The sequence below is a fragment of the Eleutherodactylus coqui genome, chromosome 10 (genome assembly GCF_035609145.1).
Source record: "Eleutherodactylus coqui strain aEleCoq1 chromosome 10, aEleCoq1.hap1, whole genome shotgun sequence".
In the NCBI taxonomy this organism is placed as follows: Eukaryota; Metazoa; Chordata; class Amphibia; order Anura; family Eleutherodactylidae; genus Eleutherodactylus; species Eleutherodactylus coqui.
The window spans coordinates 137,868,913-137,940,091 of record NC_089846.1 but is presented as its reverse complement, the minus strand read 5'-3'; the positions used below and the strand labels follow the sequence as shown (position 1 = coordinate 137,940,091).

The 71,179-nt window shown below is 48.9% G+C and overlaps 3 protein-coding genes across 4 annotated transcripts; 2 read left to right on the top strand and 1 right to left on the bottom strand.

Moving 5' to 3' along the window:
• The first annotated feature begins 7,727 nt into the window (after window positions 1-7,727).
• On the top strand, window positions 7,728-10,041 carry LOC136581147 (interferon lambda-2-like). Its single transcript, XM_066582130.1, has 5 exons — window positions 7,728-7,868; window positions 8,208-8,285; window positions 8,373-8,516; window positions 8,623-8,703; window positions 9,943-10,041. The coding sequence occupies exons 1-5, from the start codon at window positions 7,728-7,730 to the stop codon at window positions 10,039-10,041; spliced, it is 543 nt and encodes a 180-aa protein (XP_066438227.1).
• Window positions 10,042-19,238: 9,197 nt separating this feature from the next.
• LOC136581146 (interferon lambda-3-like) lies at window positions 19,239-21,516 on the top strand. The gene is made up of 5 exons (XM_066582129.1): window positions 19,239-19,379; window positions 19,719-19,796; window positions 19,884-20,027; window positions 20,134-20,214; window positions 21,418-21,516. Exons 1-5 carry the CDS (start codon window positions 19,239-19,241, stop codon window positions 21,514-21,516), a joined length of 543 nt encoding a protein of 180 aa, XP_066438226.1.
• An 11,959-nt stretch (window positions 21,517-33,475) lies between these two features.
• Window positions 33,476-64,249, bottom strand: SUPT5H (SPT5 homolog, DSIF elongation factor subunit). 2 transcript variants are annotated; one of them, XM_066581911.1, is made up of 30 exons: window positions 64,150-64,249; window positions 62,582-62,678; window positions 55,249-55,417; window positions 55,097-55,162; window positions 51,116-51,130; window positions 49,043-49,112; window positions 48,890-48,958; window positions 48,731-48,796; window positions 48,425-48,455; window positions 47,520-47,588; window positions 47,074-47,325; window positions 46,204-46,293; window positions 45,960-46,030; window positions 45,758-45,863; window positions 45,579-45,672; window positions 43,961-44,097; window positions 43,542-43,697; window positions 43,228-43,374; window positions 42,529-42,675; window positions 42,298-42,423; window positions 42,123-42,207; window positions 41,923-42,030; window positions 40,473-40,575; window positions 39,085-39,212; window positions 38,870-38,975; window positions 38,268-38,426; window positions 36,944-37,112; window positions 36,661-36,864; window positions 35,912-36,007; window positions 33,476-33,972 (listed from the first exon to the last, which is right to left on the bottom strand). In XM_066581911.1, the coding sequence occupies exons 2-30, from the start codon at window positions 62,660-62,662 to the stop codon at window positions 33,832-33,834; spliced, it is 3,261 nt and encodes a 1,086-aa protein (XP_066438008.1). In that variant the 5' UTR covers window positions 62,663-62,678; window positions 64,150-64,249; the 3' UTR covers window positions 33,476-33,831. The 2 variants fall into 2 exon arrangements, with proteins under 2 accessions (XP_066438008.1, XP_066438007.1); XM_066581910.1 differs by having other exon boundaries at window positions 62,582-62,675; window positions 64,150-64,243.
• Between the last annotated feature and the right edge of the window lie 6,930 nt (window positions 64,250-71,179).

Genomic DNA, 71,179 nt, shown 5'->3' with positions numbered 1-71,179 from the left:
CGAGGTAGGACCCGCAATACTCTGTGTGGTAAGCACGTGAGCGACCCCAGGGCCAGGCTCGGTTCAAGCCTCCACCTGGTTGACCCAATGTGCCATGATTTACATAGCAATGGGAAATCCATGTGTCCCCAAAGAATTTATTCGGTGTATTTGTGCCAGATAGTTGAACACCATGCTGGGAAACCTTTTTGCACCCACAGCATAGGCGAGCCCATAAAACATTTCTTTAGCAAGTGTATAGGCAGCCTCTTGTAACATTTCGGTAGCAAGTGTATAGGCGGACCCCAGTAACATTTCAGTAGCAAGAGTACAGTCGAACCGCTCAAACCTTTCAGTAGCAAGTGTATAGGCGGACCCCAGTAACATTTCAGCAGCATGTGTATAGGCAGACGCCTGTAACATTTCTCTAGCAAGTGTATAGGCGTACCCCTGTAACATTTCTGTAGCAAGAGTATAAGCGAACCCCTGAAACATTGGTGTACAAAGAGTATAGGCGAAGCCCGGAAAAATTAGTTGGATAACAGTATAGGTGAGGGCCAGAAAAATTGGCGTACCAAGAGTAGAAGTGTACCCCTGAAAAATTGCTGAACTCAGAGGGCAGGTTAAACCCATAAAAATTTTTTATAGATACAGCTTGTTCTTGCTTCATTTGTAACAGAGCCTGGAGACAGCCTCCGAAACAATTGGTTTAAGTTAAACTTTTAAAACTTTTAAAAATTGTAAAACTTTTAAACAGAGACTTTTGGGCCACAGAAAAATTACCAGTTCAGCGTGATAACATGCTGTTTTAGGAGGGTAGTAGGAGGAGGAGTAATAATATCTGAGGGGGATAGACGAAGATAATTCTGCCCTTTTTTGGGGTGATAGAGGATGCAATTTTTCTCCTGTTGCAGCTAAAAGAATTTCTAGGATCCACTGCTTTCCACCAGTGAAGAAGAGAAGTCTGGGGAAATCCAGCCTTTGTTCATCTTTATGAGGGTAAGCATGTCGGCACTGTCAGTTTACAGGTGGGTACGCTTATCCGTGATGATCCCCCCAGCAGCACTAAACACCCTCTCTGACAAGACGCTAGTGGTAGGGCGGGCCAGCACCTCCAGGGCGTACAGCAAAGGTCCATGCCACGTGTCCAGCTTTGACACCCAACAGTTTTATGGAGCCGAGGCATCACGGAGGATGGTGGTACGGTTGGCTATGTACTCCCTCACCATCTTTTTACAGTGCTCCCTCCGACTCAGTCTTGACTGGGGAGTGGTGACACAGTCTTGCTGGGGAGCCAGAAAGCTGTCAAAGGCCTTAGAGAGTGTTCCCCTGCTTGCGCTGGACATGCTGCCTGATCCCCGCACTTCCCTGCTAGTTGGCCCTCTGAGCTGCGTCTTCTACTGCTAGCACTGTCAGATGGGAACTTTAGCATTAGTTTTTCCACCAGGGCCTTGTGGGATTGCATCACTCTCTTTCCCCTTTTCCTCTTCGGAAATGAGAGTGGAAAGGTTCTCCTTATACCATGGGTCTAGAAGGGTGTACACCCAGCAATTCGTGTTGGTCAGAATGCGTCTAACACGCAGGTCAAGGGAAGGGCAGCCTAACATGAAGTTAGCCATGTGTGCCAGAGTCCCAGTACGCAACACATCACTGTCCTCACTAGGAGGATGAACCTCCTGCTCTTCAGCCCATACACGCTAAACAGATGAGAGGGAAGCAGCATGGGTACCCTGTGCATTGTGGCCAGCAGTCTCTTCCTCTCCTCCTCCTCCAAAACACACGTGTGTGAGGCTGCCAAGCTGCAGAGCCGCCACCAGGTTACGGTCGTTGTCACACATGACCATGCCCGGTTGGAGGTTCAGCGGCGAAAGGCAGAGGTCGGTATGCTCTGTCAGACCCTGTAACAGCTCAGGGGACGTGTGCCTCTTGTCACCTAAGCTGATTAGTTTCAGCACGGCTTGCTGACGCTTGCCCACCGCTGTGCTGCCGCACTGCGCGCTACTGAATACTGGCAACGTGCTCACACTTCTTAATTGAGAGAGGATGTGGCGGAGGAGGAGGGGGGGGGGTTGGAGGAGGTGGCATAATATGCCGCAGATACCAGCACCGAGGTAGGACCCTTTATTCTGGCTGTGGGTAGGATGTGAGCGGTCCCAGGATCTGACTCAGTCCCAGCCTCCACCAAGTTCACCCAATGTGCCGTCAGAAAGATATAGTGTCCCTGCTCGCCAGTACTTGTCCACATGTCAGTTGTTAAGTGGACCTTTCCAGTAACTGTGCTGGTGAGGGCACGGTTAATGTTGCAGGGATGTGCTGCTGTAGAGCAGGGACAGCACACTGGGAAAAATAGTGGCGACTATGGACCAAGTAGCGTGGGACCGCCGCCACTATCATGGTTTTGAAAACCTCCATTTCCACAAGCCTGTACGGCAGCATCTCCAGGCTGATTAATTTGTCATTGTGCACATTTAAAGCTTGTGCATGCGGGTGGGTGGCGGCGTATTTCTGCTTTCGCTCCAACGCTTGTGTTAGCTACAGCTAAACACTGCGCTGAGAGACATTGCTAGAGGCCGTGGAGGGCCGTGGAGGTGAGGGTGTGGGTGCGTCCTGGGAGAGGGATTGGATCTGTGTGCCAGGTTGTGGCACAGGTGAAGAGGCAGTGGTGTGACCCGGAGGCGGAGTGTGGCCTTCGTCCCACCTTGTGGGGTGCTTGGCCATCATATGCCTGCGCATGCTGGTGGTGGTGAGGCTGGTAGTGGTGGTTACCCGGCTGATCTTGGTGCGGCACAGGTTGCACACCACCGTTCGTCGGTCGTCTGCGCTCTCACTAAAAAACATCCACACCTTTGAACACCTAGCCCTCTGCACGGAGGCTTGCCATGAGGGGGTGCTGTGGGAAACAGTTGGGGGCTTTTTCGCTCTGGCCCTGCCTCTCCCCCGGGCCACCCCACTGCCTCTTGCAACCTGTCCTGCTGCTGCACTTGCCTCTCCCTCTGAAGCCCTGTCCTCAGTAGGCTTAGCAAACCAGGTGGGGTCACTCACCTCATCGTCCAGCTGCTCTTCCTCTGAATCCTCTGTGCGCTCCTCCCTCGGACTTACTGCCCTTACTACTATCTAACTGACAGACAACTGAGTCTCATTATCCTCATCCACAAAAAGCTCTTAAGACAGTTGCCGGAAGTCCCCAGCCTCATCAGCCAGACTCCAGGAACTTTCCAAAGGTTGGGCATCGGTCACGACAAACTCCTCAGGTGAGAGAGGAACCATTTTTTCCCACTCAGGGCAGGGACCCAAGAGCAGTTCCTGGGAGTCTGCCTGCTCAAAATCTGTCATTTTCCTGGAGTGACGAGGCTGGGAGACAGGAGGAGCAGCTAGAGGATTCAGAATTGCTGTCCCTAGGCCAGGAGTAGTGGACTGTGTAGAAGACTGGGGGTTCGACACATTGCTGGACACATTATCTGCGATCCACGACAGGACCTGCTTGCACTGCTCTGCTTGTAATGAAGGTCTACCACGTGGACCCGTAAATTGTAATATGAAGCTAGAAACGTGCCTCTCTTCTAATCCTGCAGCAGCCGGCTGTGATTCATTCTTCCCAGGACCTCGGCCTGTGCCCACACCCTCACTTGGACGCCCGCGTCCACGTCCTCGACCCTTACCCCTACTCCTCATCATGTTGGATTAAGGATAGAGCAGGGCCCAAATAAATTACCCCACTGTACAGCGCTGACAACTGTGGCTTAATTCACCGCAAACAGAGATTTGTAGATAGCGGAGGCTGTGTGGAGTGGCAAAAAGCTATAAAGCCAGTGGATAGTGCTGGTAACTGTAGCAACTTCACCCAACACAGAGAATAGTATCTGTGAAATGCTGTTCTGCAGTGGGCCAGGAAATATTTGCGTACTATTTAGCGATGAGATTGAGCCCTCTGCCTAAGGCACTGCACACATAGAACGGTATAGCTGCAATGAGCTGCAATGGCCCAGGAAATATTAGAGTACTGTTTAGCGTTGAGACCTCTGCCTAATGCACTGCAGACACAGAACAGTATAGGTGTAATGGCCTGCAAAGGCCCAGATGCTTAAAAAAAATATGTTGCACTACTGCTCCCAGCCAGCCACAACAGTAATGCACACAATGAGTAGTAGCCCTAAGGTCCTTGAAGAGAAGATCCTACTCTAACACATTCCCTGCAGGCTATCAGTATATGCAGTCACTCCTCCCCAATCTGGGTTGGGTTGAGTGGGTGACTGCATATTAGCCTGCCAAGAACAAGCTGCTCCTCCACTTTATTGTCTGGCTGACTGCATATCTCCAAGGCTTACGGCCATTGCGCCTGCCCTACGGTGATTGTGCCGGTGGCGATTGTGCCTGCCTTATGGCGATCGTGCCTATGGCGACCGTGTCTGCTTTGCAGACCTTCAGGTATTGTATTTTTGGCTTTTTCTGTGAATAATGTCTGTTTTTTCCCTCACCTCTGTGATTTTATGTAATTTATAGTGAGTTAGCGTAGGTACTGACGGACGCGGTGTGGCCTCGGCGCGGCCCGTCAGCCTATGCGTTTTGGTCAAAATGCAGTACCAACACCCGCATTTTATTAGTATGCATTAGTACTTTTGTATGTAGTTTGCTATTTGGTGGGGGAGCCCAAGATGTCAGCCAGTGTGGCCCACTTTAGAGATACAGGGCAACCCGCTGTTATATCAGCTACGGTTGATATCCTGTATGGTGGGTCACCACCCATCTATGGCTGACATCTTTGGTATCGTTCACATGTGCAGGCTATCAGTATATGCAGTCACTCCTCCCCAATCTGGGTTGGGTTGAGTGGGTGACTGCATATTAGCCTGCCAGGAACAAGCTGCTCCTCCACATTATTGTCTGGCTGACTGTATATCTCCAGGGCTTGCACCCATTGCGCCTGCCCTACGGCGATTGTGCCGGTGGCGATTGTGCCTGCCTTATGGCGATCGTGCCTATGGCGACCGTGTCTGCTTTGCAGACCTTCAGGTATTGTATTTTTTGCTTTTTCTGTGGATAAAATCTAACACATTCCCTATATCAGCAGCAGCACTTTCCCTAACCTCTACCAGCATGCATCTGAGGTGAGCCGCGGGCGGGACCAGTTTAAGTACTCGGCGGTCACCTGATCGGCCCAGCCACTCACTACTGTGGGGCGGGAGAGGGCTGGCACGTCACAGCAGGAAGTGGTAATGCCTTCCCCGCGTGTTTATTGGCTAGAAAATGGCGCTTAACATGCGGGTAAGGGAAATAAGATTGACTCGAGTACCGCGTGGTGTTCGTCTCGAGTAACGAGCATCTCGGGTACCCTAATACTCGAACAAGCATCAAGCTCGGACCAGTGTGCTCGCTCACAGACAGAATTCTCAGTGATTTCAGTCTTTTTGTTGCTTGTTCTCTTTATTTTCCTGGAGACAATTCTGATCTTTGCTTTAATGCTTTTGAAGCTCATTCTGCAGTTTCCATAGGATCTTTGGTGTAGTACTATGGATCCTATAGAGACCTTGCCCAATCAGTTCAGGGCCTTGGTGATTGAGGTTGCTGAAATTAAGCGGCAGCAACTGGTGCAGTCAAGCTCAGTGAAAGAACCAAAGCTGGACTCGCCATAACCATTCTCGGGGACAGACGGAGGTTTGTTTCTATTGGGGTATCCTGCAGACTGTATTCTAGATTGTGCCCCATCTCTTCATGTAATGAGAGTCAGAGAGCGGGGATCGTGATTAGAGATCTTAGGAAGACCTGCAGGCTTGGGGTTTTTCTTTTTCCTCATGTCCGAGGTTTTGTCATGTGTGGATAGTTTTTTTTCTGCTCTTGGACTGATTTACGATGACCGGGACAGGGTGTCATTGGCAGAGGGGAAGATCAGGGCTTTGCGTCAGAGCGGATCTGCCATTGAGGAGTTTTGTGCAAACGTTTGGCGTTGGGCGACCGAGACACAATGGAACGATCTAGTTTAATTTTGGCCTTAACAATTAAATAAACGATCTGATCATTTCACAGCCGGTGCCTTGCTATTTCAATTGGCCATCCACATTGGGCAGCGTGTGAGAGAACAACACGGGGAACAAGAACCTGAGTTCTCTAGGGAATCGGCAAATGCAGAGGAACCCGTGCAGTTAGGTTCCGTGTCCGAGCGGTCTGGGAGAAGGGCAGGTTCCAATTTCAGAGACATTGTTTTCTGTGCGACCAAACAGGGCACTTAGTCTAGACTTGTCCACGCGCAGATCTCGGTCAGAGTGCATGGAGATCTTCATTTTGAGATTAGTTGCATTATAAGCTCCCACCATGTGAGGAACACACTACAAAGTATTGTTCATTGGCAGAAATACCGGCCATAGCAAAGATCTCTGGCATACATGTCAATGCGGACCGACTCATAAAAAACTATCATTAGCATAACCCCTATGTTGTTTTTTTCCTTTGTCATTTGCTAGGGTTAGCATGTGGCACAGACACGAGGGTGGATGCATCCTTATCGGGGCGGGTCATCCACTAGTAGGTAGGGGTTGTCACCCTCTAGTTCCCCTTAGGAAAGGTTTTCCTCCTATGTTTATGTTGCCTTGTATCTGGTGGTGTGAACACTGCCAGAGACTTTATATTGTGGTTTGCAGTTATTGCATGAAGCTGATGTGACAGTCTGAGGGCCTTTTTATAGACCAAGGGTGGAACCAATTATAGCGCCTCAGGTGGCAAGACCGTGCATCTAATCAGCACAACTGTAACCATTTGTAACATCTGCCTGAGATGTAACTGCATGCAGAATTGTACAGCAAAACCACAACTTCTTTTATGTGCTTGATATTTTTTACATAGAGTCTATAATGGAAAGGATGAGATTATCGGACATATTTTGTGTGTTTCCTGACTTTTGGCTCAGCCTGCAGATCTGTACATCAGAATCCTCCCAGTATACAATCTTCCTCCTTACATGCTCATTCTGCAGCTCCTTGATCACCGTCATGTCATCAGAAGATACTGATTTATATCTGGACATCCGGCAGGGTCTCCTGAGTGGATTTGCGGTCACTGCCAGAAGTAGAATACTGAAGACCACCAGTCTGATGTCCATGGCCGGAGTATCGGTGCCGATCTGGAGACTTTCTTCTCTTCCTGTGAACCTGTGTATAAGACATTATTACATATAAGATGATTATTGTACATAAATCCATCATGTGAATGTCTGCAGCTCTGATATTCTGTATATACACCCAGCAGAAGATGCTCACCTGCACAATTGTCTTCTATCCCTTTTCTGCTGATCTCAACTCCATCTTAAGTCTTCCCATGTTTCTCCTTTTATATTTTAGTCTCCAGGAGAAAAATTCCTTCATTTCCGCGATGTGGAGGAATCCTCTCTATACATTTAGAATTGTAGTAATTGCAGACAAGTGATAGCAGCCGTAGGAAGTCCTTATAACTTTCAGTTTTCTTATTGTACAGGTGAGACGGTAATGTCAGGTAACAAGGGGCAGGCTCCTCCCACTTACCTGACGACTCACCTGTATAGTAAGGAAACTGATAGTTGTAAGGACTTCCTTCCTCCGGCTGCTATCACTTGTCTGCAATTACTTCAGTTCTAAACGTAGGGAGTAGAAACTTCCAAATCACGAAAATCATGGAATTTCTCTCCTGGAGACTAAGATATAAAAGGAGAAATATGGAGAGACTTAAAACAAAGTTGAGATCAGCAGAGGAGAGATCTCCAGATCGGCAGCGATACTCCGGCCATGGACATCAGACTGGTGGTCTTCAGTATTCTACTTCTGGCAGTGACTGCAAATCCACTCAGGAGACCCTGCCGGATGTCCAGATATAAATCAGTATCTTCTGATGACATGACGGTGATCAAGGAGCTGCAGAATGAGCATGTAAGGAGGAAGACTGTATACTGGGGGGATTCTGATTTACAGATCTGCAGGCTGAGTCAAAAGTCAGGAAACACACAAACAGTGTACAAGACATTATGTGTTATATCATTAATATTAGGATGGTGTAAGGGCGAAATAACCGTCATTATATGTGCAGTCATTGGTTACAATCCATAATGACATGAGGCCCTCAGAGCGGTTCTAAACCTCTGATCAGCCGGTAACAGTAGACATTGATAGTCAGACTCTACTTGAAGGATTGGCGAATGAAGTTATTAATTTTGAATGCATAAAAACTGTTTAATCCACATCAGATAAAGCTTCTCTAACCCTCCACAGGAGAAGAACATGTCCACCGATGCCATTAAATGCTACAGAAGGATGATGAGACACAAGCCGTCTGTATGTGATCTAACGGTAAGTACATAGTGGTCGGTCTTCTCTTACCAACAACCTTTATACAACAACAGGAACACATCCTCACCCTCATTGTTCCTCTAACAGCCCGGCGATCGTCTCATCTTCACCTTGAAAAGAGTGTCAGTAACAGTTGATGTTCTGGAAAACATGTCCACATCTGGGGCTGCTGATCCTGGATCCCAGTCACTCAGGATCTTCCTTCAGTTAAGAGATGATCTCATGATCTGTGTAAGTAACTTTGCTCCTTATGTCCAATTGTTACATGTTACACTCTTAGATGGTAGGTATGAAACCTACTTACCCATCACTTGTCACCATCTTCTTCTTCTAACAGAAAGTGTCCCCGGGATTCAATACGATTCCCTCTAAGCAGCTGAAGCCATGGCTGCACCATCTCCAGCATTTTATGGACGAGGTAAGTGTCCTACATGAGAAATCTGAAGGTTCTCTTCACTGTTTTCTGAGTAATTCTGGAAATTCAACTTCTCAGACAACATTTTTAGTGAGTTGGAGACCAAATATTTCATGGTGAAGGTAGCATGGGATCATTGGAGTCCTAGATAGACTTCTGAAACCTTGGTAAAGGAATATGGGGATATACCAAGTGCCAAAGACCATATGCTACATTGGTGATATCGATGGATAATTAGATTGTACAGTAAATGTACTCTACAGAATTGAAGTCTATCGAATACAAGGACTCTCTACCTCTCATGTACTAGATGTCATAAGAGAGATCAGTTATTGAGCGCTCTGGCACCTACGAAACTTTCTTCAAAGTGCTGAATGAAGCAGAATGAACCCTGTTATGGCACAGCTAACTAGTATGAGCCTCCACGGTCAGTCAGAGGTGCCAAGAGGATCCCTATCATTTATGTAGTGTACTCACAAATGTATCTTGTATGGACACTCCTAAGGATTTAGATAATGACATTGAACTTGTTTTCCATCTCAAGCAAACTTGAGTAGATATCGTGTTTCACCAAAAATAAGACACTGTTTTATATTAATTTTTGCCTCAAAGAGGCACAGTGTCTAATTGTTGGGGGGTGTCTTATAATACTTACCTAGTAGCCAGCATTCAGGTCTCTTGCGCTGGTCTCTGTCGCTGCTGCAGGCTTCCGTGTCCTCTGGTACGCTGACAGAGCAGTCCTTCCTGGTAGTGGGGCTTAAATACCCCACCTCCAGCAAGCTAATGCTCTGATTAGTTAATCGAGCACCATGTCAGCTAATGAGAGCCCGTGCTTGATTAACCAATCACATTCATTCATTCGTTGAATGGCTATGATTGGTTAATAGAGTGCCGACTTTCATTGGCTGACGCGATGCTCGATTAACCAATCAGAGCATTAGCTTGCTGGAGGCCGGGTATTCAAGCTCTGCTATAAGGAAGAACTGCTCTGTCGGCATGCAGGAGGACAAGGAAGCCTGCAACAGTGCCATCGCCCAGCATGAGGGACCCGAACGCCAGCTGCTTGTTGAGTATTGTTTTCTTTTTTTTACATGTAGTGTATCTAGGGACTATTTTCGGAAAAGGGCTTATATTTCTTATATTTCAAGCCCTCCCCCCGAAAATCAGTGTGCTTATTATCAGGGAAACATGGTATCAGAGCGCACAACTTAATTACCAAGCCGTTTGCATCTTATTTTGTAGGCATCTCCACAATGTCTCCAGGATGCCGTGTTACTCAGCCTCATCTCATTAATGGTAGAAGATGTTGGATGTTGGGCTCATGGGAAGAAACTACAATGAAGTTTCACAGAAGATCCATAAGTCTAGAGGATGCTCTTCAACTTAGGGAACATATAGATCAGGCTGCACAGAAGATCCATGGGATGATTTTTACTCTCCAAGCTCAGTTGAAGACTGAACATTTTTGGAATCTCCTGCATGGACTTCCAAGTTGGGCTCATGAGAATGAACTGCAAAGAACCTTCATAAATAATCCACAAATCTAGAGCCTGCTCCGCACTCACCAAGCTCAGTTGAAGAAGGTACATTTTATGGAGGTTTTACTTCACAAGTCAGTTACCTTTTTCCTCGGATTAATGGTCACTAATAAGCCTTGATCAGAAATAAAGAAGGAAATCCCCCGCTGTGATTTTTGTGCACAGAAGAAAAAGCTGCTCTAGAAGTTTATTCCAGTCATCAAGGTTTTCTGGATCTCTTTGAAAACTCACGAAAACTAACTTTTCCTCCTGCAGAACGGCCCGAGAGATATTAATATTCTATGATATTTATTCCTATTTATGTAATTATATCCGTTATTTCCTGTATTATATATTTGTATCGGTATTTAGATTATTACATGTTGTTTTATTTATTTATCGCTCAGTGCGGATTTATTGGTTTATTTATGAATATTTTTTAAAATGTCAAGAAATGTCTAAATAAAATATCCCATAATAACAATGTCTGATGTTTCCTCTTCACTTCTGCATTAATGATTTGTATGATTGTATCCATCCACCAGGTCACTGATCATCTTCTTCCTCTTTGCTCTCAGACTCCTCAATCACTTGAATTATCATGTAGCTACAGTAGACCTTCACTCTCGTCACTGTGGTTCTAAATGATATAACGGCCCACCTTCCTGTCTATCATATTCTAAAAGGTATTCACTAGAGAAGAGCGAGTACCAAAATGCTCGGGTGCTCGGTACTCGAGTCGAGCTTTTTGTAATACTCGAGAGCTCGATTCGAGTGACGAACTCCATTGAAGTCAATAGGTGACTCGAGTATTTTTCAGGCTGACTGATGCTCCGTATAGCGGATGATTTGTGAAACACCGGAGCGGGAGGAGGTGGCATAATAAGCCTGAGAAACCGTGACAGAGGTAGGACCAGCAATGCTCTGTGTCAGAAGCACGTGAGCGGGCCCAGGGCCAGGCTCGATCCCAGCCTCCACCTGGTTGACCCAATGTGCCGTGAGTTACATAGCAATGGGAAATCCATGTGTCCCCAAACAATTCATTCAGTGTATGTGTCAGAGAGCTGAACACTGCACTGGGAAAGCCGTCTGCACTCTGTGTCCTAGCCAAGTCATTCAGTTTATTTGTGCCCGATAGCTAAAACACCGCAATGGGAAATGTTTGTGCACCCACAGCATAGGCAAGCCCATGAAACTCAAAGACAGTATTAAATATGAAGAAATCAGAGTGCCCACACATGGCAGAGTTTCACCCCGCCCAGGACCTCGGCCTCTGCCCACACCCTCAGCAATTGTGGGCATGAAGCGGACTTGGATGCTAGTACAGCTGTGAGCGTCTCCTTTAATCTGTTACGCTTCTTTTGATTGGTCCAAACCAATGTCTCAGATAACTATGGTAACACGAGAGCAAATACATGTTGACCAGAGCTGATCCCCTGACCCCAAGCAGGAGGGGGAGGTGGCATAAGAAGCCTGAGAAACCATGACCGAGGTAGGACCCACAATACTCTGTGTGGGAAGCACGTGAGCGAACCCAGGGCCAGGCTCAGTCCCAGCCTCCACCTGGTTGACCCAATGTGCCGTGATTTACATACCAATGGGAAATCCATGTGTCCCCAAACAATTTATTTGGTGTATTTGTGCCAGATAGCTAAACACTGCGCTGGGAAACCTTTGTGCACCCACAGCATAGGCGAGCCCAAGAAACCCAAAGACAGTATTACACAAGAAGAAATGACTGTGCCCAAACATGGCAGAGTTTCAACCCGCCCAGGACCTCAGCCTTGGCCCACACTTCTGCCCAAGTCATTCAGTGTATTTGTGCCAGACAGCTGAACATCACTATGGGAAACCGTTTTGCACCCACAGCATAGTCGATCCCATGAAACATTTCATTAGCAAGTGTATAGGCAGCCCCCTGTAACATTTCGGTAGCAAGTGTATAGGCGAACCCCTCAAACCTTTTAGTAGCAAGTGTATAGGCAGACCCCTGTAACATTTCAGTAGCAAGTGTATATGCAGACCCCTGTAACATTTCAGTAGCAAAAGTATAGGCGAACCCCTTAAACCTTTTAGTAGCAAGTGTATAGGCAGACCCTTGTAACATTTCAGTAGCAAGAGTATAGGTTAACCCCTCAAACCTTTCAGTAGCAAGTGTATAGGCAGACCCCAGTAACATTTCAGTAGCAAGTGTATAGGCAGACCTCTGTAACATTTCTGTAGCAAGAGTATAGGCGAGCCCCTGAAACATTGGTGTACCAAGAGTATAGGCGAACACCTAAAAAAATTGGTTTACCAAGAGTATAGGCAAAGCCCGGAAAAATTAGTTTGATAACAGTATAGGCGACGGCCAGAAAAATTGGCGTACCAAGAGTGCAAGTGTACCCCTGAAAAATTGCTGAACCCCGAGGGCAGGTGAAAACCTTAAAAAACTTGTATAGATGCAGCCCATTCTCGCTTCATTTGTAACAGAGCCTGGAGACAGCCTTCCGAAAAAATTGGTTTAAGTTAAACTTTTAAAACTTTTAAAAATTCTAAAACTTTTAAACAGAGCTTTTTGGGCGGCAGAAAAATTGGCAGTTCAGCGGGATGACATGCTCTTTTAGGAGGAGGAGGAGTAATAATATCCGAAAGGGACAGACGTAGTCAATTCTCCCCTTTTTTGGGGTGATAGAGGATGCATTTTTCTCCTGTTGCGGCGAAAAGAATCTTTAGGATCCACTGCTTTCCACCAGTGGAGAAGAGAAGTCTTGTGAAATCCAGCCTTTGTTCATCTTTATGAGGGTAAGCATGTTGGCGCTGTCAGTTGACAGGTGGGTACGCTTATCCGTGATGATCCCCCCCAGCAGCACTAAACACCCTCTCTGAAAAGACGCTAGCGGCAGGGCAGGTCAGCACCTCCAGGGCGTACAGCGAAAGTTCATGCCACGTGTCCAGCTTTGACACCCAATAGTTGTATGGAGCAGAGGCATCACGGAGGATGGTGGTACGGTTGGCTATGTACTCCCTCACCATCTTTTTACAGTGCTCCCTCTGACTCAGTCTTGACTGGGGAGTGGTGACACAGTCTTGCTGGGGAGCCATAAAACTGGCAAAGGCCTTGGAGAGTGTTCCCCTGCCTGCGCTGGACATGCTGCCTGAGCCCCGCACTTCCCTGCTAGTTGGCCCTTTGAACTGCGTCTTCTACTGCTAGCGCTGTAAGATGGGAACTTCAGCATCAGTTTTTCCACAAGGGCCTTGTGGGTTTGCGTCACTCTCGTTCCCCTTTTTCTCCTCGGGAATGAGAGTGGAAAGGTTCTCCTTATACTGTGGGTCTAGAAGGGTGTACACCCAGTAATCCGTGTTGGCCAGAATGCATCTAACGAGCAGGTCATGGGAAAGGCAGCCTAACATGAAGTTAGCCATGTGTGCCAGAGTCCCAGTACACAACACATCGCTGTCCTCACTAGGAGGATGCTCCTCCTCCTCTTCAGCCCATACACGCTGAACAGATGAGAGGGAAGCAGCATGGGTACCCTGTGCAGTGTGGCCAGCAGTCTTTTCCCCCTCCTCCTCCAAAACGCACTGAGATATAGACGTGAGGGTGGTCTGGCTATCAAGAGACATACTGTCATCCCCCGTCTCCTGTTCTAACCGCAAAGCATTGGCCTTTATGCTTAGCAGCGAACTTCTCAGCAGGCAAAGCAATGGGATGGTAACGCTAATGATTGCTGCATCGCCGATCACCATTTGGGCAGACTCCTCAACGTTTCTGAGGACCTGGCAGATGTCTGCCATCCTTGCCGACTCCTCTGTAAAGAACTGAGGAGGCTGACTACCACTCTGCCGCCCGTGTTGCAGCTGCTATTCCACAATTGCTCTACGCTGCTCATACAGCCTGGCCAACATGTGTAGCGTAGAATTCTAGTGCGTGGGCACATCACACAGCAGTCGGAGTTCTGGCAGCTGAAACCGATGTTGCAGTGTCCTGAGGGTGCAGCATCCGTGGTGGACTTGCAGAAATGTGTGCAAATGTGCCGCACCTTGCTGAGCAGGTCAGACAAATGGGGGTAGTTTTTCAGAAACCCCTGAACCACCAGATTAAAGCTTGTGCATGCGGGTGGGTGGCAGCGTATTTCTGCTTTCGCTCCAATGCTTGTGTTAGCTACAGCTAAACGCTGCCCTGAGAGACATTGATAGTGGCTGTGGAGGACCATGGAGGTGAGCGTGTGGGTGCGTCCTGGGAGGGGGATTGGATCTGTGTGCCAGGTTGTGGCAAAGGGGAAGAGGCAGTGGTGTGACCTGGAGGCGGTGTGTGGCCTTCGTCCCACCTTGTGGGGTGCTTGGCCCTCATATGCCTGCGCATGCTGGTGGTGGTGAGGCTGGTAGTGGTGGCTCCCCGGCTGATTTTGGGGCAGCACAGGTTGCACACCACTGTTCGTCAGTCATCCGCGCTCTCACTAAAAAACATCCACACCTTTGAACACCTAGCCCTCTGCACAGAGGCTTGCCATGAGGGGGTGCTGTGGGAAACAGTTGGGGGATTCTTGGCTCTGGGCATGCCTCTTCCCCGGGCCACCCCATTGCCTCTTCCAACCTGTCCTGCTGCTGCACTTGCCTCCCCCTTTGAAGCCATGTCTTCTGTAGGCTTAGCAAGCCAGATGGGGTCAGTCACCTCATCGTCCAGCAGCTCTTCCTCCGAATCCTTTGTGCACTTCTCCCTCGGACTTACCGATTTTACTACTACCTCATTGACAGACAACTGTGTCTCATCATCCTCATCCACAAAGAGGTCTTGAGACAGTTGCCGGACATCCCCAGCCTAATCACCTGGGCTCCAGGAACTTTCCAAAGGTTGGGCATCGGTCACGACAAACTCCTCAGGTGAGAGAGGAACCGTTTTTTCCCACTCATGGCAGGAACCCGAGAACAGTTCCTGGGAGTCTGCCTGCTCAGAATCTGTCACTTTCCTGGAGTGACGAGGCTGGGAGGAAGGAGGAGCAGCCAGAGGATTCAGAGGTGCAGTCCCTAGTCCGGGAGTAGTGGACTGCGTAGAAGACTGGGGGTTCGACACATTGCTGGACGCGTTATCTGCGATCCACGACAGGACCTGCTCGCACTGCTCTGCTTGTAATGAAGGTCTACAACGTGGACCAGTAAATTGTGATATGAAGCTGGGGAGCCCAGAAACTTGGCTCTCTCCTAATCCCTCAGCAGACGGCTGTGATTCATTCCTCCCCGGACCTCGGCCTGTGCGCACACCCTCACTTGGACACCCGCGTCCACCTCCACGTCCTCGACCCTTACCCCTACTCCTCATCATGGCGGATTAAGAATAGAGCAGGGCCCAAATAAATTACCCCACTGTACAGCGCTGAGAACTGGGGCTAATTCACCGCACAGAGACTTGTAGATAGCGGAGGCTCTATGCTGTGACCAGAAAAAGTTAAACTGCTGTCTGGCGCTGATACCGAGGGTTCATTTACCGATCACAGAGACTTGTAGTTAAGAGAGGCTGTATGGAGTGGCAGAAAGCTATAAAGCCAGTGGATAGTGCTGATAACTGCAGCAACTTCACCGCACTCAAGAAAAGGGTATTGTGAGACGCTCTGCACAGGGGCAGAAAACTATACAGCCAGTGGATAGTGCGAATAACTGTGGCTACTTCACCCAACACAGAGAATGGTATCTGTGAAATGCTGTTCTGCAGTGGGCCAGGAAATATTAGCGTACTATCTAGCGATGAGATTGAGCCCTCTGCCTAAGGCACTGCACACATAGAACGGTATAGCTGCAATGATCTGCAGTGGCCCAGGAAATATTAGAGTTCTGTTTAGCGTTGAGACTTCTGCCTAATGCACTGCACACACAGTATGGTATAGCTGAAATGGCCTGCAAAGGCCTAGATGCTTAAAAAATATATATATGTTGCATTACTGCTCCCAGCCAGCCACAACAGTAATGCACACAATGATGAGTAGCCCTAAGAAGGACTGTCGGGGTTGTTGAAGAGAGGATCCTTCTCCAACACTGTCCGTATATCAGCAGCAGCACTTTCCCTAACCTCTGCCAGCATGCGTCTGAGGCGAGACGTGGGCGGGACCAGTTTAAGTACTCGGCAGTCACCTGATTGGCCCAACCACTCACTACTGTGGGGTCGGGGAGAGGGCTGGCACATCACAGCAGGAAGTGGTAATGCCTTCCCTGCATGTTTATTGGCCAGAAAATGGCGCTTAATATGTGGGTAAGGGAAATAAAATTGACTCGAGTATCGCGTGGTGTTCGTCTCGAGTAACGAGCATCTCGGGTATCCTAATACTCGAACAAGCATCAAGCTCGGACCAGTGCGCTCGCTCACAGACAGAATTCTCAGTGATTTCAGTCTTTTTGTTGCTTGTTCTCTTTATTTTCCTGGAGACAATTCTGATCTTTGCTTTAATGCTTTTGCAGATCATTCTGCAGTTTCCATAGGATCTTTGGTGTAGTACTATGGATCCTATAGAGACCTTGCCCAATCAGTTCAGGGCCTTGGTGATTGAGGTTGCTGAAATTAAGCAGCAGCAACTGGTGCAGTCAAGCTCAGTGAAAGAACCAAAGCTGGACTCGCCATAACCATTCTCGGGGACAGACGGAGGTTTGTTTCTATTGGGGTATCCTGCAGACTGTATTGTAGATTGTGCCCCATCTCTTCATGTAATGAGAGTCAGAGAGCGGGGATCGTGATTAGAGATCTTAGGAAGACCTGCAGGCTTGGGGTTTTTCTTTTTCCTCATGTCCGAGGTTTTGTCATCTGTGGATAGTTTTGTTTTCTGCTCTCGGACTGATTTACGATGACCGGGACAGGGTGTCATTGGCAGAGGGGAAGATCAGGGCTTTGCGTCAGAGCGGATCTGCCATTGAGGAGTTTTGTGCGAAATTTTGGTGTTGGGCGACCGAGACACAATGGAACGATCTAGTTATATTTTGGCCTTAACAATTAAATAAACGATCTGATCATTTCACAACCGGCGCCTTGATATTTGGATGATGCCATGGCATTGGCCATCCGCATCGGGCGGCGTGTGGGAGAACAACACGGCGAACAAGAACCTGGGTTCTCTAGGGAATCGGCGAATGCGGATGAACCCATGCAGTTAGGTTCTGTGTCCGAGCGGTCTGGGAGAGGGGCAGGTTCCGATTTCAGAGACATTGTTTTCTGTGCGACCAAACAGGGCACTTATTCTAGACTTGTCCACGTCGCAGATCTCGGTCAGAGTGCATGGAGAACTTCATTTTGAGATTAGTTGCATTATAAGCTCCCACCATGTGAGGAACACACTACAAAATATTGTTCATTGGCAGAAATACAGGCCATAGAAAAGGTCCCGGGCATACATGTCAATGCAGACCGTCTCATAAAAAACTATCATTAGCATAACCCTGGTGGTCCGGAGGCCCCTTTTAGAAGCGGAGGTACTGATGTGTCAGTTTGAAACTTGAATGTGCATTTACCTTCTTTGACCATGATGGGTGTATCAGCTGTTGATCGTCACCAGGGGGGCGATAAGGGAGGGTTTTAGTTCCTTCCTGACCTGAGCTCCATGCTGATCAATTTCAGTTCAGTCTCCTGATGTGGAGCGAGGACGTCACTGGATCTGGTTTCCGTGGTTCTTTCAGTGGTCCGCTCGTATCAGTTCAGAGATTCCTTACTGAGATTTATTCTTGGAGCTTTTTTGTTTCCTCTTATGTTGTTTTTTCCCTTTGTCATTTGCTAGGGTTAGCAGGTGGCACAGGCACGAGGGTGGATGCGTCCTTATCGGGGCGGGTCATCCACTAGTAGGTAGGGGTTGTCACCCTCTAGTTCCCCTTAGGAAAGGTTTTCCTCCTATGTTTATGTTGCCTTGTATCTGGTGGTGTGAACACTGCCAGAGACTTTATATTGTGGTTTGCAGTTATTGCACGAAGCTGATGTGACAGTCTGAGGGCCTTATTATAGGCCAAGGGTGGAACCAATTATAGCGCCTCAGGTGGCAAGACCGTGCATCTAATCACCACAACTGTAACCATTTGTAACATCTGCCTGAGATGTAACTGCATGCAGAATTGTGCAGCAAAACCACAACTTCTTTTATGTGCTTGATATTTTTTACATAGAGTCTATAATGGAAGGATGAGATTATCGGACATATTTTGTGTGTTTCCTGACTTTTGGCTCAGCCTGCAGATCTGTACATCAGAATCCTCCCAGTATACAGTCTTCCTCCTTACATGCTCATTCTGCAGCTCCTTGATCACCGTCATGTCATCAGAAGATACTGATTTATATCTGGACATCCGGCAGGGTCTCCGGAGTGGATTTGCGGTCACTGCCAGAAGTAGAATACTGAAGACCACCAGTCTGATGTCCATGGCCGGAGTATCGCTGCCGATCTGGAGACTTTCTTCTCTTCCTGTGAACCTGTGTATAAGACATTATTACATATAAGATGATTATTGTACATAAATCCATCATGTGAATGTCTGCAGCTCTGATATTCTGTATATACACCCAGCAGAAGATGCTCACCTGCACAATTGTCTTGTGTCTCTCTGCTGCTGATCTCAACTCCATCTTAAGTCTTCCCATGTTTCTCCTTTTATATTTTAGTCTCCAGGAGAGAAATTCCATCATTTCCGTGATCTGGAGGAATCCTCTCGATACATTTAGAATTGTAGTAATTGCAGACAAGTGACAGCAGCCGGAGGAAGTCCTTATAACTATCAGTTTTCTTATTGTACAGGTGAGACGGTAATGTCAGGTAACAAGGGGCAGGCTCCTCCCACTTACCTGACATCACACCTGTATAGTAAGGAAACTGATAGTTGTAAGGAATTCCTCCGGCTGCTATCACTTGTCTGCAATTACTTCAGTTCTAAACGTAGAGAGAAGAAACTTCCAAATAACGAAAATGATGGAATTTCTCTCCTTGAGACTAAAATATAAAAGGAGAAACATGGGGAGACTTAAAACAAAGTTGAGATCAGCAGAGGACAGATCTCCAGATCGGCAGCGATACTCCGGCCATGGACATCAGACTGGTGGTCTTCAGTATTCTACTTCTGGCAGTGACCGCAAATCCACTCAGGAGACCCTGCCGGATGTCCAGATATAAATCAGTATCTTCTGATGACATGACGGTGATCAAGGAGCTGCAGAATGAGCATGTAAGGAGGAAGATTGTATACTGGGAGGATTCTGATTTACAGATCTGCAGGCTGAGTCAAAAGTCAGGAAACACACAAACAGTGTACAAGACATTATGTGTTATATCATTAATATTAGGATGGTGGAAGGGCGAAATAACCATCATTATATGTGCATTCATTGGTTACAATCCATGATGAGATGAGGCCCTCAGAGCGGTCCTAAACCTCTGATCAGCCGGGAACAGTAGACATTGATAGTCAGACTCTACTTGAAGGATTGGGGAATGAAGTTATTAATTTTGAATGCATAAAAACTGTTTAATCCACATCAGATAAAGCTTCTGTAACCGTCCACAGGAGAAGAACATGTCCACCGATGCCATTAAATGCTACAGAAGGATGATGAGACACAAGCCGTCTGTATGTGATCTAACGGTAAGTACATAGTGGTCGGTCTTCTCTTACCAACAACCTTTATACAACAACATGAACCCCTCCTCACCCTCATTGTTCCTCTAACAGCCCGGCGATCGTCTCATCGTGACCTTGAAAAGAGTCTCAGTAACAGTTGATGTTCTGGAAAACATGTCCACATCTGGGGCTGCTGATCCTGGATCCCAGTCACTCAGGATCTTCCTTCAGTTAAGAGATGATCTCATGATCTGTGTAAGTAACTTTGCTCCTTATGTCCAATTGTTACATGTTACACTCTTAGATGGTAGGTATGAAACCTACTTACCCATCACTTGTCACCATCTTCTTCTTCTAACAGAAAGTGTCCCCGGGATTCAATACGATTCCCTCTAAGCAGCTGAAGCCATGGCTGCACCATCTCCGGCAGTTTATGGACGAGGTAAGTGTCCTACATGAGAAATATGAAGGTTCTCTTCACTGTTTTCTGAGTAATTCTGGAAATTCAACTTCTCAGACACAATTTTCAGAGAGTTGGAGACCAAATATTTCATGGTGAAGGGAGCAGGGATCACTGGAGTGCTAGATAGACGTCAGAAACCTTGGTAAAGGAATATGGGGATATACCAAGTGCCAAAGACCATGTGCTACATTGGTCATATCGATGGATAATTAGATTGTACAGAATTGAAGTCTATCGAATACAAGGACTCTCTACCTCTCATGTACTCGATGTCATAAGAGAGATCAGTTATTGAGCGCTCTGGCACCTACGAAACTTTCTTCAAAGTGCTGAATGGAGCAGGATGAACCCTGTTATGGCACAGCTAACTAGTATGAGCCTCCGCGGTCAGTCAGAGGTGCCAAGAGGATCCCTATCATTTATGTAGTGTACTCACAAATGTATCTTGTATGGACGCTCCTAGGGATTTAGATAATGACATTGAACTTGTTTTCCATCTCAAGTAAACTTGAGTAGATATCGTGTTTCACCAAAAATAAGACACTGTTTTATATTAATTTTTGCCTCAAACAGGCACAGTGTCTAATTGTTGGGGGGTGTCTTATAATACTTACCTAGTAGCCGGCATTCAGGTCCCTTGCGCTGGTCTCTGTCGCTGCTGCAGGCTTCCATGTCCTCTGGTACGCTGACAGAGCAGTTCTTCCTGGTAGTGGGGCTTAAATACCCCGCCTCCAGCAAGCTAATGCTCTGATTAGTTAATCGAGCACCATGTCAGCTAATGAGAGCCCGTGCTTGATTAACCATTGAATGGCTGTGATTGGTTAATAGAGTGCGGACTTTCATTGGTTAATTGAGCGTCGCGTCAGCCAATCAGAGCATTAGCTTGCTGGAGGCCGGGTATTCAAGCTCTGCTATAAGGAAGAACTGCTCCGTTGGCGTGCAGGAGGACAAGGAAGCCTGCAACAGTGCCGCCGCCCAGCGTGAGGGACCCGAACGCCAGCTGCTTGTTCAGTATTGTTTTCTTTTTTTTACATGTAGTGTATCTAGGGCGTATTTTCAGAAAAGGGCTTATATTTCTTATATTTCAAGCCCTCCCCCCGAAAATCAGTGTGCTTATTATCAGGGAAACATGGTATCAGAGCCCACAACCTAATTACCAAGCCTTTGCATCTTATTTTGTAGGCATCTCCACAATGTCTCCAGGATGCCGTGTTACTCAGCCTCATCTCATTAATGGTGGAAGATGTTGGATGTTGGGCTCATGGGAAGAAACTACAATGAAGTTTCACAGAAGATCCATAAGTCTAGAGGATGCTCTTCCACTTTGGAAACATATAGATCAGGCTGCACAGAAGATCCATGGGATGATTTTTACTCTACAAACTCAGTTGAAGACTGAACATTTTTGGAATCTCCTGCATGGACTCCCAAGTTGGGCTCATGAGAATCAACTGCAAAGAACCTTCATAAATAATCCACAAATCTAGAGCCTGCTCTGCACTCACCAAGCTCAGTTGAAGAAGGTACATTTTATGGAGGTTTTACTTCACAAGTCAGTTACCTTTTTCCTCGGATTAATGGTCACTAATAAGCCTTGATAAGGAATAAAGAAGGAAATCCCCGCTGTGATTTTTGTGCACAGAAGAAAGAGCTGCTCTAGAAGTTTATTCCAGTCATCGGTGTTTTCTGGATCTCTCTTACTAAAAGTAACTTTCCTCCTGCAGAACGGTCCGAGAGATATTACTATTCTATGATATTTATTCCTATTTATGTAATTATATCAGTTATTTCCTGTATTATATATTTGTATCGGTATTTAGATTATTACATGTTGTTTTATTTATTTATCGCTCAGTGCGGATTTATTGCCTTTTTTATGAATATTTTTTTAAATGTCAAGAAATGTCTAAATAAAATATCCCATAATAACAATGTCTGATGTTTCCTCTTCACTTCTGCATTAATGATTTGTATGATTGTATCCATCCGCCAGGTCACTGATCATCTTCTTCCTCTTTGCTCTCAAACTCCTCAATCACTTGGATTATCCTGTAGCTTCAGCAGACCTTCACTCTCGTCACTGTGCTTCTAAGTACGTCCATGAGGTTTGACCTCCTAGTCTGCATACACTTTTAATGGAAAGGTGAGCGTTTGTGTGCGGCTATGCTTCCACTGAAGTATATGGAGAATGAGGCAACCACAAAGTGATGGAATCCTGTTTACCCAACAGATTAGGATCCTAAGAAGTGGCATCTATGGCATATCCTACGGAATGAGCTCACGTGTTGTGGCCAGAGCGTGGATGAAACCTGCGCTGACATACATGATGCAGCCATTCCGCTGCAGAAATCGAGCAGCAAATATGCCGCAAATTCACAGTAGCCAAAGCCACACTTTAATGGTCCAGATTTGCTGTCGGTTTTAACCCTTGTATTTCAAGGGTTGAAAGATGCAGGAAAAATCCACAGCATGAAGAGCCACGCTGCGGACTTTGAATCTATAGAGTTTTTCAAAAATATTGCGGATTTGGTGCAGAAAGTTTCCACTTTATATGGAGGCTTTTGAAATCCTGTTCACACGGCTTCCACTGTAAATACTGCAGGATCTCCGCAGAAAACTCATCTGTTGCAGGAAGTCCACCACACTTAGGCCCCCTGTCCACGGGCGTTGCAGGAGCCGGCAGATGGATCTCTGCTGTCAGCCTATCTGAATCGCAGTGATACTCCGCTCGTGGATGGGGGGGGGGGGGGGGGCGACGCTTCAGACAGTGATTTACCACCAACGAAATCACGCCCATGGACAGGGGGCCTTATGCCACATGTGACAGCGGCCTTCCTGTCTTGAGTCCTTTGGTCGCGCCCCAAGATGTCTACTGTTTCATGTAATATAGTTAAATACCATTGCTGTTCAGCCAGCAGCAGGGAGCCGTTCTCTACATCATTCTCTCTGCTGTTGGTGCAAGCAAATATGTAATGACGCCACTAGAGATGAGCGAGCACCAAAATGCTCGGGTGCTCGTTACTCGGAACGAACTTCCCGCGATGTTCGAGGGTTCGTTTCGAGTAACGAACCCCATTGAAGTCAATGGGCGACCCGAGCATTTTTGTATTTCGCCGATGCTCACTAAGGTTTTCATGTGTGAAAATCTGGGCAATTCAAGAAAGTGATGGGAACGACACAGCAACGGATAGGGCAGGCGAGGGGCTACATGTTGGGCTGCATCTCAAGTTCACAGGTCCCACTATTAAGCCACAATACCGGCAAGAGTGGGCCCCCCCCTCCTAACAACTTTTACTTCTGAAAAGCCCTCATTAGCATGGCATACCTTAGCTAAGCACCACACTACCTACAACAAAGCACAATCACTGCCTGCATGACACTCCGCTGCCACTTCTCCTGGGTTACATGCTGCCCAACCGGCCCCCCTCCCCCCCACAGCGCACATCAAAGTGTCCCTGCCCAGCCTTCAGCTGCCCTCATGCCACACCACCCTCATGTCTATTTATAAGTGCGTCTGCCATGAGGAGGAACCGCAGGCACACACTGCAGAGGGTTGGCACGGCTAGGCAGCGACCCTCTTTAAAAGGGGGGGGGCCATAGCCCACAATGCTGTACAGAAGCAATGAGAAATCCAATCCTGTGCCACCGCCATCAGGAGCTGCACACGTGGGCATAGCAATGGGGAACCTATGTGCCACACACTATTCATTCTGTCAAGGTGTCTGCATGCCCCAGTCAGACCGCGGTTTTTTATAAATAGTCACAGGCAGGTACAACTCTGCAATGGGAATTCCGTGTGCACCCACAGCATGGGTGGCTCCCTGGAACCCACCGGCTGTACATAAATAAATCCCATTGCAGTGCCCATCACAGCTGAGGTAACATCCGATTAAAAGCAGGTGGGCTTCGGCCCACACTGCATGCCCCAGTCAGACTGGGGTTCTTTAGAAGTGGACACATGCAGTTACAACTCTGCGTAGACCGACAGCATGGGTGGCTCCCTGGAACCCACCAGCGGTACATAAATACATCCCATTGCAGTGCCCAACACAGCGGATGTAACGTCAGCTTTAATGCAGGTGGGCAAAAAATTAATTGGATTACACTGTAGGCGAGGGCCCCAAAAAATTGGTGTACCAACAGTACTAATGTACGTCAAAAAAATTGCCCATGCCCAACCAAGAGGGCAGGTGAAACCCATTAATCGCTTTGGTTAATGTGGCTTAATTTGTAACTAGGCCTGGAGGCAGCCCAGTTAAAATAAAAATTGGTTCAGGTGCAAGTTTCAACGCTTTAATGAGCATTGAAACGTATAAAAATTGTTTACAAAAATTATATGACTGAGCCTTGTGGGCCTAAGAAAAATTGCCCGTTCGGCGTGATTATGTGAGGTTTCAGGAGGAGGAGCAGGAGGAGGAGGAGGAATATTAGACACAGATTGATGAAGCTAAAAGGTCCCCGTTTTTGATGGTGATAGAGAACGTAGCTTCCATCCGCGGGTGCAGCCTACGTATTGCTTACGTATCGCTGCTGTCCGCTGGTGGAGAAGAGAAGTCTGGTGAAATCCAGCCTTTGTTCATCTTGATGAGTGTTAGCCTGTCGGCACTGTCGGTTGACAGGTGGGTACGCTTATCTGTGATGATTCCCCCAGCCGCACTAAACACCCTCTCTGACAAGACGCTAGCTGCAGGACAAGCAAGCACCTCCAGGGCATACAGCGCGAGTTCAGGCCACGTGTCCAGCTTCGACACCCAGTAGTTGTAGGGGGCAGAGGCGTCACCGAGGACGGTGCTGCAATCGGCTACGTACTCCCTCACCATCCTTTTACAGTGCTCCCGCCGACTCAGCCTTGACTGGGGAGCGGTGACACAGTCTTGCTGGGGAGCCAGAAAGCTGTCAAAGGCCTTAGAGAGTGTTCCCCTGCCTGTGCTGTACATGCTGCCTGATCTCTGCGCCTCCCCTGCTACCTGGCCCTCGGAACTCCGCCTTCGGCCACTAGCGCTGTCGGATGGGAATTTTACCATCAGTTTGTCCGCCAGGGTCCTGTGGTATAGCATCACTCTCAAACCCCTTTCCTCTTCAGGTATGAGAGTGGAAAGTTTCTCCTTATACCGTGGGTCGAGCAGTGTGTACACCCAGTAATCCGTAGTGGCCAGAATGCGTGTAACGCGAGGGTAACGAGAAAGGCATCCTAACATGAAGTCAGCCATGTGTGCCAGGGTACCTGTACGCAACACATGGCTGTCCTCACTAGGAAGATCACTTTCAGGATCCTCCTCCTCCTCAGGCCATACACGCTGAAAGGATGACAGGCAAGCAGCATGGGTACCCTCAGCAGTGGGCCAAGCTGTCTCTTCCCCCTCCTCCTCCTCAACGCGCTGAGATATAGACAGAAGGGTGCTCTGACTATCCAGCGACATACTGTCTTCCCCCGCCTCTGTTTCCGAGCGCAAAGCATCTGCCTTTATGCTTTGCAGGGAACTTCTCAAGAGGCATAGCAGAGGAATGGTGACGCTAATGATTGCAGCATCGCCTCAAAGTTTCCAAGGACCTGGCAGATGTCTGCCAACCAGGCCCACTCTTCTGTAAAGAATTGAGGAGGCTGACTCCCACTGCGCCGCCCATGTTGGAGTTGGTATTCCACTATAGCTCTACGCTGCTCATAGAGCCTGGCCAACATGTGGAGCGTAGAGTTCCACCGTGTGGGCACGTCGCACAGCAGTCGGTGCACTGGCAGATGAAACCGATGTTGCAGGGTGCGCAGGGTGGCAGCGTCCGTGTGGGACTTGCGGAAATGTGCGCAGAGCCGGCGCACCTTTCCGAGCAGGTCTGGCAAGCGTGGGTAGCTTTTCAGAAAGCGCTGAACCACCAAATTAAAGACATGGGCCAGGCATGGCACGTGCGTGAGGCTGCCGAGCTGCAGAGCCGCCACCAGGTCACGGCCGTTGTCACACACGACCATGCCCGGTTTTAGGCTCAGCGGCGCAAGCCAGCGGTCGGTCTGCTCTGTCAGACCCTGCAGCAGTTCGTGGGCCGTGTGCCTCTTATCTCCTAAGCTGAGTAGTTTCAGCACGGCCTGCTGATGCTTGCCCACCGCTTTGCTGCCACGCCGCGCGACACCGACTGCTGGCGACGTGCTGCTGCTGACACATCTTGATTGCGAGACAGAGGTTGCGTAGGAGGAGGAGGAGGGTGGTTTAGTGGAGGAAGCATACACCGCCGCCGCTATCATACCTTTGAAAGCCTCCGTTTCCACAACCCTATACGGCAGCATCTCCAGGCTGATAAATTTGGCTATGTGCACGTTTAACGCTTGAGCGTGCGGATGCGTGGCGGCGTACTTGCGCTTGCGCTCCAACACTTGGGCTAGCGACGGCTGGACGGTGCGCTGAGAGACATTGGTGGATGGGGCCGAGCACAGCGGAGGTGAGGGTGTGGGTGCAGGCCAGGAGACGGTAGTGCCTGTGTCCTGAGAGGGGGGTTGGATCTCAGTGGCAGGTTGGGGCACAGGCGGAGAGGCAGCGGTGCAAACCGGAGGCGGTGAACGGCCTTCGGCCCACCTTGTGGGGTGCTTGGCCATCATATGTCTGTGCATGCTGGTGGTGGTGAGGCTGGTGGTGGTGGCTCCCCGGCTGATCTTGGCGCGACAAAGGTTGCACACCACTGTTCGTCGGTCGTCTGCACTCTCAGTGAAAAACTGCCAGACCTTCGAGCACCTCGGCCCCTGCAGGGTGGCATGGCGCGAGGGGGCGCTTTGGGAAACAGTTGGTGGATTATTCGGTCTGGCCCTGCCTCTACCCCTGGCCACCGCACTGCCTCTTCCAACCTGCCCTGCTGCTGCACTTGCCTCCCCCTCTGAAGACCTGTCCTCAGTAGGCGTAGCAAACCAGGTGGGGTCAGTCACCCCATCGTCCTGCTGCTCTTCCTCCGAATCCTCTGTGCGCTCCTCCCTCAGACTTACTCCAATTACTACTACCTGAGTGATAGACAACTGTGTCTCATCGTCATCGTCCTCCTCACCCACTGAAAGCTCTTGAGACAGTTGCCGGAAGTCCCCAGCCTTATCCCCCTGACCCCGGGAACCTTCCAAAGGTTGGGCATCAGTCACGACAAACTCCTCCGGTGGGAGAGGAACCCTTGCTGGCCATTCTGAGCAGGGGCCCGGGAACAGTTCCTGGGAGTCTGCCTGCTCCTCAGAATGTGTCATTGTAATGGAGTGAGGAGGCTGGGAGGAAGGAGGAGCAGCAGCCAGAGGATTCAGAGTTGCAGCAGTGGACGGCGCAGAACTCTGGGTGGTCGATAGATTGCTGGAGGCACTTTCTGCCATCCACGACAGGACCTGCTCACACTGCTCATTTTCTAATAAAGGTCTACCGCGTGGACCCATTAATTGTGAGATGAATGTGGGGACGCCAGAAACGTGCCTCTCTCCTAATCCCGCAGCAGTCGGCTGCGATACACCTGGATCAGGAGCTCGGCCTGTGCCCACACCCTGACTTGGGCCTCCGCGTCCTCAGCCGCGTCCACGTCCTCTAGGCCTACCCCTACCCCTCAGCATGGTGTATTACCAGTAGTGCAGAAACAGAACGCTGTAATTAAATGTGACGCTTATTGGCCTGTGGTTGGAGGCTGACTTCGCTTACGGAACGCACAGCAGAGGCAGGAAAGAATTTTGCGCAAGCCTGCTTTAACACTTAGCTGGCTGCGTATGAATTAGGACAACTACCCCCAGCAGAGACCCAGTACACTTGTGGACAGGAATACAGCGGTGATGTAAGAGGCAACACAGAGGCAGGAAAGAATTTTGCGCAAGCCTGCTGTAACACTTAGCTGGCTGCGTATGAATTAGGACAACTACCCCCAGCAGAGACCCAGTACACTGAGGACGGTCACAGGCAGCCCAAATAGATTTTTTTTTCCCCAAATGTTTTTGGAAAGGCCCACTGCCCATATACACTAAATATGTCTTCTGGCCCTGCCTCACCACTACTGGCCCTGGACAATGTAAAATTACTGCAGGACGCAATGCTCTGCACGGCCGATATACAAAAAAAACAAAAACGTGCAACACTGCAAAAAGCAGCCTCCACACTACTGCACACGGTTAGATGTGGCCCTAAGAAGGACCGTTGGGGTTCTTGAAGCCTAAAATCACTCCTAACGCTCTCCCTATAGCAGCTCCGGCACCAACAACACTTTCCCTGAACTATGTCAGAATGCATCTGTGGCGAGCCGCGAGCGGGCCGATTTATATACTCGGGTGACACCTGATCTCGCCAGCCACTCACTGCAGGGGGGTGGTATAGGGCTTGAACGTCGCAGGGGGAAGTTGTAATGCCTTCCCTGTCTTTCTATTGGCCAGAAAAGCGCGCTAACGTCTCAGAGATGAAAGTGAAAGTAACTCGAACATCGCGTGGTACTCGTCTCGAGTAACGAGCATCAAGCTCGGATGAGTACGTTCGCTCATCTCTAGACGCCACCCATACTGTGAGGACCCCGAAGGGTTGTGTGGGGGAGGGTGCTGTGTAAGTTTTGCAGGATGAGTTGTACATTTTAAGGTCTCTTTAACACGGGCAACAGCAATATCACCGCAGGAAAATTGCAGCGATATCCCAGCGGTGTTCTGTGTGATATCGCTGCATTTTCTCAGGGCGATATCACGATTTTGTTTCACTACAAAGTTGCACAAATTTGTAGAGGATTTTTGGGGAGGCTTGAAACATAAGCCCTACCCTGAAAATAAACCCTAGCTGCATTAAAGAAAAAAATCACCTAAAAGCCGCTGTCAGCCCCGCCGCACCTCTGCAGCTCTCCGTCACCTGTCTTCAGGCGACAATTCCTGGCCGGGGGTGTGAAAAACTCAGCTTTGAGGAAGCCAATCAGAGCCAGCGCTTCCTGTCGGTGGGGTTTTTAAACCTCCAATCCAGTGAGCGCTGACAGAAGACTTCAAACAAGTGTTATGACTTGGGAGGAAAACTGCAGCGGAGCGGACAGCGGCTGTTAGGTCTTGGATTGTGTTTTTTCATGCAGCTAGGGCTTAGTTTAGGGACAAACAGTAGAACTTCCTACTGTAAAAGTTGCATCGCATGAAAACCGTGCGAAGGCTTCATAGGAAAACCTGGGCTACAAAACATCGCAAATCGCTGCAATATTTAGCAACGCACGATTTTTTTTGCCGCTTATATTTTTTTAAAACTATTTAATATTTTAACATTTTTTTTTGTCCTGCTCGGGGGACATAAATATCCCCACATTTTATCATTTTTTTAATACACTACGGTACTTCAGTATAGCAGTGTATTACAAAACCTATGAAGCTCAGCCAGAAACTGAGCCTCATAGGACACTGTAGTTGGCAGAGCTAGAGGCCATATTCAGCCCTCTTGGTGCCATAGCAACTCACCAGGACTCCGTGATCACATCGCGGGGGATATAATGGGTGAGAGAGGGAGCCCCCTCCCTGACCGCAGCATATAAAGGGTTAAACAGTGGGGACTGGAGGGCTCTCTGGTTCCTGCTTTTTGAGCAGGTGAAAGGCCCTTATCCAACAGCTGAGCACCCGGCTCCTCAGGCCAGGCTTCTGATGCAGCCCCTGATCGGCTGCTGTCAAACGACACATGGGTGGTTGTTAAGAGTGCATTATTACCATATGAGGATGTCAAGAAGGGGCAAGTTGTTTTAGATGGCATGGCAATAAGCAGGCGGACGCAAGAACATTGTTTACAGAACACAAAATCCTTTACTGTCCATGCTAACACTTCATTGGAGGGCGCATCACTTGGCCACATCGGGTCCCCGATACGTGATGTTCTACATTAGATGGCTGCTCTTTGGTTACTTTCTCTACGCTGAGCCTAGTGGCACCCTGAACTGCACGTGGCAGGGAGGCTGCCGTCTTACCTCCGCTGCACTCATAACAGTCCAGACCACAGGAAAGCCCCACGCAAACCGTGACCCACCGCCTAGGCAGACCCTCTCTGTCACACAGGACTGTCTCATACTTCTCCCCATAGATCATTTACAGACTGGTCATATCTGGTGCTGGCTGTCTTTCTTGCCAATTACCCCAGTTGCTACCTTGTAGGTCTCAGGAGAACAACATACTAGGCCAAACACTTATGTGCATGGTCTCCTTCTGTGGCGACCCACCTGGAGGAGGGAGACTGTCTCACACTCTACGCTGCTGCTACTTCGAGACACTGAACAAGTGGGTGGAAGATTTCCTTTCCTCCCACTGACCATCTTCTGGTTACTGCAGACATGATGGCTGCTGCTCTTATCCAGGCCGGGCGTCACTCAGACTCCAACACAACAGCGTCAGGGAGACTCGCTCCGCTGCAGACTGTAGCCTCAGGTGGGCCTTTCACTGATGCAATAGTCCCTACAGCACCTGCACTGCACCCACCCCCAGCAGGAAGGGGGCAAGTGCTTGCTCTGAAGTAAAATGGGATTGTTCCCAGCAAGCGAAAACCCAGTAATCTTGTAGATAGGATGCCTCCTAATGGCTAACAAAAATACATGATGTTACAGCCAAAAACAGGATTAGAGGAGTAAATACCTACTTAGTCCACTGATTAGAGGCCATAAAACTTTCACATCCCTTAATTGATGTTAGGGGGTCACCAGGCCTGAAGTATACACACTCCTTCACAAAGTGTCACCGCTTAACAGTTTTACCTCTGCCTCACAGCCACACAGGTGACATGCTGGCCACATCACCGCTCACCTTATGCAAGGGCACAGCACTTTCCTTTGCGCTGCTTTCAGAAGCAAGAACACATAGGTCATTGGGGAGAGGTTGAGTAATGTACGAATTTCATCAGTATCTGCAGCATGGGTGATGGTGGCGTTTCCTCTCCTAGCATCAGAGTGATAGTACTACTCTATTCTTCAGGTGGGCGATGCTGTACTCCCGTACAGTTTATGGTTTTTGCCTCTACTCTTTTTGGAATCTCTACTGTTGGAGCAGGAGAAAGGGTGAAGCAGAATGTGCTGGCAAAGCAAAGAGTCAAAGACTGCTGGGCAGCAAATTCTGCAGAAACAAGTCAGGGCCAAGAGAAAATCATCAAGGTGGTCTGGGTGAATGGAGCAGGAAACCAAAAGACTTCAATGAAAGATATAACCAATGTGTCATTAGATTTACCTGGACGGCGCAGCACAATTATACAGAACGCAGAGTGCCTGTGTAGAACTGGTGTCTCCCCCACTATGTGATCATATGGTAATATTCTTTGCCTTTAGGGTAGTTAAAGGTGTGGAGGCGTTATCTGGTGACACAATGTACTTCTATAGCAATCGTTACAATGACACGTGTCGCATGAGCATATTGTGCCGGCACCCTTTTAGAGGGGCTCATGCTCCTTTGCTTTGTAGTGCAGCAGCCAATCCTCACCAACTGCACACATTTGTTTAATGGACACTACTTCGTTAATACATCATTTATTAAGGCACAAATTATTATAGATTGATGTATCCATACATACAGCTTCCAGCTGTTTATAGTAATATCCACGGACAGGGTCCTGCTGTGCTGGTATATACAAGCCATTAGGATACTGAGAAGGTATATACTTTAATATATTTTCTTGGAGGGGAAGGGTAGCCGTTACTGGCTGCTCCACCAGAGAATGGAACAATGCGCGTCTAAATCATATCCTCTCTCTACCACGCCTTGGAGCTTGTAGGCAACGAGTAATTAAGGAATTCAGCCTTTCACAGGGGACGATTCTCATTTAACCCCTTAGTGACCAAGCTTTTTTTTTTCTCATTTTTTTTCCTTCCCCACAAAAAATCCTAACTCCTTTCTTTATCCATAGACGTCGCCGTATGGGGGCTTTTTTGCAGGATGAGTTGTAATTGACAACGGTGCTATCTAATGTACCGAAAAACTGTAAAAATTCTAAGTGGGAAGAAAAGGAAAAAAAAATAAAAAATTAAATGCCGCCGTCTTTCGGTTCGTCTTGTTTCTACGGCGCACAAACTGCAACAAAAATGACGTAACTTTATTTTATGGGTCGGTGCGATTACTGCGATACCGAACTTATATCATTGTTTTTTCTTGCTGCACTACTTGTATTTTTTTTCAAAGATATTAATTTTTAAACACTATTTTCTGCCGCCATCTTCGGAACGTTATAGCTTTTTTATTTTTCCTTCGACATAGTTGTGCGCGGCTCATTTTTTGCAGGACACCCTGTAGTTTGCGTTGGTACCATTTTGGAATATACATGACATTTTGATAGCTTTTTATTGCATTTTTTCTTGGAGACAGGGTAACCAAAAAAAGCGCATTTCTAGCATTATTTTCTTTTTCTGATGACGTTCACCGTGCGGTAAATAATACGTTACTTTGATAGATCAGACTTTTACGGTTATGGCGATACCAAATACGTATTTTTGATTTAGATTCTTTTATTATAAACAATTGGAAAAAGGTCTTTTTTTACTTTTATTTTTTTTTTTTAATAAGTAGTAAAACTTTCTTTTTTTTAGTGTCCAAAGGGGACCACAACTTGTGATGCTTTGATCACTCCTGCAGTATGGTGTAATGCCATAGTATTACATCATACTGCGATCGGGCAGGCAGTCTATCAAGCCACCCCACACAGCGATGGCTTGATAGGGATTCTGCCATGACAGCCCTGGGGCCTTTCACAAGGGCCCCTAGCTGCCATGACACCCAGCGAACTTATCGCGGGAGGCCGGCCGTACGAGATCCCCAATCATTGTTTGGGGAATTTAAATGCCGCTGTCAGAATTGACAGCGCCAGGTGTCGGCTGTAAGCTACAGCCAGCGCCCGCGATGTATGGAGGGAGAAGGCTGCACGATCTCTCTTCATACATAGACCACCAATAGGCACATCAGCCGTCGTTAAGGGGTTAAATGAGCAAGTGTCACCACTAGTTGCTCATGCAGAAGGTTTAGACAGGCAGATAATTGCTAACTTCTCATTCAGCGTTTCACCTTCCTATGCAATGCGAGTGTTTACACGTAACGAAAAGTGATGGATTCTTATGGAAGCTGAAACAAAAAGCAAAAATACAAAGTGCAGGATGGCTTCGCGTTTACACGTAACTATTACTGCGCACTTTCATCTGTTTGAACAAACTTTGAGCGCCGCTCGTTACGTGTAAGTGCGCCATAAATAGGTTGCATCATCACAGTACATTACAGCACCAGAGGGAGACCCCAGGCTTACCAAACCCCATCTGGCCTTCTCAGTAACATCAAGATCAGAAAGACACAACATTCTCCTGGTTTATTGACTGCACCATATAAATATTACACAGTGGAACACCAGAGAAAATATCACTAGAAGACAACGAGAAAAATAAAAACAATTCTGAGGGCAAAACTTGCTGAAATAGAAGAAATAAAGACACAACTGCTGCAAACCCTCAGAACCTATTTCACACCGAGCGCTGGGTAACTTGGGCCCTGAATGTACTTTGTGAGAATAAGAAAAAGGTCTAAGCATCTGTTCCTAGAGCGCCCCCTAGTGACCACCTGGTGTGAACACTACCCTCCCTCAAGGAGTTATTCTTGGATGATGGCAGAAACATGGCGGCCCGTTGCTGGACGCATCACGGCAGGGTTCACGACTCAAGCTTCCCTAAGAAGTGGAGGTTGAGGATCTTAAGTTGGTCGTCCAAATCCATGCGCACAATTCCATCTTCATTATCTATACTGAGAAGGATGCCCATCGCTTCACGATCTTCCCCTAAAATGACTTTTACCTGAAAGGATAGGAAGGACAGAAGTCAGATGTGACAAACCGCATGAGAAGCGAAAAACAATGTACTTACACCCATATAATGGACCAGTCACACAGCCTTAGAAAAGGCCAAAGAGGAGAAGTGGAGCAGCTGATAGCCTCACTGCCACTTAGCTCTAGCGATCCGAAGACGCTGCAGCAGTCAGACCTCAATCAATCAAGACATTACTGGCATATCCTAAGGATCTGAGGCCAATGGACATCTTCAGATAACAGAAGATTCACTGCAGAATTTACTGAGACTGAGAAGTCGGTTCCCTTCATGCGGCTGTTTTTGCAGCATATACATGGATTAATGCATGCCCGTTCACATGACGAGCAGCGTGTAACCGTCCCCCAACTGGGAGAGAACAAGCAATGCTTGTAGGCTAGACCGTTCATCGATTCATACCGCTTGTGCCAAATTCTAACCTCCCATCAGCATGGAGTTACAGAAACCGGGACCCATCTGACCAGGGAAGGTTTTGTCACCTCTCAGTGATCCAGTTTTTGTGCTTTTTTTGCCCACTAGAGTCTTGTCCGTGGAACCTGGTCGTCAGCGGTTATAGTCCGTCCGTGCGAAGGGATGGTGAGCGTTTGGGTACCAGTATTAAATACTCTGCAGACCGCTAGTACATCAGGAGGATTCTCTGACCCGTTTAGTCAGCAAATAGTTTTCGCCCACCAGATCCCGGTAGGTCGATTTCACACGAGCGCCAAATTCGCTCGGGTTTTGCGTATTGCAAGACTCACATGAATAGGAACTGCATTCTTTTGAATGGTGTCACACGAGCGATGCTGCAAGGAAAAAGAAATCGTGGCATGTCCTATTTTTTCGCATTCCTTAGAACGCATCGTCCACTGATTTCAATGGGACCTTAACTACATCGCATGGCTCTCGCATGCCGGGCGATGCAAGGTTTCCGTTGAGAGTAATGGGGAACCCTTCTAATCCTCGCGTGAGGATTGCAATTTCACAGGAGCGGAGCGTTTGTACCTGAAATCTCCTTGCATCCGTGGGTAAACCGCATGTTGCCGCGGGCGATAACAGGCAGAGTTCCTCAGCCCAATACTGGGCAGTTAGCCTCCGCTGGATGGTTTTCCTCTGCCATAAGACTTTTGGGATACTTCTTCACACCGTTAAAACTTGAAATCCCAACCAGGTTGGCGGTGGAATGCTGACGCAGATAAACCAGCAGCGGTGACCAGGCCTGTGGGATTTCCCATTCCAATGTGCATTCACACCGAAACGGATCCACGGAAAACTTGTTCACTTGATGTTCTGCTCAGCTCCAGGGTCGCGGGGCTAAGTTCCGTGTAGGGAAGCTCCACATGTGAAAGGGCCATCCTCATTACTAGAGTGGCCATATACTGTATACGGTCTGGACAGATTACATCGTTATTTTGGACCCAGCATAGGGTTAGACTCTAGTGATGGAAGATGGCGATGAGGCCGCAGGATCCAACTTCTCATGTTGCAAAAGCCAAGAACACATTGACTGCGCAGGGAAGGATAGAGCTGATGCTGCTCTACAGAGAACGGGGCGGGCAGATTTGTTCTATACTGGCTTATTATAGCGAAGAGCTTCAATTTTAAATTAAACAAGGCAATTGTCGTTTCCACAAAAACTGAAACAAAACAAAAGTAGGGGCTTACAGAAGGTACCCACAGAGCGGGCAAAATACGGTTTGGAAAACATTGCTTTTTCTTTTATTGCCACGGACTGCCCTATAGCTGCTGGGCTCTTTCTGAAGTGAGCGCTTACACTGCCTGCTGAGAGGTCTGCCAACTATACATGCCAACATTGAAAACGGGAGAATATGCTTTATTTATTTATTTATTTAACCCTTACTCAGCCTGTAAAATTTTTATTTTGATCACACAACCCCTCTAAGGCTGCAGTGCCAATACTTTTGCTTACCCGACTATTTTTGGTGGGAGTTACAGGTTCCAAGTGGTCTCCAGAAATACTGATCACCTTGTCACTGTCTTGTAATAATACCGAACAAAGTCCACCCTGCAAGCAAGAAAAACGTTAGACCGCTAACAAGTGAGTGCGGCCGAGACACGCGGGCTACTAATACGGGCGAAAGGAACAGCCGTCGCACATGCATGGTGCCGCTCCATTCAGCTTTAATAGGGCTTACGGAGACATCAAAGTGCTTGTATTTGGCTAGATCCATCAGCCCCATTGAAATCAATCGAGTAGCACCACACACATGGGTGCAGTGAGAGAAAAGGGACATGGGACCCCCATTATCAGGATCGGTGGGATTCTGATCAGCGAGACCCCCACCGATCAGACCTTTATCACCTATCCTATGGATAGCTAATAAGAGTCTATCTTGGAATTACCTCTTTAAAGTGACTCCAAGCAGTACAAAGAGACCAAGATGCAGTAGCAGACACAGCCACATGGGCTACAAGTATCGCTGCGCCAGGTACTACCAGGGGTCAGGCCTCCATTGATTAACCTTTTGTAATGAAAAAGTAAGCTGAATATTTAGGCAAGTTGTAAAAGGACACCTCAACACAAGAAAGGTAAAATAGTAGATTAAATCCGTGCCCGCAGCTCAGAAGTAAATGCTCCATGCAGCTGACAGTAAAGCAACATTTAAATAAAGCAGCAGTATTTTTGCCAGCATCATTATGAACAGAGATGCAACTTACAGTAACGCTACGGATGATTCCTGCCTGTCCCACGACCTGATTGTCCTGGAAGGTGTCCCTTACTTTCACCTGAATGTCTGTAGTAACCCAGTCGCTGGAGATCTGTTCTATAGAGGAACCGGGTGTATGAGGATTGTAACCACCTGGAGAAGGTGCCCCAGGAGTCATTGGACTGTAACCCATGGGGCTAGGGCTCGGACTGGCCTGAAAGAAAGGAAACCAGAGTATTGACCTACATTTGTACCCATATCAGCAGCCAACTAAACGTGAGAGGGGCACTTACCTGGTAAGCCATGGGCGATGGGGTCGGGTGGTAACTGGCTGGAGAGTGTGTATTCTGATAACCAACAGGACTTGGAGCCACTTGATGGTAGCTCTGAGGACTTGGACTAGGCTGGTAGGAGCCTTGCGGAGAAGGAGCAGCATAGGGCGAGAACTGTTCTGTGTTGTACCTGGTCAAGAACCACAAAAACGGGAGTTTGAGAGAAAGCAAGACAAGTTATGAAAAGTATGTCAATTAGATTTGTATTAAAGGGGTTGTCCCGCGCCGAAACGTTTTTGTTTTTTTTTCAATAGCCCCCCCGTTCGGCGCGAGACAAACCCGATGCATGTGTTGAAAAAAAAAAACCGGATAGTACTTACCCGAATCCCCGCACTCCGGTGACTTCTTACTTACCTTGCGAAGATGGCCGCCGGGATCTTCACCCTCGGTGGACCGCAGGTCTTCTGTGCGGTCCATTGCCGATTCCAGCCTCCTGATTGGCTGGAATCGGCACGTGACGGGGCGGAGCTACGAGGAGCAGCTCTCCAGCACGAGCAGCCCCATTCAACACGGAGAAGACCGGACTGCGCAAGCGCGTCTAATCGGGCGATTAGACGCTGAAAATTAGACGGCACCATGGAGACGGGGACGCTAGCAACGGAACAGGTAAGTGAATAACTTCTGTATGGCTCATAATGAATGCACAATGTACATTACAAAGTGCATTAATATGGCCATACAGAAGTGTATAACCCCAACTTTGTTTCGCGGGACAACCCCTTTAAGTTATTCCGTTCCGCATTTACACAGTACCAGGCTTGAGAATAGATTAGGTCACCAATTCTATTAGATATTCAGCCATTTACGGCCTCATGCACATAGGCATGCGCGGATTCCATGACCCTGCGTACCTGTCAGATGAATTCTTCTCTGTACTGCGGATGAGCCACCGCTGCACATGCGCAGTACAGATTTCCCCAGACCATCGCCTAGGTGATGACGCGAACCCGCAACGCTCAGTGCAGCAGGGATTCCTTCCATTGACTTTCATGGAAGTCGTCCCTGCATATCCGCTCTGAAAATAGAACATGCTGCGATTTTATTTCGGCACGGAGCGGCCGCAAATAAAATCCGCTGGTGTGCTAGAAGAGAGGAATCTCCACACACATCTATGGGCACATTGAGCAGCGGATCACCCGCAGCTGCTGACAAGCATAGAATCCGCTGCTCAATTAGCGCCATGTGCATGAGGCCTAAGACTGTAATCCAGGGCTGGCTAAATGACCTGCAGGGAGAATTAAACTGGCACATGGTAACAGATCCTATAGCTGTATTAAAAACTTACATTGCCGGTGTTCCCGGTGTCTGAGGATGATATGGCGCATTGACCTGTGGAGATGGTACATCGGGGTACCCTGGAGTTTGTGGATTTGGTGTTCCTCCATAGCCTTGAGGTGATGGAGACGGTTCATCATCGTATCTGTAATCATACTCTTCATCCGCCCTATTGAGATCAATGAAGGATTAAAACCATAGTACTAAAACAAAACTTCTAGAGGACAGATGGAGAAGAAAGGGCGATTAAGATGGTAACTAGAGAGCTGTCTGCTAGTCTTAAGGGGGCTTTATCTGATAAATGCAGGCACCGTGACAATCAGCTAATTGCAACAAACCCCGTCCCGGTCACTGCAGGCAAGCTGTTGCTTTTACTATGGTCAGTTACGCAGTATTACATGGCAGCAATGCAGATGAATAGCCATCTACAGAATACAAGGTCAGTTCAAGTCTGGCAGAATGGGAAGCTAATATATAGCGTCTCTCTATTCTGGCCCAGAGTGGGTCCTGAGCGGGAGACCCCTCTGTCAGTATGCACTAATAGGGCATATGGACAGCAGCTGTCTTCATAAAACCCCTCCTGTAAACAAAACGAAGACATAAAATGGGCACCTTGAAGGGGTGTTTGGGTTGTTGGGATCCCAGGCCCCGCTTTGAGCTGGCGTTCGGCTGCCATCGTGCAGAGGTGTTTGAGACCCATAGTAAGGTGTTCTGCTTCCTGTAAAACAAAAGATCTCAGTATGAGTTATGGGCGATTAAAACTGCACCCAATTGCATATACGATGCACCAACAAGTGAGGCGGTCGGGGTGTTAGGAAGCAACATACCATCGTGGACCGGCGTCTGTGAGCCATACATTGGTGTTCTGGACCCAGTAGCATACATTGGGGTCTGAGAGCCGTATATTGGCGTCCTGGCATGAGCGGAGTTCATTCCTCCAGGGCGACGAGCCCCACTGTAAAGAAAAGGAGTGCGGTTAAAGAGTCATTTAACACATTTCACAATTCAAAAAGGTCCCTTTATAATTCTTTATAAAATTACTGTGATTTTAGAAGTGTGGGTATAACAGACACGGAGTCCATTATGGGGGTTTTCCAGGACCAACGGGTCCTGGAGACGTAATTAATATCAGATCAGCAAGTTCCACAACCGGGGACCCTCAACAATCAGCTATTTGGGGGAGCACTGCTGTCTCTTCACTGTATATCAGGCATAGCGCCGTACAATTAATAGTGACTGTGCAACTTAGTCCTATTCCCTTGAATGGGACCGAGCTGCTCTCAGGTCATGTGACCGATAAACATGGTGTTATATGCCTGAGAAGAGGTCGCGGCTCACCCGAGTGCCACGGCCTCTTTAATTAGCTGACCAGCAGGGGACACAAGCGGCAACCCCCCACCAATCTGATATTGATGACCTTTTCTGATAGTTAATCAGTATTGACATCCTGAAACCTCCTCTGATGGCTGGTGCATACGGTCATAAAAACTTGGCCTTTAACATGGATTTACTTTATAACGCAAACCAAAATACGTCCATAACGGTGGTGGGATTGGTCAACAATCTCACAGAGCAGTTGGGATTTGCACTGACCACTTCTACAGCGAGGAAGTAAAACCAAGTCCGTACGAAAACCTGTTCCGTTTTAATTTCCTGTCACTTTCTCAGCGCCTTGCAATATTCATGAGCCGTCAGCACTGGTTAGGCCATGTTCACATCTGCATTTTGGGGTCAGAATAGGGGAACCCCCTGGCCAAACGTATCCGTTTGGCCAGGACCACATTGACTAGAATGCAGTTTCGTTCAGTTTCCGTTTAGCCGTCGGGCATTTTACTGGATGAAGAAGTCCTTCACACAGGACTTTATGCCCGATCTGCAACGAAACCTACCAGATTCCTAATGTGGATGGAACATAGCCTTAGCCGGGTCACTGGACTGCTAGCCTAAAAGGTTTGCAAGGTTCTGGAGACGTTTTTGCAAACAATTAAAGTCTTAATAAACGTAAAATTTGAAGGGATCCTCACATACAAATCCCAAACATTTATATACAGACGCGCCAATAAATGAGAAGGGACACGAAACGCAGCCGTTAGCACTGCGGGTGACACTACTGTCCCAACAACCTGTAACTGGTCTACTAAGTTCCCCGACTTCTGGGGCTGTTATGTTACACGATAAAGGAAGGGTAAAGCAAGAAGCGCAGCCGATTACTAACACAGTGGTGAGCCGCTGCCTGTCCACAGAGATGGTCTGACAAGTGGAATGAAGTTCAACGCGCGCCGTGGACTCTGTGGCATCTTTGACAACTCCAATGTAGCCTGAAAGAGACAAGAGGGAGGTGACAATTCAGTACTACTCAAAGATCTAAAACGGATGTCCTTTTACAGCACTGTAAAACGAAATCTGCAAGGGTATTTTACAGTTTCTGCCTTTGTGATTGCTCTATATACAGCGGTCATGTGACCACCATGTAGGCAGCGATAACGTGATTGGCAGGTGACTGGTCATGTGACTAACTGGGCTTTCAGTCGCTTGTGAGAAAAGTGCATTACAAATATTTTTGCTTGCAGTTGATGACCATGAGCCAAGTTACCCCTTCTCAGGATCGTGTCCCCCTCTAACTGGGGCAGATACAAGGCCCAAAAATGGTCTTTTCTGACAACCTACAGAACACATCAGACAAAAATTGTTCTGGCCATTGAAGAGAACCTGTGAGGTCCCTTATGCTACCCTGGCTGAGGGCACCCCAGCGCAGTGACATACATCCTAATATCAGTAATCGGTCACTTATGCCGATCTGTTCGGCAGCTTTTAAAAGTGTGGAGTGCGCTGCCAGAGAAGAGTCCAATGATATCCATGCATGCACGCCCCTCCCCCGTCCACCAGGCAGTGATTGGGAGGTCTCATTATGCACGTTAATACCAGGTGGTGTCAAATTGGGTTTTCCGCAAACAGGAAGAAACCGAGGCCATCATCAGTCTGTAGTCATATGTGACATTCAGCAGCGGACTGCAAATAGCCCTTGGAAATCAGCTGTCCCAGCAAATTGGTAGATCCCAAACAACGTATCGGTGGCAAGTGCTGAAATCGTTAACTCTGAAACCATACCGAATAGTGTCTTCAGGAACGGAGAGCTCTTAAATAGCTTACTGTACATCGGTGCAGGCCATGATTGCTAGAGGACTTTTCGGCCCATTACTGTACTTTGGTATGGATGAAGAGTGGTTTCATTTATCAGATCCCGTGAATTCACAGAATACGAAGTCCTGGTCTACTGAAAATCCCACCTGACTCACAAAACACAGCAGCACAACCGGAGAATTGGCGCTTGGTGTGCAGTGTCAAGAAAGCGAATGATGGACCCAAATTTAAACCAAAAAGTGTATGCCCGTAACCCACACACCCATGGATCAAAATATCACGGACACTCTACTGTTGAAGAGCTGCAGGCAGCATCAGCCAACATGTTTCGATGTGCTCAGAGGTGCACAGAAGTGAACGGAGGCCACTACCAGCATCTGTTGTAATTGATTTACCAACATTACAAGTGGAAAACAATCAATATGCTCATTCTTTTTGTTGCAGTCTTGTCAGAGGCAGGCTACTTTTCCGCGGCCCACCCTGTAGGAGAAGTTTTAAAATACAGTGAATTCAATGTTACACACCCTTGTAGGGACCTTGTGAAATTCGTACAGTCTGACCAATGAGATCATTGTCCCTGCGACCTCTTCCCCTGCCTGGCCCTCCACCACCGGCCATATTTCCTCTCTGTGCTGTTGACAAAGTGAGAAGAATGATGGAACATTATATCAATGCAGAGTTTACTATGGGAGCTTCACTTCACAAATAACTAATTGATCCCTACGTCCTCCACTGGGGTGTTCTGGGCTATTGATTCGCGGGCTCATTGGAGCAAATCCTCCGATGGTGAAGTTTGTCACATCTCGAGGCTATATGAAAGAAAAGCAGAATTACCGATAATTCAGACACGAAAAGTTACAGGCGGTTCGTGCTTAAGAGAAAAAATAAATAAAATGTACCTTGGAGCCTCCGGCCAGAACCAGGTAACGCGTTTTACAGACAAACATGCCTCCATTCTCCACCAGTTTCTTACAGTGAAGGAAGGCGTAACTCCGGAATAAATGGCGGATTTCACCCTCACGGCCCTAAAACAAAGAATAGGAAGTGAAGAAATAAGTGATGGGTAAAAAAAGCCATTTGGGGAACAGCTTTAAAATAATTTTAGAAAACATAATATTAATGGTTCTCACCGAATGGGGTCCATCGATAACCTTGACTATATCTTTGACATGGATATTGTTCTCTTCAGAGTCCAGAGCAACAGCGAAGTGATTGTCCTTCTTCCTGGTGACTGCTTGGTGTCGCACCGTCACCACCTTACCGTGCATGTTTAAGACCTTCAAAGAGGCAGAAAAGAAACAGTCAAACAAAACTGTATAAAAATTATGATGCAGGAGCAGCGCAGGCTCAGGCTGGGGTCTGTGGGGTAATCACGGCACATAAAATCACAGTGGGCCTCAAACAGCAACTGCACTTTTAAAAACATTTGACCATGTCAAAAAGTTTTGATCAGTGTGTGCCTGGATGCAGAGACCCCCACTAATCGCTGGAGTGAAGGGGCTGCAGAATTAACCCAAGCGCTGTGTCACTTTGGCTGTCTCCATTGCCTTCGGCTCCTCACGACATCTGGAGATGGATGCAATTTCTATAACAGTCAATGCATCTATGTTCAGCTGCCGAGAGGAGCCAACAAGCAACAAAGACAGCTGAAAGCTTGCACAGTGCTCGACCGAGTGCTGCAGACTCATCATTCCAGCGATCAACAAGGGTCGCAGCAGCCAGGTCCCCCTTGATCAAAACGTTTGACATGTCGGAGCAACAAGTGCATTTACCCTTTAAATGCAGTGGGACTTCTTGCACTACTTTTCAGGTCAATCTGGGGCTCTCACCTGAAAGGTCTCCCGCTCCAGGCGCACAATAACTCCCGAAGTCTGTGGGTCCAACCGCACCAGCTCTCCCCATTCATGCTGTCCACCAACATCTACTCCTGAAGCAGTTTCTGAACAAAGCTGCAAGTCTCGAGGCAGAACCTTTAACTGTGGTGGCAGAGGAAAATTCATGTCGGAGGAATTAAGAAAAAGTGGAAAGACAAGGAGAAAAAGAGAAAAAAAAAAAAAAGCATCAAAAATCACATCTGAACTAAAACTAGATATAAAAAGCAAAAAGTCAAAAAGGACATAATACGGGTAAAAAGGCAACTCACCTCGTGCATGGTAAGATCAGAGAAGAGGATGACAAAGTTTTCTTCAACACGAACGACCAGACCCGTGTCCCCCTCATAGCGTCCTGCAATGACTTTAACATGGTCTCCCATACGGAAGTACTTCCTCAACTCATTAGCTGGAAACTCTAGCATGTCCTATTGGTGAGGAACAAGAAAAAAAAATTGTGAGGGTGAAGGATAAAAGAATGGACACTCTTTGGAAATTATAATGTTAGCATCTAGTAGGGCAGCAGCAGTACAGAGAATTTAAGCACTAAAGATTTCCCAAGTTTCATGAAGACGACCCCCTTCTATACGGGCGTCATTGGGATGGGGGCCCCTATAACTGCCAGGCCGGCTTACGTTCAATCCTGTAACTACAGCAGTTTACAGTTAATGGCGCTTTAAGGAGCACTTACCTTCAGGTCCTCATGCTTGGGCAGAATAGTGATCTTGTTTCCATCCACACTGAGGATTTTACCCTGCAGGTTTATCAACTCTCCCTCACACACTTCCACATTGTCACCAGGCTGCAGACTGTGTTCACGTTCTTTCCCTTTAAGAAATATGGGACAAACCCATGTCATAAGGAGGCTATTGCGGAATGGCCAATACAGCGTATAATAGTGAGCTCAGGAAAGGTTATATAAATTAGCTAATACTAATAACAATATTGGGTTCTGGGACTTAAGTCTTTGGACCTTCTGCAGTCAGGTTTACAGCGCATCCGTTGCTGGGACTAAGGCAGCAGAATTTATGTGGAAACGGCATTAAAGCAACACTCCGGTCCTGGACAAACAAGGTGACCACACGGCTTCTCTGACTGCCTGATGCACACGGTGTATTAGTATGCATCATCAGTCTAAGATACATTACATGCTGCTTTGATTGGCTCGCGCTGCCCATGTCAGCAGCTCTGGACAGTCAGAGCAGCATGTAGTGTCACATATTAATGCAACGTGCATCTGGTGGTCCGAGAAGCGGTGCAGCCATCTTTGTTTGTCCAGGACCAGAGGGTTGCTTTAAGCAAGCAGATGCCTTTCAAATATCTAGCTTGAACTGTGCCATTAATCAGTAACCAGTGTCTGAATGTACAGAGAATATACACTGGGATATGGCACTTGACTAGTTCTTAAAAGGGTTTCCCAAAATGTCACTTATCCTGTATAAATTGCTGGGGCCCCCATTGATCACTAGAAAAGGCTACACTGCCCCCTCTTGTTGGGATGCGGGGTGGTCGAGCACGTACATTTCTGCTACTCTCAAACTCTAGACTGACAGAAAGCCAAAATGGGTGCAGTGTACTTGGGAAACACATTTTAGGGAACAAAGGGGGTTGCAAGTAGGTTGGGCCCCAGCGATCACATGTTTAGAAATCATCTTGTGGAAAGGTAATAAATGTATTCTGCAGGATGCCTTTAGCGGGAGTTTACATGTAGCAGCTATGGTGGAGGTGGCTGATAACTACCAACATGCAGCTTTACAGCAAATCAGCGCAGTCTTAAATTAGTTAATAGCCGTGCGGTTTTGTAGCTTAGATTGGAATTTAACTGCAAAACTGTGTGGTCATTAAAAATCTGTAATTAATGCTAATTTGCAGTAAAAATCTTTGTGTGCTTTTTGGCATTACATGTGAATTCACCCTTAGAGGAGTTGCCCCACTTCTGTTTTGCTGCAGGCAACAGATAGCTCGGTACATTGCATAGTGGCCTGGGTTGGTACTGCAAGTTCCACTCACTTCAATAGGCAGGTAGGAACTATTAGGGGTTGATCCAGGAACAGTCTGATTGCCATTAGGGAGTCGGGAAGGAATTTTTCCCCCAGTAGGGCTAATTGGCTTCTGCCTCTTGGGATTTTTTGCCTTCCTCTGGATCAACAAAACAGGAGGATAAACAGGCTGAACTAGATGGACATTGGCTTCATTTGGCCTTACATACTATATTACTATGTTCCCTGCAGCAAAACAGTTCGAAGTGAGGCAACCCCGCTAATATATTTCACTTATATTAGTTTTCATTACAAAACCACTACTCTTACCTGTAGACTCAGTCACCACCTCCAAGTCAACCCCTTCTGGCTGATCTTCAAACTTTTCTAATTCAGACAGAGTTGGCTTCACCCCTTCTGTGATCTAAAGATAAAAAAATGTTCAATTCAAAACTACAGCCCCGCACCTCACATACAAGAGAGTAGCTTGTTCCCACTAATTAACTCACCACGGCGGACATTGCGAAGCTCTTGAAGAGGAAACCTTTACGACTGTAACGATTACCCTCAAAAATGAGGAAATCTCCGTCTGATGAAACATCTCCCCCAAGGGACCTGTGCAGACGAGGGGCTGACGGGTCAGTGTGGGGAAGATATAACAAACACATCACTTAAACAGGATTCCAATGCGTTGGTTTCAGAAGCTCCTACCTGATCTTTTCTGTATCAAAGAGCCTCTGCGGGGGCCTGCGGAACCGCTTCCTCTTGGCAAACCAATCTTTCTATAGTTTAAAAAAAAGTAGAATAATGTCAGGAGAAGAAAAGCTGGATGAGAACATGAGGAATACATAAACATATGGATAAAGGTGGTGTCAGATGAGAAAATATGAATATGGTACGGAGGGGAGATCAGGGACGGGGTGCATTGATAGAAGTATCAGTTACTGCTACATACCAGACTCATGCGGGCCTTGATCCGATCGTAGTCTATTCTCGGAATCATTTTGAGGGAGATTGTATTCTGACTGGGCTCAACATAATCCACCTAGGGGAAAAAGGAGTAATTAAACTTCACATGCACCAGAAAGAACTACCCACCAGTCCACAAAGAACTAAGTAACCAGCAGACGGCGATGGGAGGTTATTTAGTCATTTAACTGCCATGTAGGAAGTTCTGTTAGAAGAACCGATTGTGTAGCTGAAGAGGCGATTTTTCTACATCTTATGAGACTGTTCACCTTTAGTACTTGGGCCACACATGAAGGAATCTCCTAGATGACAACTTTGTACTAGGAGCCATTGCCATAACTCCAACAACAGAGATTTTTAATTGTTTGTCATTTTCGTTTCTTCACCTCCACCTTCCAAAAGCAGTTTCTGTTTTCATGCCTCTTTCCATGTAGCTGTACGAGGGCTCGCTGTTGTGGGGGGAGTTGCATTTTTTTATAGTACCATATAATATACTGAAGAACTTTTACACATTTTTAAGTAGTGCGAAATGAATGTATTTTTTTATACATTTGTGCCCTCTTCGTGGAGGGTTTAGTTTCTGCAGCGCTCACATTGTAGTAAAATTGACAAATGCCAAAATTTTCTTTGGTTTAACTACTATTAAGAAGGAATGACTTTTTTTTCCAAAACAAAAGTGTCTTTCTGTCGTCATACTGAGAAACAGAACTTCTATATTTTTTGTTGATTGGCTGAGAGCGCTTGTTCTTTGCAGGGCGCTCCGTAGTTTTTGTTGGTACCCTTCGGGGCCTCATACATCATTAGGTCCGATTTAAGAAGGGTTTATTTTCCAACATTTGTAAGTAGTCTTACATACCTGAGCAATGTCATCCTTGTAGATGCCTCTCTTGAGCCGAACCCAAGACTTGGGCTTGAGGTTTGTAACTTCTTTTACCACCTTTAGGACATCAGTCATTTCTTTGATGGGCACCATCTGCTGGTTCCAGTAACCCATACGCAGGTTACCCACGCCCTCAATGGCTTGCTTGACATGAGTTTGTTTGTACGCCTCAACGTAGATGTAACCCTTGACATGCTCTGGGGCGACCACAGATTTAATCTGAAGTGGCTGTACACAAAGAAAAAGAAAACAAGTGGTGAGGAGATATTTGTGGAGATGGGAGAAGGGGTGCAAGGAGAATGTGGTTATGCATCATGGAAGTAGGAGAGAGAAGCTCTGCTTCTACGAGGTGGTGGGATGGGGAACAGAAAGACGTCATGGAAATCTTATCATATAGAAGTCAAATGTTGAATCACACTTACTGCGTCAGTGAACTGGTATGCAATGAACTTTCTCATCAGAGCAATGGCGGTGGCACGCTCCTCTCCGATCTGCAGAAAAATAAGTATTTAAGACTACAAGGCGACACGCAGAAATCCCATATAAATTAGTTACTAAACAGATCTTAAAGTCTATTTCCTACCATAGTATTGCTGGCATATCCCCGAAATCCTCACTAGTCTTTAGAATGAGGGGGCCGTAGTGCTTCAGCTTCTCCAGAGTTTCCCTACAGACCAATGCTGCTGGTGTCCAACAGGGCACCACTTTACAACACGGCCCCATTCAGTTGAATGGGGATGCACTACAGTTTTTTTCTAGAGAGCTTTATCAGGATCGCCACTGTGCAGCAAAACTACTAAAAAGAGTCCTTGTCTCCACGATTGTGGAAGACTGCTGAGCAATGATTTCGCCTTATCTTTCGCAGTCCTGTGGAAATGATTGGGGGAGCTCTGCCACGGCTCCTACACCATTCATACAGGGTACACGGGATCCCCATTCTTGTGGTCGGACGGGGTCCCATCAGTGGGATTCACACTGATCAGACACTTATCCTCTATCTTGGAACGCAACCTTTGGCCTTCGGGACACTAGCGTATTTGGGTCCGTGTGCCATTCGTTTTCGTTCACGGACAGCACATGGCCTCATTATAGCCTATGGCATTATGTACATTGCATGTGCTATTCTTGTTCATATCACGGAATTGGGACATGCAAATACTTGTCAATGTGTGGTGTCCGATGCGACTTGCACCTGGACCTCTCGCCCACACACCATAATCGTGTACCTATCTCTCAAAGGAAAGCAGGACTCAAGCGATGGTCCTGTGACGTGACTTTGGATTTTCAGCACTATGTTGGTTTTGGAAAAACCTCTAATAAGACTCACCTTACATTTCACGGTCCACAAATTGGGATCCCTGAATCAGAAAAAGGTAGTACCATTAGTAAATAAAAATGTAAAAAATGAAATCTCTCTGCTACAGGCCATTGCATAGATTAGGGATTGCCAACCTTTGGTCACGCTACAGCTCCCAGTTTGACGCAACAGACTGTTAGGGCAAGCTGGGAGTTGCAGTGTCTTCACAGCTAGAGGCCACTTGTATACAATTATAAATAAAATGGCAAATGTAGAGAGAAAAGCAACCAGGAATAAGAGCTGCAGGACGACCAATGAGACTCAAATGTGACTTACTTGACTCCAGGAAGCAGCTGCTGCTGTGTGATGTCATCAGATAGTTCATCTGAGCCGCCATATATACTGGGGAGGAACAACGGGAATTAGAGATTCATATGTAGAATAGAGGCTAGATCATAGCTGAGCATGTATTCATATAGGAAGTAATGGACTTACTGCTCCCCCACTGAGGACTTGGCGTATTTCTTCATGTAATACTCCCCCAGCTCCTCTTCTCTCTGGTCTCTGTGGAGAAAGACATTTGCACAGTTTTACATGAGACAACCAGATATCATCACTGGAGAAAACCTGAGCCAATATGAACCTCACCTCCACAGATTCTGGAGGCGTCGGGCACCAGATCGATCCTCATCGAGAACGACATTGTCAATGTTTGAGGCTGCGGGAAGATGATTTCACTGTAAAATTAGCTAGACTACAATGCCCCTGAGAGCGTCGCTGTGTTCTCCTGCCATCCTTCCTACTAAAGAAAGGACGATTCTACAAAACCACAACAACCCCGTTTTGAACTGTTATGGCACATCATCAATGAGACAAGTCAGAAAAGTTAGGTGGGGTCCAAACTCTTAGTATTCCAAAGTCGCCAAGAACACAGGGCAAGTCTGCATGCAGCCACCTGCCAAGGTTTCTGCACAGATACCCCCAAAACAGGGACAGAAAGCAAAATATGCTCTCGGACTAGGAAAGACGATAACTTGAACAAAAGTCCATGTCCCCCTGCCCTACCAGATGATCTGAAACCACCCAGGAACAGGGGGAGGATCTGTGAAAGCTCTCCTCAATCCCAACGGCTTCCCGCAGGAACGTTCAGTAAGTACAGCAGCTCCCACCTCACCTTGCTGGAGCTCAGGGTAGATAGAGATGTGATGCTGGTCTTGTTTTATTGTATAAACTCTTTAACACTAGATTAAGCATACTGCTCTAGCCCGAGCTGGAGCCTTTGGCAGCGTCTGCCCTCTGCAATCACGCAGGCCCAGGATATGCCTGTTCAAAACAGCAATGCCCCTTTCCTGCTGATCAAGCATGGTGGGGAGTAATCTGTAGGAGGGGTAAAAGCTATGCAAACCATTGCAAACAAAATGTATTGTTGTATCCAACATGAAAAATGTGCATCACTGCAAGAAGTCTTAAGGGAATCTGTCTGCTTGAACATCCTGCACAATCTGCAGGCCTCATGATATAAAGCAGGAGGAGCCGAGCAGATTGTGATACTGAACCTTCCTCCATAAAACTAGATAACTTGTATTCTTTGTATTTAAATGTTTTTTCATTCTGAGCTAATCAGTCCAATGGGCGGTCCTATCAGTGACTGACATCTACCCCTGTATGTACAGCCATGATGGCTGTCAATCACTGATAGGACTGCCCATTGGACTGATTAGCTCAGAATGAAAAAACATTTAAATGAAAATACAAGTTATCTAGTTTTATGGGGGAAGGTTCAGTATCACAATCTGCTGGGCTCCTCCTGCTTTATAACATGAGGCCTGCAGATTGGACCGCACGTTCCAGCTGACACATTCCTTTTAATTAAACATTTCCTATCCTTTTGTGCCTGCAGCGTCTCTGCAGTATAAGAAAGTTACTTTTCATTGTAAATGCATTAAAAACAATTTAGAAAAAAAAATTGTTGCAAAGTTTGACCGAGTCAATAACATTTGACTCTGATCTTGTGTGCGACCTTATGAGGATTTATAGGCTTTTCTGTGAATACCCAATAGTCCACAATATCTTATAATCTGGCACCTATCTGTTCCCACTGCTGTATAGCAATGATAGCGTAGGGCAGTAACTTGTGCATGTCCCAGAGCTGGTACACCATCTGTTACCCTTAGCTGCAATATAAGGCTTTCCTTGTAGCAGGAGTGACACATGACAGATTTCTAATGTAGCCTTCCCTAAATTTTCTTGGTTTCTCTTTTAAAGCGATTGTCTTGGACTACACTATTAGATATATAACCTCAGGACAGATCATCAATAGTTAATCTGCAGGAGTCCGCCGCTCGGGATCCCTGGCGATCAAGCTTATTGAAGATGCCAAAGTTCAGGCATGTGGGTCATGGTCATCGGTCACATGGCCCAGGGGCAGTTCAGTCCCATTCAAGTGAATGGGATTGTGCTGCTATACAATGTATAGCGCTGTTCTCGGTATGGACTAAAGTCACCACGACGCTAATTGGAGCGCCACTGTCACTTCAGTCAGCTGATCAGGGAACGTCCGGAGCAACAGACTCCCATTGGTCAACTACCAATGGCCTATCCCAAGGATAGACAATTAATGCTAGTAGTAAATATACCGCATACCCAGTAATCACCCCACAAAGTCACCCGCCTACAGTAGCTGGTCTGAAAATGGTTGATGAACATGGAATGACCACTTACCTTCAATTTCTTCTGCTGTGACCGATGATGAAGCCAAGACACAATGGCGCAAAACATAGCAGCAAAATCAACCACGGGGCGGAGATGAGGGACCGGAAAGGGGGAAAGGGAGAAATTAAAAATATAATGGCAAAAGCTGCAGCGTGGGAGCGTGTCAGAGAAGTGGGATACAATGTGGGGGAGGGGGTGGAAGCAAAAACCTATGGAAACATCTAGAATAAAAAATATAGCATGCAAACAGAAAGAACGCGGCTTCTAAAGGTCAGCCTCTAGTAATGACCAGAATGTATCGACATTAGCAATCATTAACTATCGTACTGACTCTCCCCCAAAGTCATATAATGTTACGGGAAGGCAGCGAGGTTATCCTGTCAGCATTGCCAGATATACATAGACCTCACACAGCTCACATACAGGATCGCAGCCCGATAGACGGCACACAACAGGTGAGAACACGGAGCACATGGTGACGCATCTCACATACACCAGCAAGCCTTATCGGAGGTGAAGGAGAACCCCAGCCAAAACCTGAAGACTTAACTTCGGGTGCAGAATCCAAGCATCTTGTACTCCGAAAGTTTACAGAAATTCCCGCAAGAACATTTTTTTTTTTTAAATTCCGAGTAAGACCTTCTTTAGCCGTCTGTGCGGGACACTTCACATCTGCATGTCCTACTCCTGGCCATGAAACGGACCAGAACAGGACATACCGGGTTTGTTTCCCCCACATGGACTTATAAAACATCGTAGTGTGAATAGCCTAATGAGCTATAATGGGTCCATGTGCTGGCCATGAAATACACATGGATGGCAAAAACATGCGTGTAAATGGGCCCCGACATGGGTTTCTACGAAAGCCCGGGTGAGTATGACCAAACGGAGTCCAGAGGATCTGTCAGCCCCCCCTCACAGGAATACTAATGTGAAGCCTCTGCACTGGGCCATTCATCTGTTAATAGTCCCGGAAATATGACAACTGGGTGTTAACATTCCCCTTGTCAACAGGGTGTGTCTACACCGATTGGACGGTAGCAGCGTGTACACAGACAGGACCCACTGACAAGTCTAGCATAATTACCACTATAATGCTTATGGCAGAGCACAACGCCAATCTACCTCAGTAATGGTTCTGCTGCGGTGCTTCCTTCCACGGCTGGCATAGAGTTCCATCTCCTCTGGCATCTTTCTACATGGAGCGTGGAGGACCTTCCTGTGACTTGGGTTCTGGTGGAAGTCCTGCTAGGACTACTCACATGATAGAGGCTTCGCTCTACTAGGAGATGGAAGTCCTGCAGTAACTGCCTACTTGGGGAACAAAGCAGTGACTACTGGGGCGAGTGGTATAGACCCCGGTGTCATACACCTAATGCTTCCTGCACGTTGCGTTTAGGGTTTACGTCCAGGGGTCAAATGCCAGCTTACGGCCTCCTGTCCACAGACGGCTTGGACCCCGCATGCGGGATTCCAGCACTGGAGTTCGACCCGGTGTCTGGCCAGTGACCCCTGCATGGCTGCCTGCACACGGGCGGATTGGACTGCACATGTGGGATTCCCACAGCGGAGTTCGACCCGGTGCCAGGCCTGCTTATTTGTCCGGCGTCTTCCCATGTGCTGGGCGGCACAGGCATGGTACAGGGGATGCCACGCCGTCACTATGGCGATGACATGGTTGCCTCTGTTACGTATCTGCTGATCAGCGCACCGTCGCCATAGCAATGACGCAGCTGCTGCAGCGATTCCGCAAAGATGATTGCGGAATGGCCGCGGCATGGACGGCTTCCATTGACTTCAAGAGAAGCCGGCCATGCACAGCCTGCGGCAAATCACAGCATGCTGCGATTTCTTACCCGCTAGTGGAACAATCGCAGTCGATTTGAGCTTGTGGGCAGGAAATCGCGTTTTTTCCATAACATGCTATGGGCTGGAATTACTGCGAAATCCGGAGACGGAATCGCACTCTGGATTTCGCAATGCTAATCCGCCCGTGGACAGGAGGCCTACATCTGAAGTCTGGATAAGACTCCTGGACAAACCATCACGGCCATTGTTGACATATGCTGAATGGAGAGCAATAGGCCTTTGCTTCCAGCGTTTTGTTCTTTACGTCACAGAATGCCAGAAACTAACAAAGTAGCCTAATTCTTGTGAGAATCTGAACGAAGTGTCCGGTGTAAACGAATGCAGCGACAGAACGAGAATCGTTGAGTTGTTCAATTTCTGCATGCAAAAAACTGAATGTCGTGTTGGGAGGGGGAGAGACCCAACGACACGCTCCACGGCTACATTCTGGCAGCACGGTGAGCGATGCCAACGATACTTGCTCCTGTGTAACAAGGGAGCGAGCACCACCGGGGCATTGTGTGCCCCCAAGCTTGTCCCATGTAAAGGGACTTCAGTCCTGTGTTTGTATTGAAGTGGACATGGCTCTCTGCTTAGATCCCCTCCCCAGATAATCCACAAAATGGCACAGGATAAGGGGAGGTCATAATAAATTGGGGGCAAATAATGCTGAAAGCACTGATGAAGATAAGTGATCAGCTGTTTGGTGGAGCTCTCCGTGAAAAGGCTTCCCTCAATATTATCAATGCCCAGCAAAGTAAAAAGCCGGAGTCTCTGCGGGGTGGAATGAATGGGCTACGCTGCCCGATTCCAGCCTTGATGAGCCACGCTACATTCACAAGCACAATGGAGGAAAGGTAAGTCACACGGCACATACTACACTATACAACACAACACACAAGAATAGAGAGAATCATTACCAGACACTGAGAGAAGGCATGCAAGGAATTAGAAGATAAACTGAGTGATACAGGTCTAACATACAGAAAATAAAAGGCAAGAAGCAACAGAGCCAAGACCGCAGCATCAAAGGAAGTCAACTGGCAAACACCCCCCACAAGACCCCCTAAGAATCAGTCATCAGCCACCAGAAGAACTGCATCACCCAATGGAGACCAAGTGCCAATCTAATACTAAGCTGGCAGTGATGCAAGGAGACCAAATTCAGTGTGGCAGCTCTGCCAGTACTACCTGGGCACTTACTATGGTGTCCTGGTGTGTTGAGCAGGCATAGATATAGCATCATACATGTTAGCGGTCCCCAACCTTCGGCTGCTGCACAACTACAGCTCCCAGAATGCCGTGCAGGCTTATTAGAAGCAACCATTATAAAAGATCCCTCATGAATACGTTAGGAGCTCACAGAATAAAGATTCATAGGAACATCGCTGCCACTAGTAAGTTCCTTGGCATAGCTGACTGGCTCGGGATCCAGAGGCGGCTTTGGTTGGTTTTTGTAACTTATTCGAAAAAGGTTTAATAAGAAGCAAAAAAAAAAAAAACAGATCTGGCGGGCCAATTGTGGAGCAGCATCTACAAACCGTGCCTGGTGCCTAGATGCTCCTCTGCCCGCTACAATTAAAAACTACAGCTTGCTACACAGAATTCAAGTCCTTAAGGGGTGACTGCTCAGACTATTTTTCCTTTCAGCAGGAGAGCAGACACGAGTTATTGTCACAGTTTCCTAATTTCTTATTACTTTTCCTTCTTCGAGAACTTTAGATAACTTGCGACCCAAATCTTGTGCCAAGCCCTGGTTCATTAGAGTACAGGCTGCCATAAATCCTATGAATTTGACCCCCTGCAGCTCCGCATATATATTGGAGGTTCGCCCCTGCAGCAATTCTAACATTAAATTAGGGAATTGCTACTTTGTCCTTTTTTTAATAAAAACCTTAAAATGACAGCAGACCAGTGCGTCACGTTAATAAGCACTAGACAAATGTTAAATCAGCAAGACTACGATGGTCTCCACATCGCACACGCACAGCTAATACAGGAAGTTAATTTGCAGGCACTCCAGTCACTCATCCGACCCACGAATACACAAGCTTGGCCCTCCTAATATACCCCATTCAGCATCCACAAGTGTGCATGTAGTGACAATGCAGCAGACCACTGGGCAGAAAGCCCAGAAAGTACCTTTCTCCAAAATGTCTTCTGCTCCATCCTCCCATTGATCTTCATCTTCATACTCATCATCAACATCTGAGGAGAAAGCACAATTCTGATTAGACTCCTAGACATAGCCTCGTTCCAAGGACTGCACTTGGATATTCAGCCTCCCGTCTTACCGGCTTCATCCAAGATAAATCCCCCATGATTGCGTTTCTTTCTTGGGCGGTCATCATCGTCCTCCTCTTCTTCCTCTTCATCATACTCGTCCTCATCTTCTTCTACCTCTTCTTCCTCTGCTTCCTCCCCTTTCTCACTTCCAGGTGCACTAGCTCTCTCATCGGCTTCCTGAAGGCAAATACAAGTGGCAATAAGAATAAAGGGATGAAATATCACTAGGATATGCCCACTGTAGAATAAAAGGGACCACAGGGCTTGTTTAGCCCTGTGCCCCCTCCAGAGCGACTACCCAGCCACCAGCTGGGCAGGGATCTGCTGTACAGCTCCATTCAACCCCCTTCGTTCTCAGGATGGGTCAGCGTTCCAGAGCTTGGACTGGCACCTACCATAAAGTGATGACATGTCCAGGGATAGGCCACCACATAATATGGGAATACCCCTTTACATCACAGACATCAGATGACCCTCCCTACGTTTAGGTTGAGCTCTATTCGCCCTTCAGGAATCGGATATTCCAATTTTGGACAAACAGAGCTTGTTCAGCTTCAAGCGGTTTTATCGGTGCCATCCTCATAATCTGGGGTCATTCTAAAGCCGAGATTCTTCCAGCCGTCATTTCAGTCTGTGTGTACAGAGCAGAGAGGGGGAACAATCTGGGATTCTTAAGCCTCTTTTACACGGCATCAGCATGCAAATCACTCGTTAGATCGATTGGTTTGCACCATAATTGCGCTGTGTGAACGAATGCAGTGAAAGACCAATCAGTAATCAATCGCTGACCGGATCTTCCATGCAGACCTAAAAGTCATGGTTGGTCTGCTGCAGCATCGCTGTGTGAAAAAAGGCCATTGCTCATCTATGAACGACGGGACACTGAGGCGCCCAACAGTCGTCCCGTGTAAAAGGGGCTTTATATCCATTCTCCTGTCCCAAGAGGGGGGGAGCAAGAGGTTTTCTTCATGTTATAAACCGCCATCAAGGAACACAAGAAAAACAAATGGAATGTGCGCCACAAGGTCCTGTTATTCCCTTTTGAAGTCACCGATCTCAAATCACCTAAACATAGGGAGAGCTGCAGGGTGGGAGGGGGTTCTCAATAGAGAGCCCCCAAAAAGACAAGAAAACAATAGACTGTTAAAAAAAACTCTGCGCTGCCAGAGATGGTGAGAATAAAAAGATTTTTTTGTCTCTATTTCATAAGTAAGATGGCAAACAAACAATTACTCTATAGGAGGGGGGTATGTGATGCAGAATCCCCCTCCTTGTAGTGAAGACTCCAAATGATAAAACCAATCTTCTTACGACCAATGTATAAGAAAGATGCTTCACAGATTTATTATCTTTCTCCAAACACAAATGCCGTATGTGTGCAACACACACGTGTAGAGCGGACAACGCGTTTCAGTACCACCTCCTTGGTAACTTTCTCAAGCCCGGCAGATGCCATCATGAGACACGGGATAGACTGGTGCGCTGAGCCAAAGAAAACAGGCAGGTAGCTGTGTAGGCAATGCATGTCAGTGCCATACCTGCCCCGCCATCTGGAGGCTAGATGAAGGTACCAATACGTGTTGCCCGCACAGCTGCCTGCCTGCTTCCTCTGTTCAGGGCACCAATCTATCCCCATTCCTCCTCTTCTGTTCATCCGTCTGGGGAGGCTGCTGCTCATTGGGTCACAATTAACAACTTGCTACATTATTTCTAGTATCCTCGCTTACACTATGGAGCTACATTTTGTTTTTTCCCTTTCTCTTCAGATTCAATTACAATCAGGAGCGCCCATCGGGCATCGCTCATCATGTGACAGATGCCACCCTGGCTGGCTGGCCATTTTTCTCTTCCTACAATGGAGTACGGAGTGCTGTAGTGAAGATGTGAACAAAGTCTCAGTGACAGGTCCAACAGCCGCGTTCTGACATTAGATCACCCCAGCGTTACGTGCCAAGTTTATCGTGGGTGACGTCTCAGCCCAGAACAGCCCCCCGTAGGACGGCAGCACATACGCAGAACGGCCCCCCATAGGACGGCAGCACGTACGCAGAACGGCCCCCCATAGGACGGCAGCACGTACGTAGAACGGCCCCCCATAGGACGGCAGCACGTACGCAGAACGGCCCCCCACAGGACGGCAGCACGTACGCAGAACGGCCCCCCACAGGACGGCAGCACGTACGTAGACCCCCCCCCCCCCCCCATAGGACGACAGCACGTACGTAGACCCCCCCCCCCCCATAGGACGACAGCACGTACGTAGACCCCCCCCCCCCATAGGACGACAGCACGTACGTAGACCCCCCCCCCCCCCATAGGACGACAGCACGTACGTAGACCCCCCCCCCCCCATAGGACGACAGCACGTACGTAGACCCCCCCCCCCCCATAGGACGACAGCACGTACGTAGACCCCCCCCCCCATAGGACGACAGCACGTACGTAGACCCCCCCCCCCATAGGACGACAGCACGTACGTAGACCCCCCCCCCCCCATAGGACGACAGCATGTACGTAGACCCCCCCCCCCCCCCATAGGACGACAGCATGTACGTAGACCCCCCCCCCCCCCATAGGACGACAGCATGTACGTAGACCCCCCCCCCCCCCCATAGGACGACAGCATGTACGTAGACCCCCCCCCCCCCCCATAGGACGACAGCATGTACGTAGACCCCCCCCCCCCCCCATAGGACGACAGCATGTACGTAGACCCCCCCCCCCCCATAGGACGACAGCATGTACGTAGACCCCCCCCCCCCCATAGGACGACAGCATGTACGTAGACCCCCCCCCCCCCCATAGGACGACAGCATGTACGTAGACCCCCCCCCCCCCCCCATAGGACGACAGCATGTACGTAGACCCCCCCCCCCCCATAGGACGACAGCATGTACGTAGACCCCCCCCCCCCATAGGACGACAGCATGTACGTAGACCCCCCCCCCCCCCATAGGACGACAGCATGTACGTAGACCCCCCCCCCCCCATAGGACGACAGCATGTACGTAGACCCCCCCCCCCCCCCATAGGACGACAGCATGTACGTAGACCCCCCCCCCATAGGACGACAGCATGTACGTAGACCCCCCCCCCCCATAGGACGGCAGCACGTACGTAGACCCCCCCCCCCCCCATAGGGCGACAGCACGTACGTAGACCCCCCCTCACCCATAGGACGACAGCACATACGTAAAATCCCCCCCCCCCCCATAGGACGACAGCACGTACGTAAAATCCCCCCCCCCATAGGACGACAGCACGTACGTAGACGCCCCCCTCACCCATAGGACGACAGCACGTACGTAGACCCCTCACCCATAGGACGACAGCACGTACGTAGACCCCCCCCTCACCCATAGGACGACAGCACGTACGTAGACCCCCCCTCACCCATAGGACGACAGCACGTACGTAGACCCCCCCTCACCCATAGGACGACAGCACGTACGTAGACCCCCCCTCACCCATAGGACGACAGCACGTACGTAGACCCCCCCTCACCCATAGGACGACAGCACGTACGTAGACCCCCCCTCACCCATAGGACGACAGCACGTACGTAGACCCCCCCTCACCCATAGGACGACAGCACGTACGTAGACCCCCCCTCACCCATAGGACGACAGCACGTACGTAGACCCCCCCTCACCCATAGGACGACAGCACGTACGTAGACCCCCCCTCACCCATAGGACGACAGCACGTACGTAGACCCCCCCTCACCCATAGGACGACAGCATGTACGTAGACCCCCCCTCACCCATAGGACGACAGCATGTACGTAGACCCCCCCTCACCCATAGGACGACAGCATGTACGTAGACCCCCCCTCACCCATAGGACGACAGCATGTACGTAGACCCCCCCTCACCCATAGGACGACAGCATGTACGTAGACCCCCCCTCACCCATAGGACGACAGCATGTACGTAGACCCCCCCTCACCCATAGGACGACAGCATGTACGTAGACCCCCCCTCACCCATAGGACGACAGCATGTACGTAGACCCCCCCTCACCCATAGGACGACAGCATGTACGTAGACCCCCCCTCACCCATAGGACGACAGCATGTACGTAGACCCCCCCTCACCCATAGGACGACAGCATGTACGTAGACCCCCCCTCACCCATAGGACGACAGCATGTACGTAGACCCCCCCTCACCCATAGGACGACAGCATGTACGTAGACCCCCCCTCACCCATAGGACGACAGCATGTACGTAGACCCCCCCTCACCCATAGGACGACAGCATGTACGTAGACCCCCCCTCACCCATAGGACGACAGCATGTACGTAGACCCCCCCTCACCCATAGGACGACAGCATGTACGTAGACCCCCCCTCACCCATAGGACGACAGCATGTACGTAGACCCCCCCTCACCCATAGGACGACAGCATGTACGTAGACCCCCCCTCACCCATAGGACGACAGCACATACGTAGAACCCCCCCATAGGATGACAGCACATACGTAGAACCGGGGGGGGGGGGGGTCATAGGACGACAGCACATACGTAGAACGGGGGGGGGGGTCATAGGACGACAGCACATACGTAAAATTCCCCCCCCCCCCCCCATAGGACGACAGCACGTACGTAAAATCCCCCCCCCCATAGGACGACAGCACGTACGTAGACGCCCCCCTCACCCATAGGACGACAGCACGTACGTAGACCCCTCACCCATAGGACGACAGCACGTACGTAGACCCCCCCTCACCCATAGGACGACAGCACGTACGTAGACCCCCCCTCACCCATAGGACGACAGCACGTACGTAGACCCCCCCTCACCCATAGGACGACAGCACGTACGTAGACCCCCCCTCACCCATAGGACGACAGCACGTACGTAGACCCCCCCTCACCCATAGGACGACAGCACGTACGTAGACCCCCCCTCACCCATAGGACGACAGCACGTACGTAGACCCCCCCTCACCCATAGGACGACAGCATGTACGTAGACCCCCCCTCACCCATAGGACGACAGCATGTACGTAGACCCCCCCTCACCCATAGGACGACAGCATGTACGTAGACCCCCCCTCACCCATAGGACGACAGCATGTACGTAGACCCCCCCCCCTATAGGACGACAGCATGTACGTAGACCCCCCCCCCCCCATAGGACGACAGCACATACGTAGAACCCCCCCATAGGATGACAGCACATACGTAGAACCGGGGGGGGGGGGGGTCATAGGACGACAGCACATACGTAGAACGGGGGGGGTCATAGGACGACAGCACATACGTAAAATCCCCCCCCCCACCCCATAGGACGACAGCACGTACGTAAAATCCCCCCCCATAGGACGACAGCACGTACGTAGACGCCCCCCTCACCCATAGGACGACAGCACGTACGTAGACCCCCCCCCCCTCACCCATAGGACGACAGCACGTACGTAGACCCCCCCCTCACCCATAGGACGACAGCACGTACGTAGACCCCCCCTCACCCATAGGACGACAGCACGTACGTAGACCCCCCCTCACCCATAGGACGACAGCACGTACGTAGATCCCCCCCCCTCACCCATAGGACGACAGCACGTACGTAGACCCCCCCCCCCACCCATAGGACGACAGCACGTACGTAGACCCCCCCCCCCCACCCATAGGACGACAGCACGTACGTAGACCCCCCCCCCACCCATAGGACGACAGCACGTACGTAGACCCCCCCCCCACCCATAGGACGACAGCACGTACGTAGACCCCCCCCCCCCACCCATAGGACGACAGCACGTACGTAGACCCCCCACCCCACCCATAGGACGACAGCACGTACGTAGACCCCCCCCCCCACCCATAGGACGACAGCACGTACGTAGACCCCCCCCCCCCCACCCATAGGACGACAGCACGTACGTAGACCCCCCCCCCACCCATAGGACGACAGCACGTACGTAGACCCCCCCCCCACCCATAGGACGACAGCACGTACGTACACCCCCCCCCCCCATAGGACGACAGCACGTACGTAGACCCCCCCCCCCATAGGACGACAGCACGTACGTAGACCCCCCCCCCCCCCATAGGACGACAGCACGTACGCAGACCACCCCCCCATAGGACGACAGCACGTACGCAGAACCCCCCCCCCCATAGGACGACAGCACGTACGCAGAACCCCCCCCCCCCATAGGACGACAGCACGTACGTAGACCCCCCCCCCATAGGACGACAGCACGTACGTAGACCCCCCCCCCATAGGACGACAGCACGTACGCAGAACCCCCCCCCCCCCCCATAGGACGACAGCACGTACGCAGAACCCCCCCCCCATAGGACGACAGCACGTACGCAGAACCTCCCCCCCCATAGAACGACAGCACGTACGCAGACCCCCCCCCCCATAGAACGACAGCACGTACGCAGAACCCCCCCCCCCCATAGGACGACAGCACGTACGCAGACCACCCCCCCATAGGACGACAGCACGTACGCAGAACCCCCCCCCCCATAGGACGACAGCACGTACGCAGAACCCCCCCCCCCCATAGGACGACAGCACGTACGTAGACCCCCCCCCCCATAGGACGACAGCACGTACGTAGACCCCCCCCCCATAGGACGACAGCACGTACGCAGAACCCCCCCCCCCCCCCATAGGACGACAGCACGTACGCAGAACCCCCCCCCCATAGGACGACAGCACGTACGCAGAACCTCCCCCCCCATAGAACGACAGCACGTACGCAGACCCCCCCCCCCATAGAACGACAGCACGTACGCAGAACCCCCCCCCCCCATAGGACGACAGCACGTACGCAGAACCCCCCCCCATAGGACGACAGCACGTACGCAGAACCCCCCCCCATAGGACGACAGCACGTACGCAGAACCCCCCCCCATAGGACGACAGCACGTACGTAGACCCCCCCCCCCACCCATAGGACGACAGCACGTACGTAGACCCCCCCCCCCACCCATAGGACGACAGCACGTACGTAGACCCCCCCCCCACCCATAGGACGACAGCACGTACGTAGACCCCCCCCCCACCCATAGGACGACAGCACGTACGTAGACCCCCCCCCCCACCCATAGGACGACAGCACGTACGTAGACCCCCCCCCCCCCATAGGACGGCAGCATACACGTAGAACAACCCCCCCATAGGAATTTTTTTGCTCATAACACCTCTCGCTTTGCATGCCTCATCAGCCGGGTACCTGAAAGCACGGAGCAGCCCTGCAGATACAGCTCTGTATCATGTCCTGTGCAGGGATCATACACACCCTGCGTGACAAAGGTCACATATAGACCATTAGGGACCATTTAACACCAGAGCCAACAGTAGCCCGGCTCTCACAGCTCACCTCATTGTCCTCCACTTCCTCAGCCTCGCTGCTCCGATCGCTCTCCTCCTCCGAGAAGTTACTGTCCTCGCTGTCTGACATTTTATTCTGTTAACTGCTGGAAGGAAAAAAAAACATTAATAAAGAGACGCGACTCAAATCTTACAGATGTCTTAGGCTGCGTTCACACCAGCGGGCAGCCTGTGGGTTAATGCTGCCCTGAGCAGCACAGTGCAGTAGAGTTTACAAAAGCACAGGGGCGCAGCGCACTACACGGTGGCGCAGGGCCCACTACACGGGGGGGCAGGGCACTACACGGGGGCGCAGGGCACTACACGGCGGCGCAGGGCCCACTACACGGCGGCGCAGCATTTCTGTCACTTCCTATGATAAAATAACAGACCCCCTCGTGACGTAATATACAAAATTCACCAGCAGTTAATCCCTGCAGGCAGGAGCTGCGGCGGACACCGAGGCTGTGGAGTCAGTAAGCCAAACCTTCACCGGCTCCTTCCTAAGTGACTCAAACGTACGGGAGTGAAATGGTGTCATCAGGTTTAATATGCATTTCCATTTTGAAGCCAGAGTTGGAACATTCAACAGCCGATCGTCTGGGGTCCACTGCTAATTAAAGTGACAGTTGTGCTCAAATGAGCGCCGCTATCACTTCAGTCCATACCAGGCGCAGTGCTGTACTTTGTATAGTGGTGGTGCCTGGTACTGCAGATCACATAAATGGGAGTAAGCCGCTCTCGGGCCATGTGAGCAATGGACATGACATTACAGACCGGAGAAGAAACCGCAGCACTCCCCCAAATGCTGTGACCTCTTCATTCGGGGGTCCCAAGCTGCAGATCAGCCCATCAATAGTGCAGTCCCAGTAGATGTCTTTATGGAGGTTGTGCCAGGCTATCCACAGGGCAGCGGATACATCTATGATTGGCGAAGTCCAACCACGGAAACCCACCGATCCAGAGATCCAAATGAACGGAGTGGAAGTTGCTCAGGTGCCCCTGCTCCATTCACCTCAATGACCTGCCGGAGATTGCCGATGAGCTGATCTGTGCCAGCCTCCGGCGCTGCCATTGAAGTGAGTGGAGCAGCCGTGTGCCTGAGTGACATCCATGTCCTGGGGGTGCAGCCAGACCCCGCTCTGAGGATCGGTCAGCCCCACCGACCATAAGGTTACACTGAGGGTCACGTCCAGGAGCTGCCATCAGTCGGAGAGGATCAGCCCCAGCATGGTGCGCCCCCTGATGGCACATCTCCTGACCAGCAGCAGACCACAGCAGAAGGAGCAGTGATGGTGAGCCATGAGGGGTTGGCTTCACTATGACACCTGGGGACATAATACACACAGAATGGAGCTGCAGTTACTAGAGGCGGACACACACGGCTGGGGGCAGTACAGCTGCAGCAGACACTACATGGCAGCAGTATGGAGCTCCAGGATATGTTGTACACAGCGGTGAGGCCTTACAGACAGGCTGCAGGGAGGCTCCTGCGGCTACAGGAAGGCAGTACCGACCGTCACACCCCGGTACACACGCCGCAGTGCGCCCCTAGCGGTAGCCGAACGTTATACTCACCGCTCCACGCAGACAGGGAACCAGCTCAGCGGTAATTTCGCCAGCCGCAGAAATTTCCGGGATCGGAAGTGACGTCACGAACGGCCGCCGGATCCGGAAGTGAACGCTGAGGTAGTGACGAGCGGCGCGCGGAATGTGACGTATGGAAGACAAGGCCTGGTATAGCTGCGAGGGCTTCTACGACCACGTGGGACGAGACGGCCAATCAGGAAGTAGGAAATACCTCTGCTGACAGAGCAGTCTATGTGTCAAACGAAGAGTCTGAGCGATGACTCTGCGGCTCTCCGGCGCACTTGCGGTTTTCTCACGCGTTTTTTTCACGCGATTGTCAATGGGACTTTCTAATGTTCAAAACGCGTCGCACGAAAATCCCAAAGTGCCGACTTGTGATGCGTTTTTAACATTAGAAAGGCCCCCTGTCCACGGGCGGAAAAACTGCGTGGGGATTGGCCACAGAATTTCCACCCGTGGAATCTGCCATAGGATTGCATTAAAGAACATGATGGTAAGCAGACGGCCGCCATGTGTGAGATCAGACGTGGGAAACAAATGGCGGCGCGCTCTACTTCTGTGCGGGGCTCACAGAGGCCCCCACAGCGATGTCACCCCCCGGCCGCCGGCCCCACTCTGCGCCAGCAGCCGGCACATCAGAGAGCCGCGGGAGAGGTGAGCGCCGCACTGGGCCCTGCAGGTCGGGTCCCGCTGCCAGAATCCTCTGACCCGGCCGCAAGTGGGTGCGAGCCGTAAGGGCGCCTGTCCGCGGGCGAGGCTTTCCATAGCACTGCTATCTGCCGCGGGGCTTCGCCACACTCATGGGCAGCGGACCTAAGAGCGCCGGTCCGCGGGCGAATAATCCGGCCGCAGGGAACGTTTTCATAGCGTTGCTATAGAGACCGCAGCCCCCTGTCCACGAGCGGAGGGTCATAGCGATTCACTCGCGGGCGTCAATGTGTAGCATGCTGCCAATTGCCGCAATTCTCCACGGTCAGCCCATCCATCCGATAGGCTCCACACAGATCCGTCTGCCGGCCCCCGCGGTGGAGATCTCGCAGCGCCCGCGGACAGGCAGTCTAAATGCGCAATAAATCGCTCCCTTTTCTTTCACAGCCCGTTATCGCTGACTTTCAGCTTAAAAACCATCTGTGGATCGGGGCTTGTCCTGTCTACACGCTCCCCGCTGAGTGCGTCACGTAGAGGGTGAGCGAGCAGCCCGATCCAGCGGTGAGGTCTGCCCGTGTAAATGCTCTGCATGAGCGCTAATGACCGTAGGGCGCCATTTAGATGGGACGACTCGGACAAACGATGCTCGCACTTACTGGCTGCGGTGCTGCACAGGAGTTAGTATCACCGGCTCACAGCGGGGCGGCTGCAGGAGATCTCTCTCCGCCCCCCCCCCCCCCCCCCCCCCTCCATTGACATAACATAGCGGCCGTTCAGTACTGAGGTGGTGAGCAGACTATCGGGTGTTGCAGGGAGAGGGGGGAGCACTGGACTAGTAGCCCGGAGCGTCAGAAGACCGCGTTCCTTACATTACAACCACACAAGGACAGTTCTCAGATCTACGCTCTCATTTTTACAGTCCCTTCACGAATCTTTGAGTTTCCTAACTTTAGGCATTTATGCCCTCATTTTAATGGAAAGGAGACTTTCTATGTTGTACTATTGGCCAGCACATGGACTCTGCTGCCATCTGGTGGCGGCACGTGACATAGCAGCTAGTATTATACACTCCCCAATACTATTAGAAGCTGCTGCTACTTGTTACCTATCCCTCTCCTGTCGTAGGCAGATCACTAAAACACTGTTTGTAAAGCCCCCATGTCACTGGGCGCTGCGGGGCGTCTCTTGCTCTTTCGCTCTCATGCTTTTCCTAAAGCTTTTGTCGGGGCATTTGTGTAACTAACTCTTCTGCATCTTTATGTACCTAGAACTATATTCCTCTCCTCCATAAACTCAGGCGGCTCCTGGAGAGCTGGAGCCATTGCCAGATCTCACAGATTGGAAGAGGAAGTTCCTTAAAGATGACACTTCTTCCCGCACCCCTGTACTGTTTTAGAGCTCCTCCGGGTTCACGGACAAGAACAGATCCTAATAACATTTCCACAGTTGTGCCTCGGTTCTGTTTGGAAACACTCAGTTGCTTTCGCATCCCACTTTGTATAGGCTCAGACAGAAAAGAGGACTAGGTGGTCCAAACCTTTTAAAATTTTGTCAGGCACCCAGACAGCACAGTTCGCCCCTCTCAACTCTTTGGTTAGCCTTGAATCCGTTTTGTGGACCCCACCGATCCACAGCCCTCCTATGACCGGTCCCATTACAGGACCCTCCCCTAGGGCATCCTATTAGATACTCAGCCAGCCTGATATCTCCTCATTTACCCGTTTTATCCTTTGTTTCTTCCACTTCTTCACAACTTGGATTGATAACCATCTTCCCAAAATGTATCATTTGCTTTTGTTAGCGCTCCCTACTTCATTCCCCACCCTTCAAAAAGAATCTCTGATTCACCGTCATTTTATATCTTTTTTCACTGACTTTTTTTCCCGTTTTTTTAGTTTTATTGACTGTAAATAAATGATTTTTTTTAAACATTTATAGTTGTTTTTTTTTTAATTTAGTAAATTTATGCTAAAATAAAGTCTGGGACGGGTCCCTCATTTTGTTTCAGACGTTGTGATACATAGTATGTCTGGTTTTGGATTACGGCGTCCGTACGGTAATGGTCTCGGTTGGTGTCGGCTTTGGCTCAGTTTCTTTTTTATGTATATATATTTTTATTTTATTTTGTAATTTCTTTTACTTAGTTTTGTAACTATTTTTTTTACCATCTATGACCCCCATGACATCATAAGACCCCTGGGGGACATTCACATGGTCTTTTTTTAATCAGACCTTGGTCCACAGTAGCTGGGGCATCCATAGAAGCCCCAAGGTTAGGGGCTTAAAAAAACCCGCCTCCAGGAAGCGCTGGCTCTGATTGGTTCTCGAGCACCGCGGCTCAGCCAATCACTGCAGCGCTCGATGAACCAATCACAGCCATCACATTGCATTGAAGGTATGTGTGAGAAGACTTATAAGGCCATGCATTGCTATAAAGACCTGTATAAAGGGACTGACATTGATTTACAGGAATGTTGCCATCCAATAGATGGCGCTACAGAGGCATTGTTCCATCTTCCTGATTTGCATATATTTCCCAGAGGAGCATAAGTCTCCTCACTCACCTCCTAGGTATCTTCTCACACACAGCTTTTAGGTGCTCTCTTAAAGGAGACATGATACCCCCACCCCCACCCCCACCCCACACCCGACGCAAGCAGGCCAGATATGATTGTGTACAAAAAACAAAAGAGTTTTTGCATTTGCAGGGAGTTTTATTTTGAAGATTGCACACCAATTATGCAAATCTGCTGCCTCAAGTCAAAGAGATGGCGCCATGAGGCCTCCAAGTCAGCACATCACTACCTAAACCTCCTCTCACCCTCTCTGGCTGGCAGTGCTGAGGCCTCGCACACATTTTGTGCTGCATCTTACATATGTGGCATGAAGCGAGGTGCACACACCGGTGCTCTGCGCATGTGCGAGAAGATGGGGCGAGGGGGGTGCACAGAACATGCAAAAGATTCCAGCACTAATATCAGGACTAAGGCGATGGCAGCGCATGGAAGGAGAGGCCGGGGTAGGGTGGCGTCGCACCGGCTCGGAGGGCTCATGGGACTAACTGGTGGCAGCGCATTCGCATAATCCACGCAACCTTCAAAGTAAGATTTCCTGCGAATGCAAAAACGTTTCTTTGTATCCCATCGTGTCTCTCGTGTTTTGTTCCATCGCCTGATGCTGTGGAGGTGGATTGTAAACCGTTTTCTAGCTGACAGGTTCCTTTTAACCACTTCGGGAGGAGCAAACGTTTGATGGAGTCTGTATCGTTGCCCCTACACATCTACCAATGACTGGTTGTCTGACAGCTGTTTCCCCAAGCTGCTGGTTAGGGAGGTAAGCCACAGCCAGACGGGACAAAAGGATCAGGCGTTGAAATTTAGTGTCCTCAATCCTTCTTTCTCCCAACATTAGCTGTTAGAGGAAAGTTGAGCCCACCACATACACAACAGAGAGTCATCCGAGCCCCCCCATTATCGGGTGTCGATGACTAAAGTCTAATGTGTACAGCAATCCTAAGTCCGTATAGGGCAGCGATTCCCAACCAGGGTGCCACAAGAATCCTCCAGGGGTGTAGCGGCTCCCAAGCTGCGAATCACTCAGCTGACATTAAATGGGTTTTGCAGGCAGCACCGGGATGCTCCAGGGTTGGAGTGGAAGCGCTGCTCCGACACCTGTGTAGTGGCCAGCGCTCGTAATTGCAGGTGCAACTCTCATTGATATCAATGAGATTGATATCAATTGCCCTTTAAGCTTGGTACACACAAAGAGGCTTTGCCGTGACATTTACAGTTGCCGGAAAGTGGATGACATTTTGAAAATCTCGTCCAGAAGCTGTGGATTTTGCAGCACATCAATTTTATCACAGTTTCTGCTGCCGAATTGATCTCTTCTCAATGAAGGGGTTAATTCTGCACAAAAATGTGCAATAAAACCCACCAAGTGGCACGGGTATGGAGGCAGGCTTTCCGCTGCGGATCTGCTGCCAAATGTCCGCTGTGAACATTCCGCAGTGAATCCTCCCGGTGTGGATCCGGCCTCGGGGCGAGCTCACACAATGTAAAGACTGAGGATTGTCTGAAGCATTTCTGCAAAAGACACAGATTCATAATATTCACCATCAGGACTGCAATATCGCAGCGTTAAAAAAAAACGTTAGTGGGTAGAAGCCCTCAGTGTGGATTTAGACTTGAAGTCAGCTGCACTCCTGATATCAGATGACACCGTGCTTCCTCTCACCTCTGAAGCCTTCTCGCTCCCTGCGCCCCCTTCATCGAGCTCCTGGCCTCTATTGGCACAGCGCCCCTGTTCAAAATTAGAAAAACATGTCTCTTTTCTACCAAAACAGCGTCAGTCTTATTGATAAGTTGTGTCCAGTATTACAGCCCACCTCCATTCACATCAATGAAGATAAGCAAACAGCAGCCACGGCCAGCGGACAGGTGTGACGCTTCTCTGGAAGAGGGAAGCCATGTTTTTCTAATCCTTGACAATTTTTTGTAAACTCCTGCTCCCGCTCCCTGCAGCTCCAGCACCTCATCCTCCACCCACATTTCTCCCCTATGACATTGTGTTTACAGGCTACAGTCAGCCTGTGGACAGGACACCGCTTGATGCTGCAGCCAATCACAGAGCTCAGTGTTTGAGTGCTAAAGTCTGTGATTGGCTGCAGCAGCCTATGACTTCCTATAAACAGGCTGGCTGCAGCTAGTCAACCCCGACTTAGCACTGGATCTGCGGGGAATCGGGAGAGGTGAGAATACAACATCCCCCTTTAACCCCTTCCAATCCAATTTTGGATTCAGGGTTTCCCAAAAGGCTTCCTCTTTTTGCTGTTGTACAATGGTGCCATCTGCTGGCTAAAGCCAGTGTGTGTGTGCCAGAGAGGCTCTAACAGTGGCTGGCAATAAACGGTAAGAATACCCTGTTGGACGTCTTCTGACATTGGAGCTGTAGAAGCTTCAGTCACAATGTAGGAACACGTCAGACAGTGGATTAAAGTCAATGAAGTAAATCGATGCAGAAGGATTGTAGTAACGGTAAGAGCTTCTTTTATTGACAATACAAAATGATTACACAAAGTAATGTACACGGATATAAAACGAGGCACAGGTAATGAGGAGTAATATGTATTTACACAGGTGAGTTTATATTACACCCCCCAGTATACACACCATGGGGTTCAGTCCTTAGTACACCCTAACGTAGAGTTCAATATCACAACTATTGCTGCGTACCATTGGGAGTCGGAGTCGTGTTGGTCCGCGGTTATTCTACTGTACAATGCCGCAGCGGCTTCCATGTGTCTATGGGTCAGGCACTTGTCGTGTGAGCATATAGCATTCCCTTCCAATCCAGGTTAACTGAAGATCGATTCATTTTGTGTTTTGTATATTTAAAGGGACACTCCGTAAAGCGTACTGGTCAGGAAAAAAGTAATATATGTAGCCAGCGTTGGTCCGACAATCCAGCATGCACCATTATTTATAACAAATGTTCCCAACTGTGGTACCGTTACGCATATTGGTGCCAATGGGTACTTTTACACAGGGTTCCCGAGCCCCAGTTAAAGGGGTGGTCCAGGATTAGAAAAAAACATGCCTGCTTTCTTCCAAACACAGTGCCACTACCATCCATGGGTAGTGTGTGGTATTACAGCTCTGTCCTTTTCACTTTAATGGAGTTGAGATGCCATACCAGACACAACCCATGGACAGGTGTGACACTGTTTCTAGAAGAAAGCAGTCATTTTTTTCTAATCCTGGTCATTGCCTTCTAGCTATGTGAGAAAAAAGGTTTGGTAAGGGTTAACGAGTGCAGAGACTTCAAAAGTGTTAAGGCAGAGATATGCAGTCCTAAGCTCTGGCTCATGACCTGAAGGTTGCGAGTTCAATCCCTGCATGCTTCAGGTAGCCGACTCAAGGGTGACTCAGCCTTCCATGCTTTCCAAGGTCAGTGAAATGAGCACCCAGCTTGCTGGGGGGTAATAAATTACATGAACACAGTGGGGAATAAGTTGGTGCTGTACAAATAACAAGCCCTTCCCCCCCTCCTTCCACTATAGCCTTGTTTCATATTATAGTACAAGATCATTTTTTGATGATTCTCTATTCTTCCAGATTGGTTTCAGTCCTTTACCTAAGGCGGCATCTATTTGTCCATATTGTTCCTGTATTTTTGATATATTGACTCGTCTTTTTGTATATTTGTAGGCCAAGGTGCAAAAACAATCAGGTTTTCTCCGCAGTCATTTTATACTTCACAGCGGAAAAAGATGATAGATTTAAACAGGAAAAGGTTCAAAGTGATAAACTACAGGACTGTCCAGAACGCCGTAAACTGCAGGACTGTCCAGAACGCCGTAAACTGCAGG

Excerpts from the sequence above, each read along its gene's own strand:
- SUPT5H (XM_066581911.1), bottom strand. The coding sequence starts at position 62,662 with ATGTCAGACAGCGAGGACAGTAACTTCTCGGAGGAGGAGAGCGATCGG. Across the intron at positions 47,589-48,424 it reads TGTGGACCGTGAAATGTAAG|ATCGGAGAGGAGCGTGCCAC; the intron begins GTGAGTCTTATT and ends ATTTTTCTGCAG. Across the intron at positions 42,031-42,122 it reads AGAACACCCCAGTGGAGGAC|CACAGAGAGGAAATATGGCC; the intron begins GTAGGGATCAAT and ends CTTTGTCAACAG.
- LOC136581146 (XM_066582129.1), top strand. The coding sequence starts at position 19,239 with ATGGACATCAGACTGGTGGTCTTCAGTATTCTACTTCTGGCAGTGACC. Across the intron at positions 19,797-19,883 it reads CGTCTGTATGTGATCTAACG|CCCGGCGATCGTCTCATCGT; the intron begins GTAAGTACATAG and ends TTCCTCTAACAG. Across the intron at positions 20,215-21,417 it reads TCCGGCAGTTTATGGACGAG|GCATCTCCACAATGTCTCCA; the intron begins GTAAGTGTCCTA and ends CTTATTTTGTAG.
- LOC136581147 (XM_066582130.1), top strand. The coding sequence starts at position 7,728 with ATGGACATCAGACTGGTGGTCTTCAGTATTCTACTTCTGGCAGTGACT. Across the intron at positions 7,869-8,207 it reads AGGAGCTGCAGAATGAGCAT|GAGAAGAACATGTCCACCGA; the intron begins GTAAGGAGGAAG and ends AACCCTCCACAG. Across the intron at positions 8,517-8,622 it reads GAGATGATCTCATGATCTGT|AAAGTGTCCCCGGGATTCAA; the intron begins GTAAGTAACTTT and ends TTCTTCTAACAG.